The sequence below is a fragment of the Theropithecus gelada genome, chromosome 9, assembly GCF_003255815.1.
Source record: "Theropithecus gelada isolate Dixy chromosome 9, Tgel_1.0, whole genome shotgun sequence".
Classification (NCBI taxonomy): Eukaryota; Metazoa; Chordata; class Mammalia; order Primates; family Cercopithecidae; genus Theropithecus; species Theropithecus gelada.
In genome coordinates this window covers 39,609,914-39,682,002 of record NC_037677.1, presented here as the reverse complement: position 1 = coordinate 39,682,002, position 72,089 = coordinate 39,609,914, and positions in this window count along the sequence as shown.

Here is a 72,089-nt window from a genome sequence, read left to right as displayed (position 1 = left end):
TCTGGACTCCAGCAGGGTCGGCCATGGTCTCTCACTCTGCCATCTGGAAAGCAGGAGAGCTCCTTCTGCAAGCACTTACTGAAGGGTGTGAGGATGAAAAGGCAGGCTTTGGGACCACACTAACCCAGGATCCTCCTCTTACTAATTGTGGCTTTGGACGAACTTTTCCACTCCTTTAAGTCATGGTTCTCTTCATTTCCAAGATGTTAAGCATAATGTATGTAGGAATTCCTAGGAGAGAGCCAGGCAAATCCATAAGAGCTGATAAATAGTTGCTGCTATTTTGCCTGAAGAGAAATAAATAAATGGACAATAGTCTGGATTAACAAGGTGTTGGGAACCCCTTTGTCTAATCTTCACACTTTATTTTGTTCCTCACACAAAGACACTGAGTCCTACAAGCTTTACACATTCTGACCAAAATATAATTTTATTTAAAAAATCAAATTATGTGTTTCTTTTATCTCGGCATTATAGAGCAAATTTAAGTTTTCCTATTAAATACCTTTTAATATTTAAAAACATTTGAAGTGTAAGCATTGTTTAGTCTCTACAGAAGGGGAAACTGAGGCACAGAGAAGTAAATATGTACATACTGGACAAGCAGAGAAGCAGCAGCCGGAGTGGTGAACTCGTTGTGTGGGGAGAAATAATTTGGATTTGAGTTACGAAAAACACAATATATTGACTCATGTTTTGAACAAGCCTGGGGTTAGGGCTGCAGTCATTTTGTCTGTTTTCTTCTTATTGTGGATATTGATTTTTTTTTCAATAGAGAGCTCCAACTCATTAGCCTAAATCTCTTTGTTGCTCAATTGATTCAGGAACAACTGGGCAAGCCTACAGAAGCCATTTTGTACATTTCCATTTTATGGGAATGAAGAGGGAAACGTGGTAACTTGGAATAAGGATGATGGCCCAGGGTAGTAGGGAGGGCAGGTTTTGAGCTCTGTATGGTGGACTCTCACTAGCCTGGCCTGAGTTATGTGAACTATTCAGTTCTAGAGAGAGGGATTCAAAGAACGACCAGGAGAGCACTTCACTAAAAACTGTATGAGAACTGGAGACTGGGGGAAGTCTTCCATGGGGTCCAGCATAATAGCATTGCAGGAGCTTGGTCGGAAGTTCTTTTGCCAGATGGGATGCTTGTTGGGCATATTGGAGTGTCAAGGGGAATGTGAGAGATTTGGCAATGGGACACAGAAAGGATTACTCACCACCCCCTGCCTTTGAGCTGTTTTACAACTCTGTAAATTGTGGGAAGCCAATAATAGTGCAAATGCTTCTTGCCTATAGAAACCCACAACAATTGTGTTCAGTGGAATGCAATTAATTGTTTCCCTGTGGATATGCCCTTTGCATCTAAGTTAATTGCAACATCTCTTCTCTGCCTATGCATGTGTGATACTTTGATTCTCCTTTGAATCAGTTGAAAGAAACATCTTAGTCATTATTAATAAGTAAGATACAATTGTTAACAAGTGTTCTTTTTATATCTGAATAGCAGACATGATTATGTCCTCTTTAAAAAAATAATATTTTAACAGTTTCGGACGTCATGGAGTGCAATGCCCAGTGGACTCATCAAGCAGAGAAGGATAAAATTTGTTGCCAGAAAAGCAAGTGCATCTCGCAGGTGGCTTCAGCCCAGGCATCTCTTTTCTGGCTCACAGAGGTAAATCCCAAATGGTGATAGAACTGTAATTTTGCTCAATGTCTTCTTCTCTGGTTTTTTTTCCCCTCCCTCTCTACTAATTTGGGGTTTTTGTTGTTCTTCATTTACTCCAGACAAGTGATTCTACATTGGTGGCAGCAACGACTAGTACTTTGCCTGACTATTTTGGTGATCTCTCTAAAGTGGATTATAGAAATCTATTCTGTGTTGATAGAGAATTTGGATTATAAATCCTTCGTCTGTGTGTCATTATTTCTTTTTTTGAGTTCAATTCAATTAAGAAATGCATGGTAACCAGGCAGAAGTACAATTCATTGAGATATAGTGGAAATCAAATATATTTCTACTAAATAGAGTTAATTAATTTGGAGTGAAACCTTCTCTCTTTTTTTTTTTTTTTTTTTTGAGATGGAGTTTTGCTCTTGTTGCCCATACTGGAGTGCAATGGCATGATCTCGGCTCACCACAACCTCTGCCTCCTGGATTCAAGCAATTCTCCTGCCTCAGACTCTCAAGTAGCTGGGATTACAGGCATGTGCCACCATATCCAGCTAATTTTGTATTTTTAGTAGAGACGTGGTTTCTCCATGTTGGTCAGGCTGGTCTCAAATTCCCAACCTCAGGTAATCCACCTGCCTCAACCTTCCAAAGTGTTGGGATTACAGTTGTGAGCCACCATGCCTGGCCACCATCTCTATTCTTTAGTCTCAGCTCCCACCCTCTACCCCACCCATTTCATCACTTGTCTGGAGATGAGTATATGACTCAGGCCTAGCAAGAAATACTGCATCCCCCAGTGACTGACTTGGGGTGGACATAGACCCAACTAGAGCCCATAAGGAACCATGAGTCTATGCAGGACCTAAGAAAGAAGCACAGATCTTCTGCTGAATTGTATCCAAGTATCCTCACTCTGAACTTGCTGACTGGCATGTTCCCATCACACGAAACTTGAGAATGAAGGGCAGAGAAGAATAGGGCTAAGAGACTGAGGGAAACTGAGTTTTGTTGACATCATCCAAGCCTCTGCCTAACTCAGCTGCCTGACGGCAACTCTAACCCCAGGCTTGTCCAAAACATGAGTAAATATGTTGTGTTTTCTGTAACTTAAATACAACTGATTTCTCCTCACACAAGGAGTTTGCCACCCCTGGCTGCTGCTTCTCTGCTTGTCCAGTATGTACATATTTACTTCCTTGTGCCTCAGTTTCCCTATCTGTAAAAGAGATTAAACAATGCTTACAGTTCAAAGATTTTTAAACATTGAAAGGTAATTAACAGGAAAGCTTGAGTTTGCTCTATAATGCTGAAATAAAAGAAACATCACATAATTTGATTTTTTTAAATAAAATTATATTTTATTTAAGTAAATTGGGCTATGAGTCCAATTCACTGGGGTGGGAAGACCTACCCAATGTCAGTCGTCTATCAAATGGACTCTCACTAGACACTTAAATCTGTGGGTGACAGATTTGGACTTCCCAGCCTTCAGAACTGTGTGAAATGAACTTCTGTTCTTTAGAAGATACCCAGTTTACAATATTTTGTTATAGCAGCCCAACAGGAAAAAACAGTGGCACCGTGGCCCTTCCAGGCAGGACCCTGGCATGTGGTGCAGATCCTCACCCTCCTATTCCAAAGTGCAGGGAGCCTGTGCCACCCTTGGGCAACCCCCCTCATTCAGCCCAGCACCCTCTCAGCAACTCCCAGATAACTTTTTATCCCACATGGGAGCCTGCTTTGAGGGGTGTAAAAGCACTTTTTCAACTTCTATGTGGGATCAGAAAACTGAAAAACTATTAACAACCCCCGCCCCCTCCCAGACCAAAAGCCTTAAACTTTCTAGACAAGAGGAAGGCAAAATTCCCTTTGCGTCCTCTGCAGTCTCCTAGAGAGAAGATAGCAATGAGTAACTTGGTAAATTGTCCTACCCCAGCTGTGAATTACCTAAGGCAAGGTAAGTGGGTAGATCAGGAATCCTTACAGAGGGAAGCCACATCCTCCGTCAATGTCCACTCACATCCCTCCCACCTGAGAAGGAGTAATAATCAACCCCTCTCCAGACCTCATTCTTCCCAGAAAAGGCCAGACTCTGACTCTCAGGGGAGAAGTAATAAGAAAACTGCTAATGTCCCTGAACTAGCTCCCTACCTCTCTATGGACATCCAAACCTGTCCCTGTGACCCCACTCTGGCATGCAGGGATAATAGAACTTCCTGATGAAAAGGCTCTGTCTTTGTTTTCTGCTTCTGTAACAGAATACCACAGACTGGGTAACTTATAAGCAAGAGAAATTGATGTCACTCCTGGTTGTGAAGGCTGGTAAGTCCAAGAGCATGGCACTGGCATCTGATGAGTGTCACCCTGTGGTAGAAGGAAAGTGGGCATGGGAGACAGAGAGAAAATCAGGCCGAACTACTTTTTTTTTTTTTTTTTTTTTTTTTAACAGGAGCCCACTCCTGCACTAAGAAGATTAACCCATAAAGGAGAGTAGAGCCATCATGACCTCGTCATCTCTTTTAGGTCCCAACTCTCAGCACGGTTGCACTGGGGATTAGGTTTCCAACATATGAACATTGGTGGTCACATTCAAACCATAGCAGGCTCCAAAGCCAGAGCCTCCTTCCCTACTGATTCTAGTACAGTTCTTGCTATTAAAAGCCTCCCTGGGGTATGCTCCAATGAGCAAGAGCCTGCTACATGGAAGCTGGATACACAGAGAAATGTGTGGTCTCAGTAGGCCCACCCCAGGTGCTGGCCCAGCCATGCCTTTGGGCTGCCCTACATTTGGTATGGGGCGTAAGACTGTTGTTGGGTGTCTCCAGAGACCTCCTTCTTTGTGTGCAGGATCAGCAGCTGCCCTTGAGGCGCAGCTCTGCAGGGGGTAAACGACCATATGGTAGGCTTTGGCTGAGAGCACAAGCCTGCAGAGAGATTTTTTAGTCAAGCACATTCATTTCCCCAGCAGTACTCAACTAAAAAAATTCCTTACTCTTGGGGTCTCCTGATTTTCCTTTCAAGCAAGAGGTAGGAAACAATGGGGCAGACCATGCTGGGAACAGAGCAAGCCTGGGGTGGGGTGGCCACTCGTGGACTTTCTGCCTTCTCATTGACACAGGTCTCCTATTAGCCCTTAGCCCTGTATTCATTTCTAGGGCTGCCATAACAAAGCACCACAAACCAGGAGACCTGAAGAACAGAGATGTATTGCTTCACAGCCCTGGTGGCTGGAAGCCTAGGGTCACGGTGCCAGCAGGGTTGTTTCCTCTGAGGCCACTGCTGACTTGTGGTTGGCCGTCTTCACCCTGTGTCTCTTCACAAAGCCTTGCCCCTATGTGTGTCTCTGTGTCCAAATTTCACCTTCTTATGAAGATGAAAGTCACATGGGATTAGGAACCTCATTTTAACTTGATTACATCTGTCTTTACCTTATCTCCAAATAAGGTCACATTCTGAGCTACTAGGGAGTTAGGATTTCAATATATAAATGTGGAGGGACGCAACTTGACCTTTCACAGGCCCCCTGTGTGTAAGTCCTGTTTCATTGTCTCAGACTGTAGGTCTCTGGAGATAAGCAAAATCTGGTGCCCAGGAACAACCTTCTCTGTGACCCAAAACCAACTAGTGCACCCTTTGAAGCCACTGCTTATCAGTAGTGTGAAGTCCCTGAGTCTCAGATACAGGAACATGGCACAGGGCTGAGAGTCACACCTGCTGAGGTCTCACCTGGGTCCTTCACCTTCTGATGGACTGGGTCCCTCTGAACTTCCACCAGGGAGAATTAAACGTGTGTTATGAGCAGATCTGTCACAGAATCTGATGAGGAGGAGGAGAGTACAATCTCCCCAGGCCACAGGATTTCCTTGCTGCATGAGCCCACCTGACACTGGTCCCACTAATGGCTGCTTTTCTAGTCCCAGGAACTAGGATGGGGTGAGGGCAGGATGGGCCAAGCTGCCTGAACATTTCCAGGTCATGGGGACCCACACGCACCTTTGCCTCTTCCTTTGGTAGCTCTGACTCCTTTAATACCTTCTTTGTGAGCAGCCGCCACTTCTTCCTTTCAGAGGAAGAGAGTGGGAGGCCATTGGATGCTCCAGATTATGCGAAATTCCGTAAGCTGAGTAAAAGGCCAGGGAGAGCCTGGAACCACTCAACTGGAGGCCAGAACCTCACTGCGGTTCGTTTGCTGTGGTATCCCTAGAGGGGGACTGTCATGGCTCCACAAAGTGCATGAAGACTATGGGGTGAGACCCAACCCTGATGGGCAAACTGTGCTAAGGACAAGACCTGGCATGTTGTCATCAGGTGTGGCTGGAGGGAGGCTCCAGGATCATCTTCCCTAAAGACAGCAATGTCATTAATGGCAACATCCATGTTGTCTTTGTTCTCAAGGCTAAATCCATGCACAACTCCACAGGAAGGGTTCCCCTGTGCTCCACATGGACCTAGCCAGGCGTGGAGAGGAGCCTGCCTGGAGGAAATTGTGTATGACGATACAGCCGTCTTATTTCTTCCCATCTGCTGGTGGCCTCCTTCCTTTTTCTCTATCATTCCACTTTCCCTCACTCTCCAGGTCCCATGTGGCTGCACCATGAATATTTCCACCATTAATGGGTGAGGGGTCTTTCTTTTCTGCCATGCAGAGACCCAGCCAGGTACCATGGAGACAGCAGAATGAAAAACTCACGGTCAAGTTCAAAGTTGTTCCCAGACAAATTAACACCCCAGCACAACAGAGCCTCTTCCTAGTCTTTGCCCCACCTGCAGAGCAATGGTCCATCCCAAATACCATCTCCTCCCTCAGTAGCACTCAGCTCTGTGTCCACCCAACACTGGCTATGTTTCCTAAGTACAAAAAAGCCACTGTTTTCAGGAAAAGGGTCCTGTCCCTGAGCTCATGTGGCACTGGGCTGTCATGGTTTGGGGATTGTACAATCAGACCCAGGGTTTGGGGGACATTTTCACGTCGCTCGTTTGAATCTCATTTCCATCCAGTGGCTGGAGTGTGTTCTCAGTGCTGCTATATGGACAGACATAAGGATGTCTTGCCTAAGACTGAATGTAGGAGATTTCTCTTCTGAACATGAGAAGTCACTCCGCTCTGCTAAGATTTTCCCCTGCCCTTCCTGTCCTCTGGCATTCTACCTTTGGGAGAAGCAAGAAGACAGAAAGGAGACTTTTTTGCCCCCTCAACTCTCCTGGGTCTGCAGTGCCACTAGGAGCTAGCCAAGTCACCACCCAACTCTCCTCATGCTTGTATCACTCACTGAGGACTGTGTGTATGCTCACTGAGGTGAAAAAAAAAGGGAAGGGAGGTCACTGATGGACACTTTCTTTGGGACAGGGGTGAACAAGGCCCAGGACCTACATGAGAACCACCCACCTACATACCCATGGAGAAAGAAAATCCACAGGGTGCCTTAGAGGTCATGCATGAAGAGGCAGGGCACGGGCAGATGTTGTTCATTGCCATTACTAGTAAGCACAGAGGCAGGGAACAGGCCCACAACCCCAGCCTCCCCAGTGGCAGCTGTTCCCCACCAAGAGATCTAGGGCCAGAGACTGTTCACTCACTTCCAAATTCAGGACCCAGCTACCCTCAAACTTTCAGATTCTACATTTTGTGATACAGAGGCTACCTGTCTCTTTCATTTCTGGCAAGATGAGTTGGAGAATTTCTGGTCCTATTAGGCCTGTGTGACCCACCCCCCACCCCCCGCCACTCCACCCACACACAGCTGTGCAAGGTTTCAGACAGTGAGGAGCAGAGGGAAGAACAGACTGAACCCAGCCCTAGGGTTGAGTCTTCATTTCTCACTTTGACAAGCCTCTGGGTATTTTTGTTGTACTTTTCCTATCATTTTTTCCCCAACGCAAGAGTTAGGACAAACTTAGATATTTCAAAAACAGGTCATCTTAGTAGGTGGAAAGAAGGAACCCTGGCTGGTGGTGGCTGTGTGAAGGCACCCTCAGCCACCTTCCATGAACCCAGGCACCGTCCTGAAGCCTCAGCGGGCACTCAGTGCAATCTGAGGCAGGGCCCTTCCTCCAGAGCCCAAGCTCCTGGTGTGCCCTGAGAATGAACCACACATGGAATGGATAGAGAGGAAGCCTCTCTCTTAGGTTTTCTTACCAAAATAAACAAATGCATTTGGGAAGATATAAATCCCCTTGATCATGAGAGCGAGAGACCATTCTCTGCAGAGAAACTTCCTAGCCTGAGGGCTAAGAGAGTTTCTGTGACAGGATGAAAACATTTATTTGAGTGAAATTTTCTTTATAGGCAAGAATGGAGGAGGACTTTGGTTGAGACACACATCTGAGAAGACAGCGACTGGGCCAGCCGTGACACCCTGCCTCCTCTACCCCCACTGCTGCATCCAGGACCCTCCAGGATGCAGCATCCTGAAAGGTCCCAGCCTCTCAGGGGCAGGAAGGGAAGGCGCCTTGGCCACAGTTGTTGGATCTGAGACCACATGATTTTCCTGGTGTGTCTGTCTCCATCTCTTATCTACCTCTTTCTGCCTAGAAAGTTCCAGAGTTGGAACCTGCATGAATGAGACCCCGTCTTTTGCTTTGCCCAGGAGTGGGTTGACATGATTTTTCATGTGGGAGACCCAGAAGTCACATGATGGATGTCAGGAGTCAAGAGGAAGAAGAAGACCCTGAGAAGAGAGAGAAGGAGGCAACAGCTATGCGTGCATCACAAGGCTTGGCAAGATGAGGGGCCTATTCCAGTCGGATGGCCATAGTTATCTGCTTTCCTTGCATTTGGCAAAAAGAGTGCAGTAAGCTTGCACCTTAAGAAAAGGCAATAGTGTCGATGTACTTGAACAGGAGATTGGCATCCTATTGCGGAGGCTGTGAATGCACAGGAGACTAGGCCTGTCACCGAGGTCTCCTCGAAAGCACTTCTGAGCAAGCTGCATTGGCACCTCCCTCTCCCTCTGCCTTCCCACTCCCAAATTCTATCACCTCATGTTTAATTTCATGTTGTCAAGGTTAACATTCTTCTTTTCATTTGTCTAGTTTATTAAACACTTGTATCCTTCCATTTCTGTGCCTGGGGCTATTCTAAGCATTTTAGAAATACTAGCTAATGGCCAGGTGTGGTGGCTCACGCCTGTAATGCCACCACTTTGGGAGGCTGAGGTGGGAGGATCACTTGAGCCTGAAGAACAGCCTGGGCAATGTAGTACAATGCTTTCTCTACACAAATAATAAAAAAATTAGCTGGGCATGGTGGCATGTGCCTGTTGTACCAGCTGCTTGGGAGGCTAAGGTGGGAGGATTGCTGGGTGGTCGAGGCTGCAGTGAGCTGATATTGCACCATTGCACTTCAGCCTGGGCAACACAGCAAGACTCTGTCTGAAAAGAAAAGAAAAGAAAAGAAAAGAAGACATATTAGCTCATATGTAAAATCTCACAAAGTTGATCTCATAGAGGTAGAGAGTAGAATGTTGTTTATCAGGGGGTTGGGGAGTGGTACAGGGGGATTGGGGAGATGTTGATCAAAGGATAGAAAATGTCAGTTAGATAAAGGAATAAGTGGATGTAAGTGTTCCTACCACAAAAATCATAACTAGGTGGGGTGATGCATATGTTAATTAGCTAGATTTAGTCATTCCACAATGTATGTACACTTCAAAACATCATGTTGTACTCAATAAATATATATAATTTTAGCTATCAATTTAAATAAACATTTTAATAACTTAAAAAACAAAATATCAATTCAATGACTTCTCCAACAGAGTCCTTGCTAGAGCTGCTGTTCCTGCCCTCATGCTCTGATGGTGAAACCTGAGAGCTCAGAGGCTGAGGCCTTGCTTGAGGTTGCATGCCTGCTGGCTCTGGCGATGGCTCATGCTCTTGTGACCTGCAGGTCAGCTCTCCTCTCTGCCTCCAGCACCGCCCTGGGAGCCCCGCTCATCCCCTCCAGGGACTCTTCTCATCCCCAGATCTCCACTAGTTCCTTTCTTTCATCACGTTGATGCCTATCTTGTGCCAGGCCTTGTGTACAAACTGGGACCCACCACGAGCTGTTCAGACTTGGCTGGCGCCCGGTGTGCTCCCAACGCAGAGGGAAGCATGTGAGTAACCAGGTATCACTACCCCTGAGGTCTACCAGCACCTCACAGTCCACGGATACCTTGCAGAATTAGGACAAGCTGTTCCTTTCTCCAAACACATAGCAAGTCCTATCACAATGTGCACCTGTGACAAGCCCGAATGTGAACTGCATTCTGTGTGCAGCCTCCACAGCCGCAGGTGGAGACCTACGGAAGTGGCATATGGGTTGGGGGCCTGTCTAAGCCTGGGGAAGGGTCAGCCAGACTTCCCACTGGAGAACACTTCTGCAAAGTGCCAGCTTAGCCATTCTTTTGTGATAACGATAGTGGAGTGTTCTATGCCCTTGTCCACACGTGGGCATTTACAGAGGAAAATCACTAAGGAGCATCTGTGACTATGACCACATAAATACTGTTTGTGACAGAATCCACACTCAGTCCTTGGGCCACTGCAAGGAGCATGACTCTAGAGTTGGACTTGAACTTGGAGACCAGAGTTCTATCTGCTCCAAAACCATCAAGTTATTCTGCCTTGCAGTTTGCCAGGATAGGCTGGCAAGTGATTTCAAAAGTAAACACAGCAGAATCTTCTATTTTTTTAAGCAATGTTAGATGTTTCCTGTTCCAAAGTGCACACCACAGCCCCTGGGCTCCATGCCTGACTTTCCCCAGGGCAGACATCTGGAGGATGACTCAGGGACCTATAAAATGAGATGTCTGCAGGCTGAGCCCTGCAACCCCAGGCACCCAGTGGGACACCCCAGAAGTGAGCAGTTTTTCTCTCTTGTGTTGACAGTGGTGTGTGCTGAAGCCATCCCTAAAGACTAGAGGGAAGGAAGGAGAGGCCCCAGCCCCTCCTGAGAGACCACTTACTTCCCCAGCCACTGTGGGTCAAATGGCTTTTCTTTTGTCATCTGGAGGCCTGGACACTCACACTAGTGCCCTTTTCCTTTTCCCTCCACTCACTCTCTTTGTTCTAAGCCTTTCAATGCTGGATCCCCTGCTTTGTGGACCATATAGGGATCTGGGCATTTCCACCGCCCACCTCCCCTGGTTCGTTCCTCTGTCTCTCTCTGTGAGAGAGGGAAAAGAAAGCAAGGTGAGGACTCAGGCACCACACAGATAAGCCTGTCTGACATGCCGGCTCATTATCTGACAGAACGGCACAAGGATGGAACGGCCTCAGCTCTGGGTTCACCTTGCCTGACTCTTCTTCCAGAAAATTGAAAGCAGAAGAGGACCCACAAGATTACCATCATGAGCCCCCAACCCTCCTATTACAGAGGGAAAGAGCAACTGAGGCCAGGTTGGAGAAAGGACCCCTTCCCAGTGTGGGCTGAACTGTGTCCCACAAAATCCATGTGTTGAAATCTTGATCCCCATTTCACAGAATGGGACTGCATTTGGAGAGAAGACCTTTAAAGAGGTGATTAAGGTAAGGTGGGGTTTTTGTGGGGGCCTCATCCCATATGACTGGAGTCCTTATAAGAAGAGGAGATTAGGACACAGACACACACAGACCACGTGAAGACACAGGGAGAAAGCAGCATCTGCAAGGCAAGGAGAGACGCCTCAGGAGAAACCAACCCTGCAACACCTTGATCTTGAGCTTCCAGCCTCCAAGATGGTGAAAAAATACATTTCTGTTGCTTAAGCCACACAGCTGGTGGTTTCTTGTTATGGCAGCCCTAGCAGACTAATACACCCCTAAATTACACAAGAGGACGTGCCAGTGGAGAAGTCCCCAGGGCTGATCCCACCTCTCTGCTCCATCCGCTGCCACTGTCTCATTGTCACTGGAAGCATTTCTCTTCTCTTTTAGGGAAGCATGCAGCACAGGTATACACACATGAACCCACACACACACACACACACACACACACACACATGCATTCTGAAGGATAAGTATGTAGTTATTCAAGTGGAGAAAAAGAATAAGAAATTATGTAAAGGAAAGGAAACAGCTCCAGCAACATGTGGGGAAGCTGCAGTCCTGTGGTGGGCTCAGGAGAAGCCCCCCAGCTCCAGGAAACCTTAGGAAAAGCTGGAGCGGGTCAGGAGACCAGGTGAGAGACAGGCAGGGCGGGACCCACACACATCCAGGTTCCCAGGGAGGATCTGAGACTTCATCCTGCGAACAGCAGGTTCCATGAAGGGTTTTAGATGGAATGACGTGGTCAGCTTCAGTCTCAGGCTGAAGAAGAGACCTGGGCGTTGGATGGAGCCTGGAAGCAGACCGGCCAGTGGTCCCTTCAATGATGACCTGGGTAGCAGGCAGCAATAGTGAGCTGAGGGCCTGTTAGGCAAGCTGTCCTCCCTGCCTCCTTGTGGGCCCCCAGAGTGAGTGAGACGGTCCCAGCGAGGGCAGGTAGCTCTGCAGCCACACGGCAGGGGAACATGTAGCCCCTAGGGGAAGGAGGTGACACCCAGCCCTGGGGACTATTTTCTATCAGAGCTCAAAGAGGAAAGCAGCCTGCAAAGTTGAAGAGTAGTTGAGATCTCATGCGTTTGAAAGCAATCCCTGTACAAAACACCAAGAGACTTTATAGAAACATTAGGAGGCAGCAGCTTCCCTGTTGATAAGAGTTCACTCTCAAATGAAATCCACATGTTATCTATGTTCTTTGACCCAGATGTTAGCTCCCTATAGATATTGAGATATAAGAATAATCTGGTAGTAATATTATTCCATTTGGAGTGTATTCTTTCTTCTTAAGCTAAAAGGTGACTATGGGAAAGATCCACCAGGAGGTATTAAGGGGATTGAGTAGCTTGGATGAAGATGGGTGAGGTAGTACATAGAAGCCATCCACACAGGATTGAAAAAACAGGAGAGCTGTGTGTCTAGGAAAGCTTTATTGCTTTTCAATAACGTGATAACATTCCTATAAAAGTAATTTATAGACAGACTCAAGGCAAAGCTGGGAAGCTGAGCCTGTGGGTTTTAGGGAAGAACCCACAAGCTCCAACCGGGAATTGTATTGAGTTTGTTTTTCACAGTTGAGGTCGCAGCTCTTTGCTCTCAGATTTCAAAATGAGATGCACTGGCTGCATGCTAATGCAGGGGCATCAGCTCAGCTATGAGCTCCATGAGTCAGGAGGGAACCTAGAGAATTTCCACATCCCCACGTTCAAAACTGTGCAGAGGCAGGTGATTGCCAGGAGCTTTGTGTTCTGTAAAGTGATGCTCTTAAGGAAGGGGACTGGGACCTGATGCATACGGGCCTCAGGGACCCAGGGACTGGGAGCAGGCAGGCCCCGCAGGTTGGCATTTGCCTTTATTCATGGACATGTTTAGATGTGGGAGTGGTTTCACAAATGACGTGAAGTGAAAAAGGCAAATCTCACCTTCTATTTTAAGACAGCAGCACTGTGATTCTCACTTAGTGTTGGATGGGAAACTAGAGTTTGTGGCTGATGTAAAGAAGTAAATCTAGTCTGAGAACAGGAAATGGAAAGTCTGGTTATTTGGTAACATGTCCCTTAGACCTCCAGACCTTGGCAGGCTCAGGCGTGTTGAGAGGAGTACCCAGGACTGAGAACTGTGTGTGCAAAGTCCTGGACAGAAAGGAGTTTGGTTGGTTTTAGGTGAAGAGAGAAGGCTCGTGTGGCTGAAGCCTATTGAGTGAGAGTGTCCAGACAGAATATGGAGCCTCAGTCTTCAAGGCATTGTGGGCCATGCTAAGAGCTGACGGAAATTTCTCTGCCGTGGTGTGAGCAAAGTACAGAGAGCAGGACCAATGAAATCATTCTCCAGAGGCTCTGGAAGTGCTGAGAAAGCCTCAGGCTTGGGGTCAGAGCCACTGGAAAAGAAGACCCCTCCTTCTCAGGACCCAAGCTCCTTCCCACGGGTGACATATGGCCATGCTGAGACGAACACAGTGGACCTCAGTATGGTGACTGGGCGGAAGAGTTTCTGGAACATTCCTAGGCACCTGCTCACCACCATCCAACCTCTCAGCCACCCGAACCCAAAGAGAATCGTTTCTTCACATTTTCCCCTCTTTCTGCCTTTCCTTCCTCTGTTTTTCTCTTCCTGCTGTCTTCTTTCCTCATCTCTCCATCTTTTCTTCAATCCTTCTCTTCATTTTTTTAAATTTTAAATATACTTTACTTTTGAGAGCAGTTTTAGTTCACAGCAAAATTGAGTGAAAGTACAGAGTCCCTGTGCCCCTGTGTCACCATCCTGACACATTTGCAGTGTACATTAGGATGCACTGTACATTAGGAGTCTGCAGTGTACATTAGGGCTCATCTTGGTGTTGCACAACCCTATTGGTTTGGACAAATTTATCATGACATTTATCCACTGTTAGGATATTGTACAAAGTAGTTTCACTGCCCTAACATTTCTCTGTTCTCTGCCTATTCATTCCTTCTTCCCCACTACCCCCTGGCAACCACTGATCATTTTACTGCCTCCATAATTTTGCCTTTCCAAGAGTGTCATATAGTTGGAATCATACAGTATGTAGCCTTTTCAGATTGGCTTCTTTCACTTAGCAATACGCCTTTAAGTTTCCCTCATGTCCTTTCATGGTTTGATAGCTCCTTTCTTCTTAAGCACTGAATATTTTTCCATTGTCTGGATGTACCACAGTTTATCCATTCACCTATTGACATCTTGATTGTTTCCAAGTCTTGGCAATTATGAACAAAGCTGCTATAAATATCCATGTGCATGTTTCTGTGGACATTGATTTTCAATTCCTTTGGGTAAATACGAAGGAGTGTGATTGCTGAATCATATGCTAAAAGTATATTTAGTTTTGTAAGAAACTGCCGAAGTCTCTTCCAAAGTGGCTCTACCATTCAGCAATGAAGTGGAGTTCCTGCCACTCCCCATCTTCACCAGCATTTGGTGTTGCCAGTGTTTTGGATTTCAGCCATTCTAACAGGTATGTAGTGGTATCTCATTGCTGTTTTAATTCTCTTTATTTTCTAAATCTTTATTGAGGTGTGATTCACATACCACACACTGCACACATTTAGTGTACAATTGGATGTTCGACCTACTCATACACTCATGAAGCCACCACCACAGTCAAGATAAAAGACATGTCTCCCCACCAAATGTTTTCTTGTACCTATTTGTAACCCATGCCTCTACTCTGTCCCATGCCCAGTCAATTAAACTGATCTTCTTTCTGTCACTAATGATTAGTTTTCATTTCCTGGAGTTTATATGAATGATGTGCCTACACGATGTGCCCTTTTAAGTCTGACTTCTTTCACTCAGTGTAGTTATTTTGAGATTCAGCCACATTGTTTCATGTATCAATATTTCATTCCTTTTCATTGTAGAATAGTGTTATTACATGAACATACCACAATTTGTTTATCCTCTCATATGTTTATGAACAGTTGGATTGTTTTCAGATTTTGGCTCTTACAAATAAAAAGCTGTATCAACTTTCATGCATAAGTCTTTGTATAGACATGTATTTTCATTTTTTTTTTTGAAGCAAATACCTAGGAATGAAATAGCTGGATCATTTGGTAAGCATATGTTTAACTTTTTAAGAAACTGACCACTGTCTTCCAAAGTGATCGTACCATTTCACATCCCTCCTCCCCGACGAAGTATGAAAGTCCAGGTTCCCCACATCCTCACCAGCACTTGGTGTGGTCACTCTTTTTATATGAGCCCTTCTAATAAGTATGTATGGTATCTCATTATGGTTTTAATTTGCATTTTCCAAATTACTGATGATGTTGACCATCTTTTCTTCTGTTATTTGCTCTTTGCTGAAGTGTCTGTTTTCCCTATTCTTTTTTTTTTTTTTTTAACATAGGGCCTCAATTATTTTACTGTTTATCTTCTTATTATTAACTTCTGAGGGTCCTTTATATACTGAACACAAGTTATGTATTAGATATTTGATCAACAAGTATTTTCACCTGTTAATGACTTGTCTTTTCATTCTCTTCTCAGTGTTTTTCAAATATCAGAGTTTTTAATATTGTCAAATTTAATAAAGTCAGATTTATCTAATTTATCTCTTTGAGACAAGTTCTCACTCTGTCACCCAGGATGGAGTTCAGTGGTGCAATCACAGCTCACTGCAACCTCAACCTCCCATGCTCATGTGATCCTCCCATCTCAGTCCTCTGAGTAGCTGGGAACACAGGCACACACGACCATGCCTGGTTAATTATTATTTGTAGATATGGGGGTCTCTCTATGTTACCCAGGCTGGTCTCCAACTCCCGGGCTCAAGCAGTCCTCCTGCCTTAGCCTCTCAAAGTGCTACGATTACAGGTGTGAGCCATCATGCCCAGTCAAATTCATCTTTTTTAAAAAATGGACTTTACTTTTGATGTCACAACAAAGAAATCTTTGTCTAACACAACATTTAAAAGATTTACTTCTATTTTCTTCTGGAATTTTTAAATTTGGGGGTTTTGCATGTAGATCTGTAAACTATTTTGAAGTCATTTTTGTATATGTATCAAAGTTCATTATTTTTGCATATAGTGATCCACTTATTCCAACACCATTTGTTTAGAAGACTATGTTTTCTCCAATGAATTGACTTTGCACTTTTGTCAAAAGTTAGTTGTACCATTTATGTGTCAATCTATTTCTGGATTCTCTTCTGTTACCCCGATGTATTTTTTTTTTTTCTGCCAATACCACACTGTTTTGATTACTCTAGCTTTCTGATAAATCTTAAAACTAGTTTGTATCAGACTTGTAACTTTGCTTTTCTTTTTCAGTGATCCTTTGGTGATTCTAGATCCTTTGTATTTCCACATGAATTTTTAGAACCAGCTTGTACATTTCTACCTAAAAACTCCTTCTGGAATTTGGATTGGGATTTCACTGAAACTATAGAAAAAGTGATATCATAATAATATAGACCCTTCTAATCTATAAACAAGTTATACCTTTCCAATTATTTAGGTCTTTTTACATTTTACTCAGCAATATTTTCTAATTTTCAATATATAGGTTTTTCATATCTTTTGTGATATTTATCACCAAATATTACTATTTTTGATGCCTTTTTAAACATTGCTGTTTTAAACTTTTTGAATTTTTTTGTTCATTGTTACTATATAGAAATACAATTGGCTTTTGTGTGTTAGCTTGTATCATACAAACGTGCTTAACTTATTTACTAGTTCTAGTAGCTTTTCGTAGATTCCATCACATTTTAGTCATCTGTAAAGAAAGAACTGTTTTGCCTCTTCTTTTCCAAGATGGATGCATAGGCTAGAAACTTCCACAAATGTTGAATAGCAGTTTTGAGACTAGGTATCTTGTCTTGTCCTGATATCAGGAAGAAAGCATTCAATTTTTCATTAATCAGTACTATATTAGCTATAGGTTTATTGAGGATATTCTTTTTTTTTTTTTTTTTTTTTTTTTGAGGCGGGGGTTCTCTCTGTCGCCCACGGTGGAGTGTAGTGGCCGGATCTCAGCTCACTGCAAGCTCCGCCTCCCGGGTTCACGCAATTCTCCTGTCTCAGCCTCCCGAGTAGCTGGGACTACAGGCGCCCGCCACCTCGCCCGGCTAGTTTTTTGTATTTTTTAGTAGAGACGGGGTTTCACCGGGTTAGCCAGGATGGTCTCGATCTCCTGACCTCGTGATCCGCCCGTCTCCGCCTCCCAAAGTGCTGGGATTACAGGCTTGAGCCACCGCGCCCGGCCTATTGCAGATATTCTTTATGAGGTTGAGAAATTCCTTTCTGTTACAGTCTGCTAAGAGTTTATCAGGAATGGCAGGAATGAATGTTAACTTTTGTTCAAAAAATTACATATATTTAAATGATCATGTGGTTTTTCTTTTCTAGTTTATTAGTACAGTAAATTTGATTGATACATTTTCAAATGTTAAATCAACTCTGTATTTCTGGGATAAACCTCATTTGGCCATAATGTATATCCTTTTTGTATATCACTGAATTTGATTTGCTAAAATTTTGTTTAGAATCTTTGCTTCTTATTTCATGGAAGATATTCACCTTTAGTTTTCTTTTCTGGTCATGTCTTTATCTAGGTTGGTATCAGGGTAATGCTGGCCTCAAAGAATTAGGAGAAATTCCATTCTCTTCAATTTTCTAGAAGTCTTTGTATAGATGGGTATTATTTCTTCTTTGGTGGAACTCACCAGGGAAGTTCTCTGGAACTGGAGTTTTCTTTGTGGGAAAGTTTTTTTGTAACCATAAATCCAATGTCTTTACTAGATCCCAGGCTCTTTAGATCCCCCAACTCTTTCTGAGGGAGCTGTACAGTTGTGCACTATTATGCTGTATGATGAAAATGGATGAAAGAACAGAGGAATGGACAATGGCTCACTATTTGGAGACTGATTATGTTTATGTTTGGGCCAAAGTGATGAGTCCTAGGATGGGAAAAAGAAACCTCCTGGTTGCAGGTGTTCTCAGAACTAGAGAAACTGGTGCCCCAGGTTGCCATCCCATTCCTTATGAACCCTGTACCCACCAGCAGACAAGACGATGGTGGCCTTAACCAAAGGGGACACTCATCTGTTGCCCAGGCCATGGAGACGAAAGGTCTCATGGGGCTGGTGATCCTATCAGGTCATAGAGCCTCTTTGAGAGCATCAGCCTCTCTACATTTACACATGCCCCCTCTCTCTCTGGGGAGTTAATTGGTGTCCCTTCATCCTCTGCCACTTCCCTGTTGTTTCCTTCCAAGATGAAGCATGAAACCTTGGTGATGGGTAGTACAGGTAGAGAGATGCCCCCAAGAAGACAACTAGTGCTGTGTTTGCCTCTGGACCTAAGGTACCCTGCTTTCCTGACCCAGATGCAATGGGGTGCACAGGATAAGTGAGGGATGCATGTGTGGTGAGAGTGGAGGGTTCTCCTGCAATCGAGGAGCTGACAAAAAGCGAATCGCTTCAGCCTGTTTGTGTCTGGGGTTTCCTTGGTCCCAGGTTCTGGCAAAGGAGGAAGGCTTCTTGGTCAAGAGCCCGCCTGGATACTGTACTGAAGTGCACAATGATCACAATTGTCATTGCTGGAAAAAAACAACTTCATAATGGGTTTCTGGAATGGTTACTGCCAGATTTTTATTAAAGAAACCAAAGCCAAAAGTTTCCCTTTATAACATGCATGGTGAAGGGAAAATTTTAAAAACAGCTGCCTACTGAGCTATCACTTCAACATAAAGTAAATGGTGCTTCAGACACAAAATGCCAGGTTTGTTTTGCACCCCCTCCCCAGGAGAGCTGGAAGAGTATCAACAAGGTGCTGTCCACTACCGGGCAGCTCTGCTCTGCACGCTTGCCCCAACCACTGCCCACCCAACTGCATTGGATCAAAGGGCCTCCAGGCTCTAACATTCTCATTAAAAAACAGAAGCCACAGACCTGGAGCCAGTGGTTGAAATGGGAAACCAAAATAATCGTTGATTGAGGTTGTGGGATCTCCAGCTGGATTTGCAGATACTTTCCTGTCTTGCAACACACTCCCCTAGTTTGGCCAGAATCATCATTTCCTACATTCTCTGAAAGTGCCTCTTCTCATGGATAGAGAAAGAAGGCAATGCTTGTGTTGAGATTTTTCTGCACCTTTTCTGTTACCATTGAATTCTGAATGTCCTACCAGGGAGCTTCATATGTGATTTGTTTAACACAAGCATCAGACTAACACTAACAAATATACATAAGTGAAGGTTTTGAAGTCACAGAGGTTCTTATGTCAATATTCCCAAATGTTCCATCTCTCTGTGTCCCCTTTCCACCCACAAATAAATACCACCACAAATGAAGGGATGAGACCAGTAGGGATAGACAAGTGGTGGCCTTTGAGGGGGCTCCGTCTCCTGCCATGCAATGCCCTTCCCTCACTCCCATAGGGGTCAAGGACAGTGTCTTATGCATCTTTGCATTTCCTGTCATGCCCAGCACAGCACCTGGCACACAGCCGAGGCTGGGCACAGGTTAAATACATTGGCTGTTTTCTTACTGTTTTATATTTTGAGACAAACAAAACACAGTGAATAATCTCAGGTAAGCTGAATTCACTGCATTCATGATAGGGTCTATAAGCTAAAAAAACTTATTCATTTTTTTTTTCCAAGTATTTGCTGGGTGTCCAAACTTATCCATCCAGCACCAATCTTGATACTTTTATTTTTGTCTTTGTCCTGTAAGGTAATTTCTTCTTTTGTAAAATGAAAACGTCCCCTTTCCCCTGTGCACGAAGAGGAACATGGGAGATGGAGGGACTGACGCATTGCTGTGCAAGTCCCCCTCAGGGTGGTCTGGGAAGCCTCTGGTCCCTCTCATTCCATCTGCACTGCCACGCCGAGGTGCGTGTCCCCTGACATTGTGCACCTGCCTCCTTTCACTTCTTTTTCTTTTATTTCTTAATTACTACTTTTTTCCCTTCTTTTCTCCCTCCTTTATTTTCTTCTTTCCTCCCTTCCTCCGTCCCTTCCTCCTTTCCTTCCTTCTTCCTTCTTTTCTCAATTCGTTTGGTCCCCATCAGGTTTACTACCATCCTAATATCTAGCTGTTCCATGCTGCTTTCCTGCACAAAGCCCTTTATAGACACATACACACACACTCGCATGCACACACACGCATGCATGCACACACACACGTGCGGCAGATACACACATGCATGCACACACACTCACGCATGCACTATCTCATGGTCTTGAAGCCAGCAGGTTGAACCCACTACGTGCTCTCCACTCATCACCCTTTAGAAGGGAGTTGGGCAGTTGAGGGTCTCTCCATGACAGAGCCTGGAAGGAAGCTCATAGAAGGTGGGTTATGGGCCTGGAAAAGACAGGATGCAGAGGATACTCAGGCTGCAAACTGCCACTCCCAGGTCTCCCTGTTCTCCTGCTCCTTCCCTGCCCTTCCTGGGCTCCCTTGACCACTAGTGACTGTGTCCAGCTTGGCCAGTCTGCATTTGTTCTCATGAGATATTTCCTCTTTCCTAAAATAGATATCTCCTCACTCACTCCTACCACATAGAAATCCCACCAGCACTCCAGACCCAGACTTCTGTCTCCTCCATGTGTTCCTCCCACCTTCCTGGGTAGATCTGCATTTCTTTCCCTGAAAAACAGGGGCACTGCCCAGTGTTGTCTGATCAGATTCAAACATGGTGAAGACCGTGCTCTAGGATGTGGGAGTGGGCTCCCCCGTTGGGTGGGGGGAGGGAGACACATAAGGTACATGGTGGGAAAGTGCAGTGACAGGGGTGCAGGCCAGCAGGGTGACACAGCTCTGACCACTGCACCATCCTGCCACCCACCTACTGTGACACTGGAAGAGGGCAATTGGGACTGACCAATGAATTCACGTGAATGTGGAATGAATATAGTATATTTTGTAGTAGCCAAAATGGTTTTTATTTTATGTATAAGAATTGTGTGGATTGCTTTTCTCTACAGATGCCAAGGGCATTGGATCCGACAGCCTGCAGCACAGAGAGGCAGGTCCAGAGCAGCTGCAAGCCAGACAGCCTGGGTTCAGCTCCCGGTTCCCCTGTGATTAACTGCTGGTCCTGGACAGGCTCTACATCCCTTCCATGCCTCAGTCTTTCCATCTGTAAAATCACAAGAATGTGTAGGTTTGCCATGAGGAGTAAGGAATAGGTAAATGATCGGAGTAACTGCATGGAGGAAATGGTCTCTGAGTATTGATTACAGCTCTGTTAGATCAGATCCAAAGCCACTGGCATCCAGCAGAGCCATGTTGACCTCCCATCCTAATGAGAGTGCTTTCTTCATGTTCTGTGAAACATGATTAAACACATATGAAGTCACATTGAGCAACAGGACCTCCCGTAAATAATTTTGCGTGGACTCTGCAAAACACATGCTGTAGTGCCAACCAAGTTCACAAAAGCCATTGATCAGGGAGTCTTTTTTTAACTTTTAAATAATAGCTCTGAATTGCCTGGAAGAATGTTATTTACATTCCCAAATTTAAGGTTTGTGAAAGAATTTGCCATAATAGAATTTGAAAACTCAGCAAGTTTTTAGTTTTGCGTCCAGTTTTTTAAGTTTTAAAGTTTCCTTCAACTTCAAACAAAGCCAATTCTCATATCCACATATTGCATCTAGCTCTGTGCAGAAAATAATTAATAGTTAGACCTCTGTTTAAAATCTGCCTCCACATTTATGCAAATCACATATATTCTCAGCATCTTGGTGCTTTCAACTCTTACATGGGGGAAAGGAAACTAACTCATGCATAATTTTTATGAAGACTAAAAGAGACTTAAACCATGCATGCTATACTTGTTATGGGATAAAGCGCTGCAAAAATAAGAGTAGATACCACTTTTGTTGGGCAGATATTTACTAGGTACTACGCACGTTACATATATCCAGTTGCCTCCCCAATGCATCTTGGACTTTTCAGGAGGAAGAACTTTGAAGAAACTGCCGGAAATTTAGGCAGAGAGCCAGATGGAGAACCAGAGAGTGTTTAAACAGGGCCACAGGAGAGGATACAATATGAGGTCAGGGATGGAGATTGAGTTCTGGAGAAAGAATACTGAGATAAAAATGAAGAAGGTCTCTTAGACTTGTTACACACAATTTTGGCAGCATTACATTGGCTAAAGGTAGACTGGCCTACATTCAGGTTGGAAAAAAAGACAATTTGGCCAAACAATGTCTAGGTCAAAAACCAAACATTTAATAACTGGGTCATTTTGGATGCATCCTGGGGAGTAGTTTTGCAAACCTTGATCTACTTCTAAGAAGTTTTGCCAGTTTTTTGGAAACTTTTTTAATGTTCATAAATGTGTTTAAAGTTTTACTTGTTATTCTGTTCTGTTGCTCTGTTGAACTTTAAGTAGTGAAAAGGTAGAATAAATAATGCTCATCAGATTTTCTGAGACAGTTTCTCAGACAAATAATAGTATAGTTTAATTTGTATAAGAAAGGCATCTAAGGACATAATATTCCAAGGTGAGGCTGAGGGTTGTCCTAAGGTGGGTGGGAGTATAGGAGATTTTGTTGTTCTTTTCCTTTTCTGTATTGTTCTCGTTTTTATTTTTATTTATTTATTTTATTTTATTGTTTTGAGATGGAGTTTCACTCTTGTTGCCCAGGCTGGAGTGCAATTGCACAATCTTGGCTCACCACAACCTCTGCTTCCTGGGTTCAAGTGATTCTACTGACTCAACTTCCCAAGTAGCTGGGATTACAGGCATACGCCACCATGCCCAGCTAATTCTATATTTTTAGTAGTGACGGGGCTTCTCCCTGTTGGTCAGGCTGATGTCAAACTCCCGACCTCAGGTGATCTGCCCACCTTGGCCTCCCAAAGTGCTGGGATTACAGGCGTGAGCCACTGCGCCCCACCTTTTTCTCATTTTTAAAATGAACTTGGTTTCCTTTTGTAATAGAAAAAAAAAGGCTAAATATAAAAGCAAAACATCTGGAATATTCAGAGATGTTTAAAGAATTTTTTTTTTAATTTTAAAGAATTTTTTTTTTGAGATAGAGTCTCGCTCTGTCGCCCAGGCTGAAGTGCACTGGCGCAATCTCAGCTCACCGCAAGCTCCACCTGCTGGGTTCACACCATTCTCCTGCCTCAGCCTCCTGAGTAGCTGGCACTACAGGCACTCACCACCACGCCTGGCTAATTTTTTGTATTTTTCGTAGAGACGGGGTTTCACCATATTAGCCAGGATGGTCTCGATCTCCTGACCTCATGATTAGCCTGCCTCGGCCGCAGAAAGTGCTGGGATTACAGGAGTGAGTCACCGTGCCTGGCCAAGAATATTTTTTCTAAAGAATATTTTCAATTCATTTTAAGCCAATGTTAGATGGCTACTAGGGGAGATTTTCAGAGTTCAGCATGAGAGAATTGGATGAAAGAGAGGAAGATATTGGGTACAGTTTGGAAAAGGCAAACCTAGGTCTCTGATATACCCCTTCCTCCACTGTCTTTTAGTGAACACCATTGTTATTGCTGAATATCCAAAGATTAGGCTTTGCACTGTTGGAACTTACGTGCATTCCTTTTCACCATTCTGATCTACAGGGACTGCCTCCATGTTACTGCACAGAGAAGACAGGAGAGAAAGAAACTGCACAGCTTCTGTTGTTTCTTGTTGTTGTCATCAGAATTTTTCCAGGAACATCACGGAGCTAGTAGTTTCTCCCATGAGAACCTTTCACAGGGAAGGACACTCACAAGGATTTGAGGCTATGCAAATCTAATCAAACGAAAAGAGATGTGAGGCCTGGTAGGGTGGCTCACACCTGTAATCCCAGCACTTTGAGAGGCTGAGGCGGGTGGATCAGGAGGTCAGGAGTTTGAGATCAGCCTGGCCAACATGGTGAAACCCCGTCTTTACTAAAAATGCAAAAAAATTAGCTGGATGTGGTAGCATATGCCTGTAGTCCCAGCTACTTGGGAGACTGAGGCAAGAGAATCGCTTGAACCCAGGAGGTGGAGGTTGCCGTGAGCCAAGATCGTACCACTCCACTCCAGCCTGGGCCACAGAGCCAGACTCTGTCTCAAAAAAAAAAAGAAAAGAAAAAGAAAAGAGATGTGAAAGAACTCATCATTGTGTATATTTGGTGCATGGCTCAGAGCCCTCGTGATGAAATAATTATATATGACACTGTATGAACAAGAACATCACTCTCAATCTGCTTCTTGCTACAGCACATTTTCTCCCACCCAGCTAAAATGTGGCAATTTGTCATTGAGTTTGTTTTGCATTACAACGATGTGTAAGAGTGAGACTTAAACTCTCCAGGCAAATGAAAACATTCCTTCTGTTGAATGTGTTCAAGAGTGAGAGCCTCTTGTGAATTCACTTATGTTTTAATTCTATGCAATTCTGAATTCTTCAGTGGGGCAATGCTATTATTATTGAATTACCAAAATGCAGACCAATGCTGAATGAAACATGTTTCCTAACTTGTAGCTCAGAAGGATTTGGCAATATTGGTATTTTCCTCTTTCTCAACTTTCCCAGATTTTTGGCTAAGGCATCTGTGTCCTCCATGTGCTCCTTGTTAGAACAATATTGCCTCTTGTTTTAGGCGGAGTTCTCAGTGCTGCAGTCAGAACTATGATGTGTTTTCTTCTGGCACCATTGGTGCACTGTCCCAGAGCTGTTCAAGAAATGCAAGAAGGGCCGGGCTGTTTGAGACGCCAACAAAGCCCCCTTTATGGGATTCAGGGGAGATGCAGCATCTGGCATTTGACAAGACACTGTTTCACGTGACGAAGTCACATGGACTCTTGGAAAAGAACCCAATGCACTGCAGGCATCCGATGCCTGCCACAGCATGTAAGTCAGCATGGATGAACGCTCTGAGAGAGACTTCTGAAGCACACAGACTGGTGTGAGTTTAGAAAGAAAAAGCCTGATTCTCACACTTCAGTGGAATCCCTGTTGTGGTCTCAGCCAGATAGTATCCACACCATTTAATAGGTTTATAACAGCAGTTCTACATCAGACATGGCAAGCTGGTCTGTGCTCATTGAGATTCATGAGGTCTTACTAGCTCAGTGCCGCTGGATACCTGTGCACCAAACTGGGTCATAAAGCATCGGCACTGCCACCAGAAGCTATACAGATAGAGCAAAGACCACTGGACACCAACTAGAACATAAGAACACCGTGAGAAAATAGGGTACATTACTCGGCCGGGGCTGCCATGACAAAGTACCAGACCGGGCGGCTTAAACAACAGAAACATACATCTCTCACAGTTCTGGAGGTTGGGAGTCCAGGACCAAGGCACTGGCGGGTTTTGTTTCTTCTGAAGCTGCCCTCCTTGGCTTCTTCTTCTATCTTCCCCCTATATCTTCCCATGGTCCTCCCCCTGTACCTTCCCTGTATCTTTACATTGTCTTCCCTTTGTATCCTCATCTCTTCTTCTTCTAAGGACACTGGTCCTATTAGGTTGGGGCCCACCCTAACAATCGCATTTTAACTTAGTCACCTCTTTAAAGGCCCCGTTTCCAAATACAGTGGCACTCTGAGGTTCTGAGCATTGAGATCTCGACATATGAATTTTGGAGAAACACAATTCATGCCACAGCAATGGGTAAAGAGGAATTTGACACCACTTGCTTTTCCTTGACCACTTTCCCAATGATGGGGAAGGGCTAGGATTAGCTTCATATCCCAGCATGAGGCACCATATTTTAATATAATAGCAAAAAGCCATTGAAATCAATAAGGCAACTCATACAAGAAAAATCAGGCTTTTTCTTTCTAAGGCAATAATTCACCTTCCCTTACTTAGCAATTGCTGTATTCCTTATTTCCATCTCCATATCTTAGAACAATTACTAGAACTTCCAGAAAGATGGTAAATCATAATAGGCACCCTTCCTTGCATCTGATTTTAAAAGCAATGTTTCAATAATTTCACCATCACAGGTGCTCACTGATGAATTTTATTAGATATTTATTGTCATCCTCATTGATCATTTAATACAGATTTTATCAGAACGTATGTTGAAATTTAATGAATGCTCCTTTGATAGTTTTTGAAATTAATTTGTTTTATTTGCCCTTTGGCTAGTTTATTTTAGATAGTCTACTAATGGACTTATTTTTTAATATATCAGCAATTCATTCCTGAGGAGAATGTAGACACAGACTGTTATTCCTCAAATATGTGACCGAATGCCATTGGTTAATCTTCAACTTAGAATTTTGGCCTTGCTATTCATAACTGAAGTAAACCTAAAGTTTTATTCTTTGTTTTAGTATTTTCAAATTCAGATACCACAGTTATACTAACACAAAAAGAGGTTTGAGAAACTTACATTTCTATACTCCCTAGAGTTTACAAAATGTACAGATTATCTGAACCGCACAAACTTTAAAAATAATTATCAATTTTGCCACTACAGAGACATTCTCACGCTGTTCCTTCACTCTCATCTCTATAACTGTGATTCTATTCAAGTTTTATGATTCTTTAGTTAATCACTGTAATTTTTCTTTTTTTCTAGGAAATAGTTGATTTTAAACCGATTAATGTGGATATATTCTTCATATTTTCTTGCAAAATGTGAAATTTATGTCTGTGGTTAGGTACACTTTCTCATTCTTAGTTTTTCATATTTATGCCTTCTCTCTTTTATTCTTCTTTTGTACTAGTCAAGTATATTTATATAATTGGGGTTGATGTTTCCCTAACATGCCAGCTCCTGCACGTGTCTAGTTGTTAGGAAGCTCTTCGATGGCAAGGGTTGGTGAAAGAAACAATGGGGCCATTGCTTTCTGGCTGAAGGCTCAATGAGTTCAACTTCACGAAGCTCCATGGGGTGCGGACTTTGACAAACTCCACAAATTACCCCTACGCCATTGTTTATGAATCACACAATCCTAGATTTCAAAGAAGTATGTCACTCTAAATATGGGACACATTAGAATAAAGCCATAAATTGGTGTTAATACCCTGACCGATCTGGACAATTAAGGGCAAATTTTTTATTGTCCTCATCTGATGAAAATAAGCAGAGGAAATGGAAAACAATCCCATTCACATTAAATTTTAGAGCCATTTTTGGAAACTATAAAAGCAGTGAAAGAGAGAAGAATCACTGAGGTCAACTTTTAGGGACTTTGCTTGCAACTCAGCGAGGAGCAAAGGCAAGTATTTAAAAGAAGAGTACACTCTAATGGTAATAGCTTCAATACTTACTAGTTATCATCTGGTGCATCGATCAGAATACCATGAAAAGGAGCGACCTAAAAATAAACGTGTTGCTTCTGTTGGGGGAGCATTCTGACCTAGGTGTCCAGGCACGCAGTTGCCCTACTGCATATCAGCAGAACATTACCTCCTGGCATTTGTTGTCAAGTGACTTCTGAGCCAGGCCCTCTCTTGGAAGCTGAGGGCGTGAAGATGCATAAAACACAAGCTCACAATATTTGCTTCCCTTCAATGCCCTTCATCAGCTTGCAGGGCACAGTGTTTCCCTGGCATGTGTCCCTATTTGTGATACATGTTTGCTGGGTTCGGCATCTTCAGTCTACATCTGCTGTGGTCAGCACTTGTCCTGCCCCTGTTCCCAGAAGACACCCTAGTGTCTCATGTCAGCAGTTCCTCACTATGCTCTCAGTCAAGTCAGCGACTGTCAAGCTGAGAGAGGACTCTTCACCCATTAACTTGGCTCCCCTCCATGTTTGTCATATTCATAATAGTAACCTGAACTGGGTTTGGGTATGTAAACTTTCTAAGCTTTAGTTTTCTTATCTCTCTTTGGAAGTTTGGTGTATATTTCATGTGGCTTTATGGTACAGTAATTTTTTAGAATGCCATGCTACTAGGGACAGATTTGGGGCTCCCTTCAGTTGCTGGAGCCCTGGCAGACAAGACTCAGGGTGCAGATGTGATGGAGCCTGGATGAGGCATTCCTCCGCTGCATGCAGACGGCAGGGTTAAGGGACTCAAGAACACAGAGATGAACACTCAAGGTGATGGGGCTTCTGATCATGAACGTGTTTGTAAACAATGTCTAATGACGTAGCTTTGTGAATTAGTATTATCAAATGGGATTGGTGATTTAATTAATAATCATAAAAATGCAAACGTGTTGGCTCTTCCCTGACGTGTACATTATAAGCAACACTGCTTGGACTCAAGGTTTGCGTTCCTGTGTGTGGGCCCAGGACGGTGGGTTTGGCACGGGGAGAGGGCACTTTGAGTAGACTGACATCTATGAATGGAAGAAGCTGCTTATCTCAATCTGTGACACTTGTGAAGCATTGCATCTTTAATCAAGGTCTGGGAAAATAGGGGACCCAGGATCTATAAAATAAGAATGAACACACTTAACTTACAATGTTATTGAGAAAAATGACTATGAGAGTATGTTCTAAACTGTTGGGAAATTGCTGAGAAAATGTGAGGGACATTTGTTACCTCTTTTGCAGGGAAACATCCTAAATAGAACAGGATTTCTAACCCCAAATTGATAAGAACACCAAGACAACTCTCTCTGCTATATCTGGGCTGTAAATCTTTGAACTTCAGACCCAAATGAAATTCCATCTCTTACAATTTTTAATGAAGTCAAAATAAATGCAATTACTGAACAGAAGCCAAAGATCACAGGAGGTTATAAGTGGAGTGAGGGTATGGTCAACACTGTTTGTTTGCATTCTGGCTCTGTTTTCTTGCTGAATATTTCACTAATGGGAGGCTGCCAGGGAGCAGGGATGGTTCTTCCTTCCCCCTGATGGAAGTCTGCTGCTGATTAAATCTGAGCTGGGCTAGCTGTGTGGTGACTGGGAAATGTGACACCCTAATGAGGACACAGGCAAGTAGAATGTGAGAGATTGAAACCACAAGATATTCTAATCCCCCGAGTAAGGGATTTTTCCCAAGAGCAGGCATTTGCTCTTGAAAGCATGTTCAGGAATACCCTAATAAGCACATATCTTTCCGTACTCTCTCACTGCACCCATCCTTCAAAGACCTTGAAACCCACAGTTTTTTTCCTTCACCCAAGTAAAGAGCAACTTACAAATGAGTAGCTTACCCTATGGGAGGTCTATTCCTTTAGCAAAGCCTGGGCTTACAATTAATACTCTGGTTTGTGATTAAATCTGCTACTGTTTCCTTGTAATAAAGCTAAAGGTAAATGCAATGTCTGTATCATTGGATTTTCACAAAATCGTGATGGCTGCTGAAACAAATGGGGCAACACAGAGAATAAGTAATTAGCCAAGACCTATTTCAGCAAATCTCAGTTTCTTGGAGAAACTATCTTGTTAGACCACAAGCAATTTCTGCTGGTGTAAGTCCCATTCACTTTCATTAAAGCATATCATGTATTCAGGGTAAACGGTCTTGGTGTCTCCCCACAGGGGTCTCTGTCAATATTGAGTTGCAGCTGGGTATAACGAGTGCCCTGGATCACAGAGAAATTCAAAATAAGGATAAAACATGAGGTTTGTGGTTTATACCATGAGTGCACTTGTGTTTCGCTTCCATACAGATAACTCTCCTGGCTTTGATATATTTCTGAACTCTCTCTGACACCCATAATTTCTCTTCAAGGCAGAGGATGATGTTACTCAAGAAGAAAAACAGCCAGGCACAGTGGCTCATGCCTGTAATTCCAGCATTTGGGGAGGCAGAGGTGTGAGGATCGCTTGAAGCTCAGAATTCAAGACCAGCCTTAGCAACATAGTAGGACTCTGTCTCTACAAAAGAATTTTTTTTTTTTTTAACTAGCCAGGTGTGGTAGTGCATGCCTGTAGTCCCAGCTACCTGGGAGGCTGAGACAGGAGGATCCCTTGAGCCCAGAGGTAGAGGCTGCAGAGAGTCATGATAGTACCACTGCACTCAATAAAGTGAGAACTTGTCTCAAATTAGAAAAAGAAAAGATGAAAACAGAATGAGTTCAGTTCATGTTTGTCCCCAGTGGAACTGCACACACCAGGCTGCTGCCATCTTGCAGACTGTGCTTCCTTACCCCAAATGCAGACGCCAATCAGCGACTGAGTGAGAGACCCACACCTACTGTGTTTCCAAAGAGACCTAGGTGGCCTTTCAATCCCAAAGGAGGGATAGCCGATACCTTGGGTTTTCCCATGCCTCACTTAGACTGACCCTGGGGAATGTGTGTGTGGGGAGTCCTCCAGATGCATCTGCTGTTCATGTTAGCTTGTGAGCTGTGGGAAAGAGAGCTGTGACCTCCCTAGCCATCCTACCCAGCATGCCCAAATATACGCAATAGAGAGAGTAAGACATTTTTTTCCTGATCACATTGATAAATCTTTTGCTTCTCTGCTTCACCAAGAGAAGTCTCCAAGACAACTGTTGACTTAAATGGGTACTGGGCAGTCGAGTCCTATGTCTGTAGGCATGTTTGTCCCCTTCTGCCATACTGCAGCTGGCGAAGCCACAGACTGGTGGAGAGTCAAGGCCACCAGAAGCCTAGGCCGCCACAGTGGGCGGGACTGTCACTTACGGGACATGGATCTAATTCAGGACTAAGCGTTTCCATCCTTCTTTTTGGGCTTTGTTCACAGAAAGAAATGAAAGCACATGAATACATAGGAAACCAACTTCTAAAAGTAGCTCTCAACTCCCCGCAACCCCCGCCCCCCCCGCCTTTTTTTTTAAGTAAAAGGTCTTAGTGGCAATACACTGAGAGCTTGAGTAATGCATACTAGGCTTCCGTGTAAGGAACAATGAAGAAGTAAAAGACACTGTGAAGGAGAATGCTTGACTAGCTAATGTATGTGCCTGGTAGTGCATACATTTGGATTTCAGCCCCCTTTCACGTTAGAACTCCTGCTCTTAAATAATAACTGAACTGCCCCCCTTTAAGAAATGAGGTAGCTACATCACCAAATAAGAACCACAAGTGAGCTGTTGCATTTTGGAACATTCTCACCCAGGACACACAGGCAAGACATCTGGCTGCTGGGGATGAAAGTAGAGAGTTTTGAGCAGAAAGAAAACTTAGAGGGAGGTTGCTAACTAGCTGTATTTGGCTGAACACAGCACCCAGTGTTGAAAGAAACATGGTTTTGCAGTTAATCGCTAATACTTGAAAATCAGGAAGCTTTACATAAGAATCCCAACTTTCACCGCCTCTTGGAAGGACATCTGCTTTGCCTCTGGCCCAGCACTGGGGCGGGGAAGGATGATCTTTGCTAGATGTGATCCCTGCCCAGCCTCCACTTGCTGTCTCCCACCTGTGCACATGTGAGTCTTAAATAAGCCTCACGTTTGTTGATCTTCACAGCCCACACCTGTTACATAGCCCGGCACACAGTCACACCCACCTCGCATTTATCCCATGAATGAAAGGGTCTGCAGCATCTAGGAGCGTGTCAGAAACTGGCAAAAGTGTTCTCAGCCTGAAGCCTTGGCAGAGCATAAGTCCCTCCTGAATTCCAACCACGTGTGCTTGTCTTAAAGCATCTGACCTTGGAGGCCTGGCAATCCTCGGTGTCGCCACGACTCTGTCCGCCATGTGGCAAGACGATGTGCGTACATTTTCACATCTCCCTGTAGGCCTGAACCTCAGCAGACAGCGTTTACAGCACTCCCCACAGAACAGCAGCTAAGCATCTAGTCCAGTGACTTATATGTAAGTATTTGCTGATGATATTTTTAAAGACGGATATCCCTGCTCTGTCCTTAAGTCTTACCTTTGAGAGAAAAACATAAAAATTTTATTCAGTTCTAAATGTGAGAAGTTATAATGAGCTGAAAGCTGGTTTGGAATTATTTAAACTCTTCCCCAGAATCTCCCTGGAGAAAGGCCGAAACCTCAAAGCCCTTAAGGTGTTTGGAAACCGTGGTCATTTTTGAAATGTCACTTTGTGCCTAATCCATTTTACTTAGGGAATAAAAAGCTAAGTCTGCTTAAGCTCTTGACAATTATACCAGCTCCGAAACCGAATCAGCTCTCTCAGATAATGATCAGAGTTACTGATGAAATGAAGGATTTTAGCTTAAGTTAGTTTGTAATTATTAAATGTTATGCAATAAAATTCTGGAAAATTTCCCCTTAGTTTATTTTACCTTTTGCTTGTTTATTTTAATCTTTGGCAGGGTGTGGAAGGAAGAAGAAACATGGACTCTGCTCCGTGATAAATTAGCCTGCCCCAGGGCACAACACATCCCCTCCATGGTCTCATTAATCACCCACCGCACTGGGCAGACAGACTGGCAGCGCTGGAATTTGATCCCCGTTTCACAAATGGGGGGGCCAAGGCAGCAGGAGGTTAAGTGAATTCTGGAGACCACACAGCAAGAGCATGGGGGAGCCCAGCCTGGCCACTGCCCCAAGCCCCCGCAGTCCCCACAAGACCCTTCATGAAGAAGCAGGGGCTGGCGGGAGGGCCCCCGCTGGGGAGCCCTGGATTCAGGTGGGGCTGCAGCAGGGTTCCCCACAGGCTGGCTTCACACACCTCTCTCAGCTCCTGGCTTCCATCAAGACACTTCTCCAAGTGCCTCTTTCCCTGCCTTTAAAAGAGCTGTAATAATACAGTCACACTTGATGTGAGATTCGTTTATTAATAGAATTTCCATATGGAGAGTCTGGCACACTCTGGACATTCAGTAACGCCGATTCTTTGACCCTGTGCCTTGACCACAGGTAGACGCCTATTGTCTCCTCTTATTCCTGGACTAAGAAACCGTGTGTCCCCCATGCACCCAGGAGGCCTGGGGAGGATGGGCAAGGCCAGTCTAGGCTGTCTAAGGCCCTGAAGGAGCCTATGAGATTTCAGCTATATCCATTTATGATACTGAGAAATCACTGTGATTATAAACATCATCTTCCCCCAAAGCCCTCACAAATCCCTATTACTTACATGCTCTGTGTCTGTCCACATTTAGGAGAAGTGTTTTCTTCCTTTCTAAAGAGACCTCCCTATACAGCAGATGAATAGTTTAGGCATTCTTCTGCTTCCCATTATGTCACATTACCTAGCAAAGAATGTCCTATTTTACCACTGATCCCACATTAAACGTGAATTGCTTTTCAAGATTATTCATAATAGTGAGTTAATAATTGTGAATTAATAATGTTTGGTGTTGGCTATTAAAAGACAGACAGTGAAGCAGTGAATAGTGAATAGAGAGTGACATGTAAAACCCACTTTGTTAAGATCGGAAAGCTTGCATGGCCTGTGTCTGGGGACCCATGGAGGTCACCTCAGCCCCTAGTCCCTCCTGCTGCAGGCCCTACTCCCTGCACGTCTTTCAGCCCCTCCCAGGGCTGCCCCCTCCTCGTTGCCCTGCCTGCATTCTGGCCCCCAGCCTCTGTCTCATGCCTGGGTAGTGCTAACAATCTTCCAGCCCTGACTCCTTGCTTACCCATTTCCTGTCCACCCACCACACCGCAGCCAGAGCACCTTCCACAATGCAAATCCTACCCTGTCCCCACTCTGCTTAAAGTCTTTAGTGACTGTCCTTGGCCTACAGGAGGGGCACACATCAATATCCCAGAGCAGGTCCCACCTCCCTATCATGGCCACTTCCATCCTACACCCCTACCTCCCTCTGAGCCCCCGGAATTCTCCCCAGCCTCTCGCGCTCATCTCGCTCTAGTGCCCTGTCTAGCTGTCTCCTCATCTCACCATCGTGTATCTGGAGTGGCCACCTCACTGCTTCTGGCATCCCCTGGTGGCTGCCCTTTCCCCCCTTGGAGCCTCTCGGGCGCCCCTCGTCAGCGACTAATCCTCTAAGGACTCATCTTCATCACACACCTGCTGGTCTGTAGTGCTCTGTGGCTTCACTACCATGACTCTGGGTGTGGATACGTTTTTCTTTATCCTTCTTGGGATGTGATATACAATGTCAACTGAGGTCTTAGCATGTCTGGAAAGTTCTCAAGTGTGATGACTTTGAGATGGCATCTCCTGCATCCTCTCTCTTTTCTACTTTTAGGACTCCTGTTAGTCTATTAAGATCTTCTTTTATTATTATTATTATTGTTTTTTGAGACAGGATCTCACTCTTGCAGGCTACAGTGCAGTGGCACGATCACAGCTCACGCCCAACCTCCCAGGCTCAGGTGATCCTCCTCCCTCTGCCTCCCAAGTAACTGTGACCACAGGCATACACCATCACACAGTCTAATTTCTGTATTTTTTTTTTTTGTAGAGACAGGGTCTGGCTATGTTACTCACGCTGGTTTCAAGCTCCTAGGCTCAAGCAGTGCTCCCACCTCAGCTTCCCAAAGTGCTGTGCATGTAGGCATGAGTCACTACACCCTGCCCTGTTAGGAGCTTCTTATTCTCTTCTCAATATTTCTGCAACTTTGGTTTGCATTTTCTATCTCCAGTTTCTTCAGTTTGATCACTCAAGCAATCAATTATCTTCAGTTAAGTCCTATCTGTTGGCACATTATCTTTTTGTTCATGTCAGTTACTCAATTTTTTTTCTGGGAATGCAAGTAGCTTAATTTTCTTTTATTTGTTTTTTTTTTTCCACACAGGCTCTATTATTCCATTTGCATTTATAGTCATTTTATCTCTTCCCTTTAAAGCATTAGAACCCACTTATTTTTAGTCTCTTCAGATAGATAATCTTGAGTTCCTATGTGCTATTTTCATGTGTGTTATGTCTGCTGAGTCTTTCTCACAGTTGATAGCTTCTTGTGTAGTTTGTTCTTCTTATTTGAGAGCTCATGTTCCAGGGGAGTTATTTATCTCTGGGTGCTCTGTGCACCCTGGACTGTGGAAAGTTCCACAAAGAGTGACTTAGCCTTTGCTTTTGCAGGGCACCTGCCTAAGTCCCGTCTCATGCTTATTTCTGGGGATTCCCATACTATGTGGGAATATACGCTCGTGCTCCCTACCACCTCTGTACTTGACCCACACCTGATGCTTTGACAGTGCGCACGCTGACAGTGGCTTCATCATTGCTTCTGTTCTGAGCTTCCCTTTGTGGAAGGATAGCCCTTTCAGAGTTCCAGCTCTGAGTAGGACATCTCAGTTTAGCCTTCAGCCTTCTGCAGGTCCTCGACCCCACCTTCCATCCCAGCAAGGGCATTTGGTCCCCAGCCCCACACCATGAGCCTCTCTGTCCAGATGACTCAGCCCCTCTGCTGGCCAAAGCATCTAACCAAAGCTTCCTTTTCTAGCTTTAAGTTTCCTTTTCATTTCTGGAGTATGGGGATTTCTCTTTCTTTCTACTAATTTCAGTGGTGTCTGAAAAGACTTTATTTTGGTTTCACTTATCCAGAATTTTTCTGCTTTTATAACTGGAAAGTACCACACAATGGATCTATCCTCAGTTGCATGAACTAGAACCTTCCCAATGGACTCTGTGGGCCTTCAGTTAGGACATGTGGTTCATTCAGCATTCAGCAAGTGCCTGCAATGTAGAAGATATTTAGAATTTTAACTACTGAATAAATAAAAACCCAAGATGAATCTCATCTCCTCCGTTTGGCAGCCAGATCTTAAGAAAGCCATAATCTAAGCCTCAATTTCTTCATTGTCAATTCAAATGAAAGTAACTCTTCCCCTTGCTGCCTCCCACAAAGAATGAATTGTGAAAATCAATGAAATAATGTTACAAAAGAATTTTTAAAACTCTTAAAGCACTAGTTAAGTGAAATTACTAACATCGTTATTATAATCAGGCAAAATAACATCATTCACTTCTTTTTCACCAGGATACAGAGAACAAGAGAGGACTGCATTTCTGTGGCCTCTGCTTACGGACATCAAACGCCTGAAGTGACATCATGAAGCAGTCCAGAGAGCTCTGGGATGCTCAGCACATTTTCCTTAAAATATAGACTCTTCGACCAGGCACAGTGGCTCACGCCTGTAATCCCAGCACTTTGGGAGGCCCAGGTGGGTGGATCACCTGAGGTCAGGAATTTGAGACCAGCCTGGCCAACATGGTGAAACCCTGTCTCTACTAAAAATACAAGTGGTGCACACCTGTAACCTCAGCTACTCTGGAAGTTGAGGCAGAAGAATCTCTTGAACCTGGGAGGCAGAGGTTGCAGTGAGTGGAGATCATGCCGTTGCATACACACACACACACACACACACACACATATATATATATACACACACACACACACATATACCCTTCCTCTGCACTTCTGTATTCAAATATTTCATGTAGCAAAACCCAAACTTCTCCCTTTAAACTTGGCCCTGCCACTCATCCTGTCTCTGTCCTGCGTTGGGGGAAGGTGAATTCAACACCAGCAGCCTCGCCGAGTGTCGCCATCTTACCCTAAGCAGCAGTTCCCTCTCTGGCCCCCAGTTTCTGCTTCGGTTTATCCAATGGCTTACTTTTTTCACAGATACTTACTGAATGCCAATCGCATAACAATGATCCAAAGGATGTATCTTCTCTCACCTTTGGGGCTTAAAGATACTGGTGGTATGGGAAAAAATGCAGCAAATGTGTTATCAATGGAAACATTTGCTGTAAGAGTTTGTTTTCCTTAGCTTCACTTGTTCTAGATCTAATCACTTTTCAATAAGTCAACAGAACTCTCCTCCTAAAACCCTGTTGGCCTTTTTCACCTTATCTTTGGCTCCTCTCCCACGCATGCTCCATGGCTTCCTGACTTGGTGCCTCTGCAGTGCTGCTGCTGCCTCCACCATGCCCAGCTCTTCGAAACCTCCTCTGAGCACAAAGCTGAGCTCCCATCCTCTGTTCGTCCTCTGCCCTCCCCATTCAGTGGAGCTGGCACCCTTCACTTCACTTCAGCAGATGAGGCTGCCTGTGCCTCTCTCGGCTCTTACAACTGTCAGACACTGCATTTATTTAAGCAGTCACCTTCTCCCACGTTCAAAGATTTTTGTAAACTGAACCTCTATCTTCCTTATTTACCTTGGCATCCCCACAGAACCAAGCACAGCATCTCACCTAAAATTAGTACCTTGTAATGTGTCCAGAGATTAATTAGGGTGAATATGTGGTAAGTTTTCAATGCAAAGGGAACCATTGCAAAAGAATAAAACAATAAAATAAATAAAACAACAAAACCCCAGGCAACAAATGAAGCAAAATCAATTCAAAATTGTGCATTAATCAGTACTACAAAGTGATCAGTGGCAATTTGTTTCTTTAATCATGAGAAACAACTATGAGAATACCTTAGAAAGTTCTTAGCCCATTACTTTGAACCCAGGGTTCTAAGAAAATTTCTCACTGGGCTCCATACGTTCTTCCTGCAATATCATTCTCCCTATTGAGCAGATGCACAAATCAAAGCACAGAAAAGGAAATGTCATGGAGGACACACATTCTCTGGTCACAATCAGAGCCAGAAATAAGACAGAAGCATTTGTATCTCTCCCTTTGGTCAATGGCTCACACTGCCTTGCACAGTAGTGATTGTCGTTAGCAATGAAGCACAGAAAGTGTAGTTCCTGGTTGTCTGTGAAAAATGAGGCATTTCAGATCCACATGGGAGGAGGAACAACATGGGATTGATAGCAAATCGGCGTTTATTCATTCATTGGCTCTCGAATATTTGGTATGCATTACAATATGGGGGATGAGGGGATGGGGAGGGAATCGATGTTTCTAACAAGGACCCCAGAGGGTCCTGATGCAGGCAGTCCTTGGACCACCCTTAGTGAAATTGAACTAGATTTGCACAGTTCAAAGAGGAGTGAGCCAGATCTGTTCACTGTTTTGCAACTGACTTTTTTTTTAACTTTCAAAAATATCTTGCAGATAGTTCCATATCAGAACATATTGGTGCCTATTATTATTCTTTATACAGCTGCAGAATACCTCATATCTTTTAGCCAGTCCCATGGTGATAATATTTGGGTTGTTTCCAAATGTCTACTAGATTTGAAAGAGAGAGAGACAGAGGGAGAGGGATCACACTGACATTTTTGTACATACATTATCCCACATATGTGCCAAGTATATCTTAAGGAAGAATTCTTAGAAGTGGAATTTCCAAATCAAATAACATGTGCTGTTTAAATTTTTATAGAAATTTCCAAATTGTCCTCCATAAAGGTTGAACCTGACTATGTAGTTTTAAAATAAAATATATTTACTTCCTACTATGAATAATAATGCATTGTTTTAGTTTCCTTCCTTTTCCATTCTTTTCGCTAGGTATTTTTTTAATTACCTCATTACACTGGACAGGACCTTTTGAGCAATGTTGACTAGAGATGGTGAGAGCAGACATATTTCACCATTATTATGTTAGCCCCTTTCATATAAATGAAATTCCCTTGTATTTCTAGTTTGCTGAGAGTCCATTTTCTAAATCAGAAGTAAATGTTAAATTTTGGCAAGTGCTTTTACTGCATCTATTAGGATAATTATATGTTTTTCTTTTATTCTGTTAGTGTGATAAATTATACTGAATGATATTTAAATGTTAAACCAACACACAATCCTGGGAAAAACCCTACTTGATCACGATGTTCATATTTTTATGTCTTGTTGGATTCACTTTGTTCAATTTTGCTCAGCATTTAGTGTCTATGCTCTTAAGGGACATTGTAGTTTCCTTTTCTTGTAATGTCTTCGTTTGGTTTTGGTTTCAGAGTTACACTGTCCTCAACAATGGGGAAAAGTTCTTTCACTGATTTCCTAAACATGTTGGTGTAACATTGGTATTTTTTTCTTAAACATCTGATAGAACTTATCAATGACTCTATGTGGGCTCAGACATTTTGTGGGGGTGATAGTGAAGTGAAATGCATTTGTTACTAAGGGTTGAAATAGAAAAAAAATGGAGAGGCTGCTCTAGAGAAACACACATGTGCACAAAACATGTACAAGAATGTCCATAGAGTGGTCTGCATAGAGTAGTCTGCAGCTGGGGGGCAGTGGAAACCCACATGCCTGTCATTGTCAGCTTGGGCTCCTTTAACAAAGCGCCATTGACTGGGTAGTTTATAAGCCACAGAAATGTAATTCTCATAGTTCTGGAGGCTGGAAGTACATGACCAGGTGCCACCCTGATTGGGTTCTGATGAGGTGTGTCTTCTGGGTCGTAGATGACCAACTTCTTGCTGTGTCCTCACTTAGTGGAAGAAGATTCAGAGATTTCTTTGTAGGAAATTTTTTGATGATGAATTCAATTCCTTTTGTATATGTAAGTATTCAGATTTCTTACTTTGTCTCTTGTCAGTGTTGGCAACTTTTTTTTTTTTTTTTACAGAATTTGTCCATTTTATCAAGTTGTCAAATTTAATTGTTGCATGTTATTCAGTAAGGCCTCTTATGGTCTTTTTGATGTTTTCAGATTTATACTGATAAGCTCTTTATTATTTCTGATAATGGTATTTTGTGTTTTCTTTTTTTCAAATCTTACCAGGAATTTATCAGTTTTATTCATTTTGTCAAAGGGCAAATGTTGGCTTTGTTAAGTTTCTCTATTGTCTGCCTATTTTCTATTTCATTGATTTCTGCTTTTTATTATTTTATTCCTTCCGTCACATGGGCTTTACGTTGCTCTTCGACTTTTTCTAGCTGGTTAAAGTAGAAGTTTAGATCATTGATTTTGTATTTCTTTCTTTCCAGCATAATCAGCGAAAGATATAAATTTCTCTCTAGGTGTTGCTTTTGTTACATCCCATAAGTCTTGATTCATTTTATTTCCCTTGCAATAAAAGTTAAAGCATTTTCTAATTTCCCTTGTTTTTTTTTTAAATTCATGAGCTATTTAGAAGTGTGTTGTTTATCAAGTATTTGGAGGTTTTCCAAAATTTTTAAAAATCTAGTTGAATCCTGTTATGGTCACATAATTTTATTATTTCAATTCTTATAAATTTATTGAAAATTATGGCCTAACAAATGGTCTCTTTTGATGAGTGTTCTACTTGCGCTTTAAAAGAGTAAGTGTTGTGCAATTGTTGGATGTATTATCCTATGAAAGTCCATTAAATTGAGTGTATTCATTGTGTTTTTCAAGTTGTTCAAAATATCCTTAATGATATTTTGTCTTTTAGTTTTTATCAATTACCAACAGTACAGTGTTAAAAACCTCAACTATGATTGTGAATTTGTCTAAAAACCTTTTAATTCAGTTTTACTCTATGTATTTTTGAAACTCATATTAAGTACATAAATGTTGATGATTGTGATATTTTCCTGATGGATTAATAATTTTATTAATATTTCTCATGCGAAGTGTGTCCAGAATGGTGGAACAAGACTCTCCTAAAATATGATCATCCTAAAAGCAATTAGAATATTGACAAACTATATCACAATTAACTTTTTCAGAACTTTGGAAATTAACCAAAGGCCTAAAACTATCCAAGGAGCATTTACTCAAGGAAAAGAATGTCTGAGTCTCAGAAAAACAACAAGCTTTGCGGTGTTTTAATTTGTCCTATTCCCAACCTTCTACATTCAAGTCCATGGTTTCTTTGAAAACCATAAGACTCGGGATCATGGTGCGTGTGAAAAACAGGAGCTTAGCGGATGTGGAGGGGACAGAATGGCTTTGGAGCTTCCCCAAAAGCCCCACTCTCAGCTACCTGAGAGTCCCAATAGCAGAGCTTGTCTTTATTTGACCTGACTCAGGACTTGCCCTGTGAGTAGAATCCTATCTCCAGGGCATTATTGAAAAAATAAATTGATTGCAATTAACACTCAAGCTGCCTGAAGTAAAAATAATAAGATAGACACATGTTTTTAAAATAATAAGGGAAACACGTTTTAAAAAAATTTTTAAAGAAAATCTGGCAAATGAGATGTTCATAAGTAGTTTTGAAGAGCTCTGATATATTTCTGAAAGTCTAGAAGGTCATGCTCATGGACACGGCTATCTGCATGCTCAGGAAAGACCAGAAAGGAACCTAAGCTCTTACCTCTGGCTGACCTTGTGGTGCTGTGTGATCACGAAATGAAGGCTAAGGGAGAGTCAGTAACTGCTGGAACTTTGAAGGCATTCCTCAACATACTTTGGCAAAAGGTGGGAGATTTAATTGACTCAAGGCATTTAAGGAAATCTACATCCAATATTTAGTTTCGGTTTACCAATATGTAAATTGAGTAGAGATTTCCGTCTCCACACATGGAATACACACTTTACAGAAAAATCACTAAACAGGCAAACAACATCAACAATAGCAAAAGGCAACAACAAACCCAAAGGGAGGGGCTGCGATCTGATTTGCAGAGTTGGCATATTACGTTAGTTAAAATTAGTTAAGTTCTGTGTCATTAAGTATATTTGCATTGTTGTGCAACTATTTCCACCGTTCGCCTCCAGAACTATTTCATCTTCCCAAACTTGAACTGCATTGTTTTAAGTTAGCATACTAATTTTAATCTCCAGGACAACCATTAAAAACTCTGACCTATTATGAGAAAATAACTCAATGAAATATAGTAAAATAAAGTACAAGAGACTTAAAATGACATCAGATAGAAATATTTATTTAACATAAAAGAAGTAATAATACAGGACTAAGGAAACAAAAAAACAAAAAAGACATAAAACACAAGTAGTAAAATCCTAAGTTATTAGTAATTATGTCAACATAAATGGTTTGAACATATCAATTAAAAATAGATTTTTTAGAAAAACACATAAGCCAACTGTATGCCATTTAGAAGAGACACGCTTTAAGTTCAAAAACAAGAAGATTGAAAATAAAAGCATGGGAAATGTAATGCTATGCAAACAATAAGCAAAAGAGTGCTAAAGTGGCTACACTGGTAACAGATAAAGTAAGCTTTAAGACAAAAAGTGTTGCTAAAGACAAAGAAGGACATTTTATAATCATAAAAGTGTCAATCCATCAAAAAGATATAAAAATTATAAACATACATGCACCTAACAATAGAATCCCCAAATACATGAAGCAAAAATTAAAAGGACTGAAGGGAGAAATAGACAAATCAACAATAATCGTTAGAAAAAGTGACACCCCACTTTCAAAAATGGATACAACAAACAGATCAACAAAGAAACAGAAGACCTCAATGACACTGTAAACCAACTAGATATAACAGACATCTACATACTACTCCATCCAAGAACAGCAGAATATACATTCTTCTCAAAAGCACATGGAACATTCTCCAAGATAGACCATACGTTAGGCCATAAAAAACCTGAGTAATTGCTAAAGGAAGACATTATACAAGGTAGGTTCTACAATCACAATGAAATAAAATTAGAAATCAATAACAGAAAGAAATTTTTCAAATTCACAAAAATGTAGTAATTAAATGCCACCCTTCTAAATAACCAATGAATCAAAGAAGGAATCAAGGGAAATTAGGAAATATGTTAAAATAAGTGAAAATAAAAACACAATATGCCAAAACTGATGCAATGAAGCTGGAGCAGACCTTAGAAATCTCAATTCAATAATCTGACCTTCCACCTTAAAAAACTAGAAGAATAAACTGAATCCAAAAAGCAGAAGAAGAAAGAAAATAATAAAGGTTAGAATGAAAATAAATAAGAGAATAGAAAATCATTAGAGAAAAATCAATGAAATCAAGTTGATTCTCTGCAAAAAAAGTCTACAATTGAGAAAACCTCAGTTATATTGACCAAAAGATAAAAGACTTAAATTACTAATATCAGAAATGAAAGAGAGAATGTCACTGTCAGCATCTGCTACCCAAAATACAGTGGGAGAACAAAGGGAACTAAATGGAAGTGAGGATTCCATATGTCATTCAAAGTGGTAAGATGATAATATCAGTATATATAACAGTTATAAGTCACATACATATCTTGTAATTCCCAGAGAAATCACTGCAAAAGCTATAGCAAAGATACACTGGAGATCACTGTAAATAACTCAAAACGGAACCCTAAAAAATGTTCAACTAACCCGCAGAAGGCAAGAAAAAGGGAGCAAGTACCTGAGGAAACAAATAGAAAACAAAAATAAAATAGCACCCTTAAATGTTAAATATCAATAATATCTTAAATATAAATGGTCTAAATTCAGTAATCAAAAGACAAGAGTTTGCCAGAGTGGAACAAAAATGTCATTCAGCTATGCTACTTAAAAGAAACTCACTTAAAATTCCATGACATGAGTAGGTTGAAAATAACAGGATAAAAATATATCATGGAAACATTAAATTTTTTAAAAGCAGAAGTAGCTATATTAATATATGATATTAACATAACCACTTATAGCCTTCAGAGAAAAAAATTACTAAAGACAAAGAGAGACATCACATAATGAGAAATGATTAATCTGTCAGGAAGACCTAACAATCCTAAACTGCATGTGTTGAACAACAAAGTCCCAAAATATATGAAACAAAAACTCTCAGAGTTTACAGGGGAAATAAACACATTCACATTTATAGTCAAGTACTTTAATATCTGCCTCTCAGCAAGACAGAAAATCAGTCAGTGTAGGGAACAACTGAACAACTCAATCAATTGCCAGGACCCAACTGACACACACAGAACACTCCATCCAACAGTAGCAGCATACACAAGTTTTCAAGGGCCTATGAAATAGTTACCAAGGTATATCATACCCTGACCGACAAAACAAACCTCAACAAATTTAAAAGAAATAAAATCAGAGAGTATGTTGTCTGATAATAATGAAATCAAACTAGAAATAAATATCAGAAAGACAATAGGAAAATCTCTAAACACAGAAATTAAATAACACATTCCTAAATAATCATATAGATCAAAGAAGAAGTCTCAAAGACTTCTTTTATAAGTGTAAAATTGTTTGTAGTATTACTTTACTGTCTTTCCAGTGATTGAAGGATCTAGAAATATTCCCAATTTTTTCCTGATATTGGTGATTTGTGTCTTCTTTCTTTTTATTTTTGTCCATACTGCTGGGGGTCTATTTACTTTGTTAATTTCTTTTTTCTATTTTTTTTTTTTTTTTTTGACACAGTCTCGCACTGTCACCCAGGCTGGAGTGCAGTGGCACAATCTTGGCTCACTGCAAGCTCCGCCTCCTGGGTTCACGCCATTCTCCTGCCTCAGCCTCCCAAATAGCTAGGACTACAGGTGCCCACTACCACGCCTGGCTAAATTTTTGTATTTTTAGTAGAGTCTGGGTTTCACTGTGTTAACCACAATGGTCTCGATCTCCTGACCTTGTGATCCGCCCACCTCGGCTTCCCAAAGTGCTGGGATTACAGGCGAGAGCCACCGTGCCAGGTCTATTAATTTCTTTAAAGAACCACCTTTTGTTTCATTGATATTCTCTATTTTTTAAAATTTCAATTTCATTGAGTTCTGCTTTTATTTTTATTATTTCTTTCTTTTTACTTGCTTTGGACTGATTTTGTTCTTCTTTGTCTATTTTCTTGAGATGGGAACTTAGGTATGAGATTTTCTTCATTTCTAATATGAACATTATATTGCTATAAACTTCACTCTCAGCAATGCTTTGGCTGTGTCCCACATAGTTTACTATGTTATGTTTTCATTTTTATTTGATTAGGTGTACTATTATTCTCTTTAATTATCAAATATAATTCATAATTCTCACATGAAAAAGATAGTCTATTGTATGTATGCACATTTCTGCCCTTTCTGCTATTTTTCTTCCTCCCTGAGGCTCCAAGATTCCTTCTTTTATCAATTTCTTTCTGTTTGAGGAACTTTTAGCTATCTTTATAAATAGATCTGCTAATAAGTTTCTTTTAGTTTTTCTTCATCTAAGAATGTTTTTATTACTTTTTTATTCTTGAAGTATAGTTTTGCTAATGTAGTTTATTAAGGTTGATATTTTTTTCTTAAAGAACTTGGAAAATATTGGGCACTTCCTTCTGAATTCTGTCATTTCAATTGGTGTTTCCCTATATGTAATGTGTTGCTTTTCCTTGGTTCTTTCAAGAGATTTTTCTTTATGTTTAGTTTTTCAAAGCTTAATGATGATGCTTATCCTGTTTCAGGTTTGCATAGCTTCTTGGACCTGTAACATTACATCTTTCATCAAAGTTGGCAAGTTTTCAGCCATTATTTCTCCAAGTAGCCTTTCAGGCCCACTCTCTTTCCTTCTTGCACTCCAATTATACAAATGCTGGATCTTTTATTATTTTCCCACAGGTCCCTGAGGCTCCATTCATTTTCTATAAGCCTTGTTTTTCTCTCTTATTCAGATTGGGTTAATTCTATTGTCCTGTCCTCAAATTCATTGATTCTGTACTCTGTCATCTCCACTCTACTATTGAGCCCATTCAGCACAAATTTCTACATGTTTCGTTATACTTTTAAATTACATAATTTCCATTTGGTTCTTAATAACATCTATTTTTGTTCAAATTTCATACTGTTTCATTTGTTTCAAGCGAATTTGTCATTGATTATTGAAGCATTCTTATGTTCACTGCTTTAAAATTTTTGCCAGAGAATTCAAATATCTGATTCATCTCAGTATCAGATGTTTTTTCTTTTCTCGTTTAAGTTGTGGTTTTCTTGGCTCTTGGTATTATGGGTGATATTTTTATTGTATTCTGGGATTGTATCTACTATGTCAGGAGACTCTGGGTCCTATTTAAATTTTTTTTAGCCGGCAGTCACCTTGTTTAGATTAACACCTAGGTTCTAGCTTATTTTCATTAGCTGCGGTTTCAGTGGAAGTTTAGTTTTCAGAGCCTATGAGTGCTGTTTTGGTCTGCTTGGTTATCTGGAGCCCCCCGGGATCTTGCTGTTCCCTGTAGATGCTTCCTGAGAAGGTGGGAGGTGTTTCCCCTGGCCAGCCCCTGGGGGTCTCTTGGCAGGCAGAAGTGTGGTAGGATCTTTCTGTTGTTGCTTCCACAGCTATTTCTGGCAGGGATAAGATAGTCTCAGGCCTACGGAATAGAGGGGCTTCCTGGGACAGGCAGCTTACTATGCCAGCGTCCCTTACTGTCTCTGGGTGCAGGAGGTTGACACTCTCAGGTTCTCAGAGATAAGAAGGTTTTCTGAACTAGACATCTGCTGTGCCTGGGTACCTTTCGCCAGTACAATCTGTCAAGTCAGTGTCTCTGGGTGGGGAAGGGGTCTCCTCCTACAGTGATAAAGGGGCTTGTTGAGCAAGCTGCCTGGGGTAGCCAGGACTCTCTCACCAGCTTTGCCCTCCAGCAGCCTCAGGGTCTCTGGTGAAGGGAGCCTCGGGTCTGACAGGAAAGGAGAGGGCCTCCCTGGCTGCTGATTTATTCAGGGATCCAGGTCAATCTTCCTTATCAGCAGCATCATATTTGCCTGACATTGCTAGAGCAGAGGTCCCCAATTCCCAGGCCACCTGACCACAAGTGACCACCTCTCCTATACCCCATAAATATATAGACCTACTATGTACTCACACAAATTAAACATTTTTTAAAAATTGCTTACTTCACAGAGCTTCATGCTAGTTAAATGAGATTATCTACATAATGTCCTTGACACATAGAAGGGCTCAAAAAATATCTTTGGTCATTATTATTTCTGCATATAATCAACCATTAAAAGCCTTGATTTCCTTATGCATAAATTAGGGATAATAGTAGTATCTGCCTCATAGCACTGTGAAGGGTTTTGATTATCTATTACTGTATAACAAACCCACCCCAGCTTAGTGGCATAAAATATATAGCATTTTTAGTGTTCTCAGGAGATGCAGATCAGGAATTCAGAAAAGGTACAGCAGACAGGGCCTCAGCTAGGGAGACTTGAATGGCTGGGGCTAACAAATTCTGAAGGTATCTTTTTTCACTGGACTGGCACCTACACTTTGGTTACTCAAAGGGTGGGCATAGATTCAACTGTCCACTAGAGAAGGGGTCCCCAGTCCCCAGGCCATGGACCAGTACTGGTCTGTGGCCTATTAGGAACCAGGCTGCACAGCAGGAGGTGAGAGGTAGGCAAGTGAGCATTATCGCTTGAGCTCTGCCTCCTGTCAGATCAGTGACAGCATCAGATTCTCAGAAGAGCAAACCCTATTGTGAACTGTGCATGCGAGGGATCTAAGTTGTATGCTCCTTATGAAAATCTAATGCCTGATGATCTGAAGTAGAACAGTTTTATCACAAAACCATTCCCCACCCCTGCTGTCCATGGAAAAATTGTCTTCTGTGAAACTGGTCCCTGGTGCAAGGAAGGTTGGGGACCACTGTGCTGGAGGGGCTTCCACTGAACCCAAGAAAGATCCCTCTGTGTGTCTGGGAACATGGCATCTGGGTGGCCTTCTGGTGCTCAGTGAGGGCTGGAGGGTGCCGTGTGCAGTGCTGCCTCCAGGCCTGGGCCCACACCAACTTGGGGACTTCTATGCACTATCTTTCAGAGTCCTCATCAGCTTGTCTTTTGGGCCATGTCCAGGGTTTATAGTTGTGCTTAGCAAGAAGGAAAAGGAAGGAAAAAGTCTTTATCATCTTTCAAAGACCAAAACTCTGCCCTCAGTTACCTTGAAGAGTGAATTTTCATTTTTACTTTGAATTTTCCTGATAGTTTCAGTATCATTTTTTTCTACCACCAGTGCCCATTTCCCTACCCCACTCGCCCCTCCTCTGGCTTTGTTTGGTCAGTTGAGAGATTCGCTGGGGTTTCTTGGCTTTTTAAAGATACACTATTATTTAGGGGTTTTTTTAAGACATAGAGAAGTCTGCAGGGCTTGGGTATTCTAAATATAGAAATGCATTAGGCTATTTTTTATGTTATCACTAGTCATAACTGTCACACAAGTATCTTGTGTGAATGTTTATAAATTATGGCATGAATGTCAAACCACAACATAAAATCACTGCAACCCAAGCTTGAAGGCTTTATAGACTTTTCCCCATGACCTCTGGTAACAATGGAACTCTAATTACCAACTCTTATGGTAGATTCTTCCTTACCTTCATGCTTTACTGTCTCATATCTCTCAAGCCTTCATCAGTACCTTGACCTACAGGCCATGTACTCTTCAAATCAAGTACAGTTTTAGGGCTGGCTAGTGATGGGTCCTCTAAAAATATTTACTCTGCAGATTTTTAGAGAGAAGCTAATGTAAAAGGTTCCTCGGACCCTTGTTCTAGTGAAGTCATCTCCAAGGGAGAGTACACAAGATTCTCCACCAAGGAAAATAAAACTATGCCTTTCTTTTTTTTTTAAGAAAGAAGTAAAAGTTCACTAATGTTTAATAAATTGACATGGCATCCTCTCTCAGCCTGTTAGGCCATCAGCTGGAGAATCCCTTCTTGCTTGGAAAAGCTTTATGTTCTTCTCAGGTCTTCAGCTGATCAGATGAGGCCCACCCACGTTATGGTGGGCATGTGTCATGTGCCATGTGTGCAATGTACAGGGCCTGCTGGGGAAAGACTGGGAGGAGCTCCACACTGCAGAGAGCATAACCACAGTGCTCTCATCTGCTCACATCCTCCCAGCAATTTTCTTGCACTGACCTTGTGTGCACTTCGTTCAGGGTGTTTTTTAAAGGATAAACTCATTACTTTCATACAAATAAAAAAAACACATGTCAAAGCTTTTATTTAACTCATAATTTAATGAGGACCATAGTGAGATGATATAACTAATTCAAAGGAGAATACAAAAAACACACACATATAAACCATCAGCATAATTTGATGAAAGAAATGAACAATTACATGCAGCCCTTGTCCACAGGGCAATGATCAATTACATTTTACTGTACATAATCATTTGCATGTCTATGGAATGGAGCCTTTCATCCTTACCAACTTTTTATGACTCACAGAGTTGTAAAATAGTGCGATGATAATAAAATGTTGCACTAGGCAAGACACTCAGTAATCTTTTCTTGCCTATTTCAAAGTCTTTCACAATATTTTGTGGCAAGTAGAATTACAAATTAAATTATCAGGTTTTTAATGAACTAATGCGTACAAGAAGAAAAGCCCTGTGCATTGGAGATACCAAGCAAACAAGAAGAAAATGTCAGAACTGACGTTTCCTTTTTTTTTTTTTTTTTTACATTGTCACCAATGGGAAGTATTGTATATTGAAATCACATTACCTTGTTGTACATATCTCAGAATAATGTTTATGCTCATTACTACCTGAAAATTACAGAACTTATTAGACCTACTATTAGGTCTTGTTATTCAAGGCATCAATTAAACATATTTATTACTATGGCACAAATTCACTTAGAAAAATATTCTGATAACTATATCCACTATAATGATTTTCAGTGTAGTACTCTGTGTTTTACCTTGTACATTTATTTTTAATTTTAAGTTCTGAGATACAAGTGTGGAATGTGTAGGTTTCTTACACAGGTATACATGTGTCATGGTGGTTTGCTGCATCTCTCAACCCGTTATCTAGGTTTTAAGTCTCAAATGCATTAGGTATTCGTCCTAATGCTCTCCCTCCTCTCACCCCCCACCCCCAAACTGGCCCCAGTGTGTGTTGTTCCCCTCCCTGTGTTCATGTGTCCTTATTGTCCAACTCCCACTTGAGTGAGAGCATACAGTATTTGGTTTTCTGTTCCTGTGTTAGTTTGCTGAGGATGGTGGCTTTCGATTTCATCCAGGTCCCTGCAAAGGACATAATCTCACTTATTTTTATGGCTGCATAGTACTCCATGGTGTATCTGTACCACAGTTTCTTTGTCCAGTCTATCATTGATGGGCATTTGGGTTGGTTCCAAGTTTTTGCTGTTGTAAATAGTGCTGCAATAAACATGCATGTGCATGTATCTTTATAGTAGAATGATTTATAATCCTTTGGGTATATACCCAGTAATGGGATTGCTGGGTCAAATGGTATTTCTGGTTTTAGATCCTTGAAAAATCACCACACTGTCTTCCACAAGGGTTGAACTAATTTACATTCTCACCAACCATGTAAAAGTGTTTCTGTTTCTCCACAGCGTCACCAGCATCTATTGTTTTTTGACTTTTTACTAATTGCCATTCTGACAGGTGTGAGATGGTATCTCACTGTGGTTTTGATTTGCATTTCTTTAATGATCAGTGATGTTGAACTTTTTTACATACGTTTGTTGGCTGCATAAAAGTAATTTGAGAAGTGTCTGTTCATATCCTTTGCCCACATTTTGATGGGGTTGTTTGATTTTTTCTTGTAAATTTACTTAAGTTCCTTGTAGCTTCTGGATATTAGGCCTTTGTCAGACAGGTAGATTGCAAAAATTTTCTCCCATTCTGCAGGTTGCCTGTACACTCTGATGATAGTTTCTTTTGCTGTGCAGAAGCTCTTTAGTTTAATTAGATCCCATTTGTCAATTTTGGCTTTTGTTGCCATTGCTTTTGGTGTTTTCGTCGTGAAGTCTTTGCTCATGCCTATGTCCTGAATAGTATTGCCTACGTTTTCTTCTAGGGTTTTTATGATTTTGGATTTTACATTTAAGTCTTTAATCCATCTTGAGTTAATTTTTGTATAAGGTGTAAGGAAGGGGTCCAGTTTCAGTTTTCTGAATATGGCTAGCAAGTTTTCTCAGCACCACTTACTGAATAGGAGATCCTTTCTCCATTTCTTGTTTTTGTCAGGTTTGTCAAAGATCAGATGGTTGTAGATGTATGGTGTTATTTCTGAGGTCTCCATTCTGTTCTGTTGGTCTGTATGTCTGTTTTGGTACCAGTACCATGTTGTTTTGGTTACTGTAGCCTTGTAGTATAGTTTGAAGGCAGGTAGCATGATGCCTCCAGCTTTGTTCTTTTTGCTTAGGATTATCTTGACAATATGGGCTCTTTTTTGGTTCCATATGAAATTTAAAGTAGTTTTTTCTAATTCTGTGAAGAATGTCAATGGCAGTTTGATGAGGATAGCATTGAATCTATAAATTACTTTGGGCAGTATGGCCATTTTCACGATATCAAGTCTTCCTATCCATGGGGATGGAATGTTTTACCATTAGTTTGTGTCCTCTCTTATTTCCTTGAGCCGTGGTTTGTAGTTCTCCTTGAAGAGGTCCTTCACATCCCTTGTTAGCTATATTCCCAGGTACTTCATTCTCTTTGTAGCAATTGTGAATGGAAGTTCATTCATGATTTGGCTCTCTTCTTGTCTATTGTTGGTGTATAGAAATGTTTGTGATGTTTGCACATTGATTTTGTATCCTGAGACTTTGCTGAAGTTGCTTATCAGAGCTGACATTTCTCATACTCATCAGAAGACCTCATTATCAGCCATATTAGGAAGAGTATGAAGATATAATCATAGGTGACATAAAGTTAGCCAAAAGGTCACTTAAGATCATCAAGAGGTGGATTTGAAATATCATTAAGATACTCTAGGAATAACCCTCTAGCCAAGTGTGTACTGACCTTGAGATAAAGCCATCAAAATGTGACATTTAGGTGTCCTCATTTTTCTACTTTATGTATGCCTTATGATGTTTCGTTTTGGGGTCTAATTTATAAATTTTCAAATATTAGGAGAGCACACTCCAAAACTTTTTATTGCTATTGATGAGGAATCAGAAAGTTTGGAGACCATGGATTTAAGTGACCTTAGTAGTCTAGAATGGAAAGTCACATATTTTAGAAGGAAAAAAGACATTCAAAGGAGAGAGTCGGACTAGTGGGAGTGGGAGTATGGAAAGAAGTAATAACACCTGCTTTGTGGAGCAGCACATGGTTGTCAAATTGTGTCCCACAGAGGTGCTTCTGGATTGTTGCATACCATGAAATGCTTTCTATTGAACAGCATTTGAACCATCTCTGGGACCCCTTTATCACCATGACCTGGTGTGGTGGTTAATTCTATGTGTCAACTGGTAGAGTGTTTTTGGAAGATATTAACATTGAAGTCAGTAAATTTTTAGTAAAGCAATTGCCCCTCCATAATGCACATAATGTGGGTTGGCCTTCTGCAATTGTAAACTGAATAGAACAAACAGACTAGCCTCCCCAGGCAAGAGGGAATTCTCCACAGATAGCCTTGGGACTTTATCCACAGGCTCTGAGCCAGACTGTGTATGTTAGCATCATGGCTCATTACAGGCTGGTTCTGTGTGTCCTAAGGCAAGCCAGATCACTTCTCTTTGCTTCAGTTTCCTCAACTCTCAGTTGCAAATGACAACAGTATTCTACTTCATTGAATTGTTGCAAAGATGAAATCAGTTCATTTGTGAAAATAGTTATTACAGTACCCCTGGCATATAGTGTGCAGAATATATTATCTCTTATGATTATAATGGGATTTCCCCTAAAATTTTATTTTAAAAAGATTAGTCACTATGAAAAATGTGTGCAAACCACTGGAATAATCTGTTTACTCAGGCTTCAGTTTTTAATTTATGCTTTCTACTAACCAATGTCGCAAGTATTTAGTGGCCAAAAAAACAAGAGGATGTCGTTCTAAACATACACAGTAACAATTACTTCATGTTTGTGAATCAATTCAGTCAGTGAACCAAAAAGATTCATTAGCCACCTTACTCAGATTAGAATTCAAAATGGTGACTCTCGAGATTATGGGTGTCCCTTTGCAAGTCATTTTAAGACCAATGGCTCTCCACTCATCAGAAGACCCCCTTCAGGTCTACATCATGAGCAGGATCCAAGCCCTGCCTTCTGGCTGCTTGCAGTCTAACACAGGGCTGAGAAGACACATACCTAGTTGCTATGATAGATAGCAAATGAGCATATACAGAGTACATAGCCCCATGTGTTCCAAAATGATTAACTGAATTAATGAAACTATCAAGTGACTTACTGAACAAAGTGGCAAGGGCTCTCTCTTATACACAACTAAAAGTTTCACTTGTAATTGCAAGTGGTTCATTTTACCTGCAAACAAATATTAGTCCTTTCTCTCTTAGAGGGTCACTAGATTTCTGCTTCACACCTGCCCTCCTATATCACACGGCCTGTCCTGAATTAATCCAGCCTGTGTTAATAGTGCCTGGTGGGTTTCCTCATCCATGAACTGCTTGTTTGTATGTCAGTTTCATGCATCCCCTGGATTTTTTCCTTGAACGTGCCTCAGCTTTTCCACCAGATTGTGATCTTCATGAGGGTAGGGATAAGAACCTTTCCAGAAGTAATTCATGCACAGTGAATGCTGAATCTTTGCTATTCATCCAGCTAGTTAATGGAGCTCTGTACTGGCACTTTGAATGTCTTTCAGCAAAATATGTGTTTCTTAGCCTGAGAACTGGGGGTTTGGGAAGCAAATGCTACAAATGGCATCTTGAAAGAATATTTTATTCACAATCCTTGGTAATCAAATCCAGTCACTGTCTCAATGACATGTGTCATTCACATATTGGTGAAAACCCAAAAACAAGTTATATTGACAAGGATTTACTAAGACTACAGCAGTATTTGCACCTTTTTTTTTTTTTTTTTTTTGAGACGGAGTCTTGCTCTGTCACCCAGGCTGGAGTGCAGTGGCCGGATCTCAGCTCACTGCAAGCTCCGCCTCCCAGGTTTACGCCATTCTCCTACCTCAGCCTCCCGAGTAGCTGGGACTACAGGCGCCCGCCACCTCGCCCGGCTAGTTTTTTTGTATTTTTCAGTAGAGACGGGGTTTCACCGTGTTAGCCGGGATCGTCTCTCGATCTCCTGACCTCGTGATCCGCCCTTCTCGGCCTCCCAAAGTGCTGGGATTACAGGCTTGAGCCACTGCGCCCGGCCCATTTGCACCATTTTTAATCAATTAGCCATCAATGCAGGGTAGAACACAGTTCTGTTGTGAGAAACTTCTAAGTGATACACACAGCTTTTATTTTCCCAGAGTCCTTCCCAAGATAGTTGAAATAACTGGAGACATTCAGAATAAAATGATGCAGGAGACAGTGGGTAAAGCAGGCGGTTCCCTCAGGAAGAAGATCCCACTTGTGTCCAACAACAGGCTGGGAAGGAATCCTCTTGGGCAGGTCTTGGACACTGGAAATCATGGTCCAAGCAGCCTCGCCACTCACAATCCCGAGTAAAGGAATTTGTTCACGTGCTTTCCCAAGTGCCTTCTGAGAAAGGGGGAGCTCACGAGGAAGTAGTGTCAGTTCATCTAAATCCCATCGTTGTACTAATTTGCCCAAGGACCAGAATACGTATTTTTGCCTTAAGGGAAAAGATAGCTAAGAACCTAACAAAATAAATATTCTTATTCACTCATGTACATCCACCAAAAGTTGTTTTTAAACTAGTTCAGATGACTGAATAAATACTAAGAAGTGCATTTTGGCTAATGTGGCCACCCATGATATGCTTACCTGTCTGAAATCACATACTAAGTTACAGCAGAATGCAGGCAAGCAAGCACCATCAGATAACAAAGCTTTTAGAAAAATTCATGGACTAGCTATGTCAAATTAAGAAAATTCTATTCATTACCAGAGTTTTGTTTCTTTTCCAAGTTGAGAAAATACCAGTGGTGTTTGGCTTTAGCCCATGGAATTTCTGTGCTCTAGGGGATTTACATAGATCGAGTAGGATGAGACACCACACTTTTTTTTTAATGGGCAGTTCACGTTTTAAAAGAGAAGGTCCAAGAAGGAGGAACCAAGTTAAGGTATTTTATTCCCTTAATGTTTGCTGTAGCTTCCTGTTCCAGAGGTTTCTCATTCCTGTAGTGTCCTTCCTTATTTTTGTCCTTCCTGTTGATTTAGGCTTCCCAAAGAACACCTTTGACAGAGTGTGAACCTTGCAGTTTCTTCAGCTGTTGTTACACTAGAGCCTTGTTGGTGTGGTTGTAAAGTATGTGTGTTAGGGGAGGGGGTGCTTTCTGTAATTACAGGATTAAATCTCAGTCTGTTATGTGCCTGAGTCCCTGGGCCTGTGGCCTTCACAAGTGTTTTTTAAAAGCTTCCCTCCTACTCTTAAGAGATACAGGAAAGCTAGGAGGGGCTGTAGAGTTGGAGAAATGTCCTTTCCCCCAATGAGAGAAGGCTCTGGTAAGTCTTTTACCCTGGAGAAGGCTTTGTTTCAGAGAACTCTCTGGGCATACTTCTAAACAAGTAATCTTTTCTTACCTCTACCAGAGCCAGGAGGGGATAATTCTTGGCCCCTTACCATGAGAATCTGGTTAGATTATGGAAGATAAAACCAGTAAAAGTGTGAAGACCACCCCTTCCCCAGGACTGCGCTCCCAGGAATTTCCCACTCACGGCTAGTCCACATTGTTTCCAGCAATCCATCAAAATTACCATTGCAGTGCTCCCACCAGTGTACAGCCCCAGTAGTCTCAGGTCTGGGTGAGTAGACCTTGGCTATGACCCTCTGGATTTGCTGGTCCTTCCAGCACATTTCAGGATGGCAGTTTGCCCTATGACCTCCATTCCCTGATAGGTGTAAGAAACAGCTTTTTCTTGCTGTAAGAATAGAGGGGATGATTTCCAAACTTTTCACTTGTTGGATGTCCCATATTCTCTTTGTACCTTAACTATTTACACACACATGCACACACACACCTATATTAATATAAATAAATAGTCTTATTAAAAGGAAAGTAGGGTATTATAAACACCAGGTATAGAAAGATAGTTAAACTAGGTGGGTTCAGGGTCAACTTATCCATGAAACACAATAAGCACAATAATGCATAGGGTCCATAATAATGTTAAGGTCCCACAAAAATGTTTTAATTTTAGTTACATTTAGAATCATAAAGAAAAAGTAATATGATGACAATTATGTATATAAATATAATTTTTAATAAAGGAAAGGACTCACAAAGACAAAGTGCTTAAAGCCCAGCAAAGTCAGAATGAGAAGAGTGAAAGGATGGGGTGGAATACAGTTGTGGGCTATTGATGAGGTCCCAGTTTTTGTGCTGGATAGTATCTCATAGGTATTACATTATCAAAAATATATAGTTAATTACATACAGGAACACATGAATAAAAGAAGCTTATGCATTGACCAAAGATGATAGTGCAGTGAGCCAAAAATTATGTTGTGCACTGGAGGAGAAGGAGTGAGGGGAAGAGAGAAAGAAAGGCTCAGACCCTGAGGAGCATCAACTGAGTGTAGGGAAAAGCTATAGATCATAATGGAAGAGAAGACATTGTTTTAATTTTGTTCCTGTTTGCTGTGGCGAAGTGTAGCCCACCATAATACGTTAAGAAGGCTGTCACACAGGGCAGCCCACTCTGAGCTCAACCTGGAGCCAACTGAACATTGGAAACCATGCATCTCATCTGTGGCTCCCTCCTTACCCCCGTCTTGATTTCTGGGTTTACTCGTCTATCGTCAGTCTATTCTTCCTCCCCATTACTTCAGCACTGTGCATGTGTGTTTCTGTTATCTTGGCATTTGACACACTCCTGATCACACCTTTGCCCTGCATTTCAGCTCAGGTGTTCTTATCTTTTGGAACTTAAACCTCATACAGGATTGGAGCTTTTCTTAAGAACACTCAGGTTTCAGGATTCTGCTTCATGTCCCTACTCCCAACTCAGTCCGCTGATGAAAGGACACAAATAGGCAAGACTTAAAACTGTGCATCAGTCTAAGTCTTAAGGATGAGATAACGGTGTTATCAAATGCCATTTGATATTAAAGTTTTATTTATATGCCTGGACATTATCAGAAATACATAATTTTAAAAATTGTGCTTCAAAGATCACAACACTGCTTGAGTTGAGAATTGATAATTCCACACAAGGAAACCATCGCATTAGCTGAGAGGGACCTTGGCACATCCGGACAGGTGCTGCTTCATGGAAGGAAAGAGGAAGATTAGACCAGGGTTGCATGCAGGGACTCCGGGACCAGTCTGTCCAGATTTGAATCCTGGATCTGCCACTTATTGGTGGTAAGTTGAGCCCCTGTGCACCTTAGTCTCCTTATCTACCAGATGGTGACACTAACAACCCAGGATTGTTGTAAGAGTGACCAAGGTCATAGGTCAGGGCGCATACAGCCCTCAGAACAGTGCATTTCTCAAAGTGAGTGTGGCATATACATTGCCGTTATAATTGTTTGTGGAGCTGTCTCAGTCCTTTCAATTACAGGTCATCTGATCTGTCTTATCTTAGCTCTTTTATTCCTAGTTTCCCCTAAATGAGGGCCTTTGGAGTAGAGACTACTCCAATGTCTGTGCTTCAGGGGAAGAAAGTGGTTGATTCTTCTGGTCTTTGCTGCTCAACCAGAGCTTGTCTGCTGTCTTATCAAATCTGATCACACTTGTATGCACTGCAGGGCCTGGGCAGGGCCCTTTGGAGACAAACTTTGTCCTGCCTGTGCTGCTGTCTGTGCTGTGCCTTCTGGGTGCTCAGGGGCTCACAGCAGACCCCTCAAGAGAGGTTCTACCGACTAACCTCACAGCTTCTCCATTGGGCTGCTTGTGATGAGTAGCAGATGTTCTGTTCCCACAGAGCAATGCCTGAGCAAGGCCTGAGGTGCCTTGGATGATGCCCAGCCACTGACCAAACATGGAAGAAATCAGGCCCCAGATGTGAAATCAGTTAGACCACCCCCAATCTTTGCTACTGTCACTACACATATCAATGTGTCAAAAAACAGCCACCAGTACCAAGGGTTCTGAAAGGGCTGGTAAGCCCCTGCACTGGACTGGGGATAAGACTGAGATCCATGTAGAGACATCTGGCATGAACAAGTGGCTCAGAGTATTTTCAAAAACATCTTGTTCTTGACAGGGATCGCTTCTGCCGACCAGATCTCCTTCCTGAGATGAGAATGGACCTTAGGTCCATTCTAAGTGGTTCTGACTCCTTTATCCTGGGCTCCATCCAGGTTGAGCAATGGCCATGGGATTTTCTCATGTCTGAGAACCTTTAACTCCATGCTGCCCCCAGACTTTCATAATCCTCCCAACTGGGTTGCATAGCATGGCCCAGCCCCTCTCACCTACCCAAAATGGACATTTTCCCAAGGTCAGTCACACTGCCGGCCAGTGCAGTTTCACAATTCATGGTATCATGACCTCCCATGTGTGCCCCAACTGCATTCTCTATGAGTCCCGATACACTCTTGGTGCTTGGCAAGCATGAAACCACAAACGGAACTGGAATTCATGCAGTCAGCTCAAAGGGGATTTCCTCGATGTGCATTCTTTTCTAAGACCTCATTGATTGTTCTCCTGAGGCTGATTGTGGAAAAAAAACTCTGAACTCACATGAATTTGGTGGACCAAGGACCTCCTTTAGGGGAAATTAGCAAAAAAAAAAAAAAAAAAAAAAAGGGAGAGAGAGAGCTGAGAAGAGACAAGGACAAGTCAAATGACCTGCAGTGGAAAGTACTCCTAGAAAGCTCTGCAGTTGCTAGGAGATAAAGAGATTTTAAGGAGAGAAAAGAGACAATGACAGCCAGGTTACTGGGCTCCCAGGGGTAGAGTTCATGGGGAAAGACAGCTGATATCTATGCTGGATGTTTCTTAAGCCTGCAACCAGGATACTTACATTTAATCAAACTATAATTAAAGTAATGCATGTACATAATTAAAAATCAAATTACTCTGACCCCCAAAAAAGGCTTAAGATGAAATATATATATTTATATTTATATATATATAAGATGAAATATATATATATATAGAGAGAGAGAGAGACAGAGAGAGAGAGAGACACATTTCTTGTCCTTGTCTCGTTCCCCAGGGAATAACCTTTGGGTCATTTTAGAGATGGTTGCCACCATTTATAAAATGAATTTGGATGTGTTCAACTACAAAGTCAACTTGTTTTGTACCGATTGTCTATTTAATTTTGAGTGAGTTTTGATAATTTTTGGTATTCAAGGAATTGGTCCATTTCTTTTCTTTTATTTATTTTTTGAGACAGTGTCTTGCTGTGTCGCCCAGCCTGGAGTACAATGGTGTGATCCTTGGCTCACTGCAACCTCTAACTCCCACTCTCAAGCGATCCTCCCACCTCAGCCCCCGTGTAGCTTGGACTGCAGTTGCACGCCACCACTCCATGGGTAAATTTTGTATATTTTTTTGTAGAGATGGGGTTTTACCATCTTGCCCAGACTGGTCTTGAACTCCTGAGCTCAAACTATCCATCCACCTCAGCCTTGGCCTCCCAAAGCACTGGAATTACAGGTGTGAGCCACCATGCCCACCTGGAATTGGTCCATTTCTTTTAAGTCGTCAAATTTATGAACATAAAGTTGTTCATAATATTCTCTCATTATTCTTTGAATGTCTGCAGTGTTTGTAGCAATATGCCTTCTTTCCTTCTTATTCTAGTAAGTTGTGTCTCTTCTCCTTTCATCTTCATCAATCTTTTTAGAAGTTTATCTTTTTAAAGAACTAGCTTTTGTTTTTATCAATTTTTCTCTATTAGTTTTCTATTTTAAATTTTATTTCTTGTCTTATCTTTATTATTTTCTTGCTTCTGCTTGCTTTGGGATTATTTTATACTTCTTTTCCTAGAGTCTGGAGATAGAATTTTAGATTATTTATTTGAAATTTTTCTTTTTTTCCAACATTAGCCTTTAATTCTATAAATTTTCCTCTCAGCACTTACCCACACTCTGTAGATATAATATGTTGCATTTTCATTTTTCCTCAGTTCAAAATATTTCCTACCTTCCCCTGAAATGTATATCCTGCTTTATTTGGGTGGAAATTTTTATAAATGTCCATTAAATTCATTTGGTTAAAGGTTCGGTTCAGAGCTTCTGTATCCTTGTCGATTCCCTTTCCATTAGTTCTATCAATTACTGAGAGAGTTGAAGTCTCAAACTATGCTTGCGAGTTTGTTTATTAAGACTTTATTTCTGACAGTTTTTGCCTTTTTTAAGATTTGTTTTTAGTTTTTATACACTTTGAATGTTATATCTTCTTGGTAAATTGACTCTTCTGGTTATGGAATATCCCTCTTTGTCCCTGGTAATTTTCTTTGCTCTGAAGCCTATTTTGATATTAGTATAGTTATTCCAGCATTAGATTAAAGCTTGCATGGTCTATATTTTTCCACTCTTTTACTTTTAATATGCCTGTATCATTATTATTGTAGACAGCATATAATTGGGTCATGTGTTTGTTTATTCATTCTGAAAATACCTGTGTCTTAATTGGGTGCTTAGACACTTTACATTGAATGTAATTATTGATATGTGTGGATTTAGGTTTACCATTTTATATTTGATTTCGATGTATTACCTCTGCTTTCCATTTCTTTGTTTCTCTTTCCAGCTTTCTTTTGGGATATTTGAACATTTTTTGAATATTCTATTTTTATTTATCTGTTGTATTTTGCCTATATCTCTTTGTTTCAGTTTTGTTTCTCTGTTTGTTTTAGTGATTGCTCTAAGGATTACAGTAAACATATTTAATGTTTAGAAACCTACTTTTAATCATTGTTTTACAACTTCAAGTGGGATGTATAGACCTTACAGGAATATACAGGAATCAAATAAACAAAAGATGTGCAAACTTATACTCTGAAAATAACAAGCATTATTAAAATAAATTTTGAAAGCTCTAAATAAATGGGAAGACATCCTATGTTTGTGGATTGCAAGATTTAATATTGTTAAGATAACTATACTACCAAAAATAATCTACAGATTCAGCAGAGGAGCTTCAAAACACTGGACCCTGGGGCCTTAGTCAATGGATGCCCTGGATTCTCCCCTTCTTAGGATCTCTAGCAGTTATAATTGCTACTCCCCTTTGGACCCTGTATCTTTAACCTCCTTGTTAAGTTTGTCTCTTCCAGAATCGAAGCTGTAAAACTACAAATGTTCTTCAAATGGAGCCCCAGATGCAGTCCATGAGTAAGATCTACTGCGGACCCCTGGAGCAGTCCGCTAGCCCAAGCTCTGATGTTAATGACATCAAAGGCGCCCCTCCTGAGGAAATCTTAACTGCACAACCCCTACTATGCCCCAATTCAACAGGAAGCAGTTAGAGCAGTCATCGGCCAACCTCCCCAACAGCACTTGGGTTTTCCTGTTGAGAGGAGGGACTGAGAGACAAGACTAGCTGGATTTCCTAGGCCGATTAAGAATCCCTAAGCCTATCTGAGAAGGTGACCGCTTCCACCTTTAAACACAGGACTTGCAACTTAATCAATCAGATAGTAAAGAGAGATCACTAAAATGCTAATTAGGCAAAAACAGGAGGTAAAGAAATAGCCAATCATCTGTTGCCTGAGAGCACAGCAGGAGGGACAATGATCGGGATATAAACCCAGGCATTCGAGCCGGCAATGGCCACCCTCTTTGGGTCCCCTCCCTTTGTATGAAAGCTCTGTTTCCACTCTATTTCACTCTATTAAATCTTGCAAATGCAATAATAATAATAATAATAATCTACAGATTCAATGCAATCCCCATTTAAATTCCAGTTGCCTATTTTGCAGAACTTGACAAGCTTCTAATAAAATCCATATCAAAATGCCTGGAACTCAGGATAGCCAAAATAGTTTTTACAAAGAAGAAGAAGGTTGGAGGACTTGCACTTCCCATCTTCAAAACTTATTACAAAGCTATAATAATAAAGACAATGTGGTACTAACATATGGATAGACATAAAGATCACTAGAACAGAACTGAGAGACCAGAAATAAACTCTCACCTTTATGTACAACTGATTTTCAACAAGCATGCTAATACAATTTATTGGGGAAAAAAAAGTCTCTTCATATGGTGCTGGGACAACAAGATATCCACATACAAAATAATAAAGTTGAATCCCTGTCTTGCAACATATTCAAAAATTAACTCAAAATGGATGAAAGACCTAAATGTAAGGCTTAATTCTATAAAATGTTAGAAGAAAACATAGACATAAATCTTTGTGACCTTGGATTAGGAAATGATTTCTTATGTAAGACACCAAAGCACAAGCAACAAAATAAAAATAAGTAAATTGAACTCTAAAAAACCTAGAAACTTTTGTACTTCAAAGGGTAATATTAAAAAGTAAAAATGCAACCCACAGAATGAGAGAAAATAAGTGCAAATTATGTATATAATAGGTTGCTTGTATCTGGAATAAACAAAGAACTCTTACAACTCAGTAATAAACAAAACCAATTAAACATGGTCAAAGAATCTTAATATAAATTTCTTTAAAGAAGATATATAAACAGCAAATAAGCTTATGACAGGATGCTCAATATCATTAGTGATAAAGAAAATGCAAATCAAAACCACAATGAGATACTACTACACATATTAGGATGGTTGTAATTTTAGAAAGTCTGAAAACAATGTGTTGATGAAGATGTGCAGAATTTTGAGTCTTCATACATTGCTGGTGGAAATGTAATACAGTGCAGCTACTTTTCAAAACAGTCTGGCAACTCCTCAAATCGTTAAACACAGAGTTACCAGAGGACCCAGCAATTTCACTGCTAGGGGTCTAATGAAGAGAAATAAAAACGTGATTACACAAAAACTTGTGTTATACAAACATTTTTAATGGCAACATTATTCATAATAGCCAAAAAGTAGAAACAATCCAAATGTCTATCAATTAATGAATAGACACATAAAATGTTAGATATCTATACAGTGAAATATTACTTGACAACAAAAAGGAATGACATACTGATACATGCAAAAACATGGATGAACTTTTATGTAAAGTCAATTACAAAATACTATGTATTATATAATTCTATTTATTTATATGACATGTTCAGAATCCTCAAATCAAAAAAGATGGAAAGTAGATAAGTGGCTGCTTAAAGTAGGGGAGGGGAATGATGGAGCATGGCAATGGACATGAAGTTTCCTTTTGTGGCGAGGACAATTTTCAAGTTTGATTGTGGTCCTGTGTTAGCATTCTCCAGAGAAACAAAACCAATAGGAGAGATAGATGATAGAGATAGATGGATAGAGATAGATGTATAGATGATAGATAGATAGATAGATAGATAGATAGATAGATAGAGATTATTGATTGATAGCTAGATGATTGATGATTGATTGGTATATTGATGATTGATTGGTTGATTGATTGATGCCCCAGTGTTGTCAATCCTATTGTGCTTTCTGGGCTATGTTCACAACACAAGAAAATGCTAACTTTCAGTTAAATGTTAGTAAAAATAATGGTATATGTTTTTTTCCATATATATCTGAATATAATAAATATTTATACATATATATAAAGAGAGACAGAGATATAGAGATATTTATTGTGGGAATTGACTCATAACATTATGGAGGCTGAGAAATCCCAGAACCTGCAGTGTCACCTGGAGACTCAGAAAAGTTGGTGTTTAATTCCATGCTAATTTGAAGGCCTGAGAAGCAGGGTGGGGAGCAGGGGGATGGAAGGCCACTGTTGTAAGTCCAGGAGTCTGAAGGCCCAGAACCAGAGCTTAGATATCTGACGACTGGAGAAGATGGATGTCTCAGCTCATAAAGAAAATTTGACCTTTCGCTTTCTCTCTGCTTTTGTTCTATTTGAGCCCCAACAGATTCAAATGATGACTACCGATGATGTTGACATCATGTCCACCAATTCACCAATTTGTCCACCAATTCAAAGGCTAATATCTTCTGGAAACACCCCTACACGCATCCAGAAATAAGGTTTTTACCAGCTATCTGGGCATTCCTTAGCCTAGTCAAGTTGACACACAAAATTAACTATTACAGGTGCTTAGGGCATAATTTTGTAATTGTATTAAAAACTATTGAATTCTACATTTTAAATGGATGAATTGTATGATATACAAATTATATCTGAATAAAGCTGCTGTCAAAAGGTTTCTGTTGGTGAAAAAGCCCCAGTGCTCTCGATCCTACTGTGCTTTTTGGACTATGTTCAAAACAGAAGGAAATGCCAACTTTCAGTTCAATGTTGGTAAAAATAATGGTATGTATTTTTTTTTCCCCATTGGTTTCACAAACCCCTGAATTCAATTTAAGATCCACTGCTTTTGAGCAGTTGTTCTCAAACTTTAGCTTGCACTGAAAGGACTTGTTCTATGATAGATCTCTGGACCCCACACCCAGACTTTCTGATTCAGTGGGTCTGGAATGGAGCCCAATAATTTGCATTGCCAGCAGGTTCCCGGTGATGCTGCTGCTGCTGCGACTGTTAAAAGTCCACACTTCAAAAATCACTGCTCTAAAGGAAAGGTGAGGACAAATATTTAACCTTCATTTGCTGTAGAAAGCTCTTCGAAGGGAACCATTCATTCTGAAATCTTGTCTTTCTCTGGCTCTCTTCTCTCCAAGGCCTTTTCTGGGTGGTTCTATTCTATTTACAGGACCATGAATACAGACTTCCAGAATGGACACATTAGTCAATTGTGCTTTTTCTTGAAGTCAGAGAAAATTTAGCCAGCTCTTCTAAACACAGAGGCATGCTGGAACTGTGAGGTTTTCACGCTTTCGTTAACTCAGGTACATTGATTATTGTCACAGCTCCTTTCCAGTCAAGACTTAGGGGACTTCTAGGCTTCGCTCATCCTGCCTTGAGCGAGGAACAAAAGTAAAACCAATTTGCTCTTCCTAGTGACTCCTGCAGAGAGCTCATCTCATCAACCACACAGGCACAGCCTGCTGCCTGGAGCTCCCTCTTGGCTTCATAATTTCCCAGCCCCAATCCACATGTCCAAAAGCAGGAACAATTTTGTCAGGGCAATAACAGAGAGGTGTTACATCATCCAACCCCATCGTGATAAAAAAAAGAACAATCAGACATTGCTCTTTGGCCTTTTTCAATTTGCTCTCACTCCAGAGCCCCATTGTTCTTAATCATGTCTTCCCATGCGGTTTGATTCTTCTCGCTGTCTCCACTTCCCTCCTGGACTTGTCTCTGCAGGAACATCACATTCCTCCTCTCCCATTTACTAGGCAGAGGAGGTTTTCTCTTCCTCATGAAAACTAGGCACGGGCCCAAAGCCCAGGTCCTGGAAGCTCTTTTCTATCCCCTCATAAGCTTATTAAACTATTTCCCCAAAAAAGTCAAGTCCCTTCTGAATAAAGAATTCTTGTAACAATTGCTAAAAATGAGAAAACATTTCTTCCATTTATTTCTTCTGAGTCTCAGAAGAGACATGTGTTTTCAAGTTCCAGGGACATTTCACTCTGGCCTTCAGGGTTGTGTAAGAGGTAAGAGCCCCAGATGGCAAAATTCACATGAGTGTGGAATTTTTGGTAAGCATTGTTACCGCTCATAGATCCTTGGAGTTCCCTGTGGCCCCTCCTCCATCTACTAAGAATGCATTGTGCTGGTGGATGGTGCAGGGTGGCAGGTCAGGCCCTTCTTCCCCATCTCCTCCAGGAGAACATCCTTGGGGCCAGTCATCCCTACCCCTTTAACTGAGTTAAATGGGGAATCGACACACCTTCAGCAACTGCCATACGTGAGAGCTTGGAGGGCTGTACCCCAAGTCACTCAGTGGCAGTCAGAGGAGGGCACTTGGGCTCATTTCTGAGGTGAATTCAGCAAATGGTCCCCAGAAAAAAACATGTGCTTACACAGAAGAGCTCCAGCAGGGAACAGGCCCTGCACCTTGTTCTCTCAGAGCATATTAGAGGCTGTGAGGATGGTAGCAGAGGCAGCTGTGGAGAACAAGGGTGTTCCAGGCACAGTCAAGGAGATCCAGGCCTTGACGTGAGGCGACAACTGTCATCCATTTATTTCACTGTTTGTATGCCACAGTCATCCAATAATTGTTACTATTTTCACTTTAAACAGATATCTTTTAGGCCAATTAAAATAAGACAATAAAAGATTTTCTTTTACCATCATTTATTTCTTCTCCAACTCTCTTCCTTTCTTTATGTAGATTTGAGTTTCTCACCTATATAATTTTTCCTTCCACCCGAGGAACTTGTTGGAGGACAGGTTTGCCAGTAATGAGTTGCTTTACTTTTTGTTTGAGAAAGTTTTTATTTCTCCTTAATTTTGAAGGATAATGTTGCTGGATACAGATGAGATGAGCTGTGCCTCTCACTGCTGGAGTGGACCTTGCAGATAAGCAAAGGAAGAGTGCAAATGACTCAGGCATGGTAGTATATGATAGTTGGAAAAATCAATATGAATTAATGTTTAACTTAGTAGATGCAGATACAAAAATACAGAAAAGCATGGTGGCTCACACCTATAATCTCAGCACTTTGGGAGGCCAAAGCAGAAGGATCTCTTGAGGCCAGAAGTTTAAGACCAATCTGGACAACATAGCACAACCTTGTCTCTACTAAAAATAAAAAATTAGCCAAGCTCGGTAGAGTGCTTGTAGTCTCAACTACTCAGGAGGCTGAGATGGGAGGACTGCTTGATACCAGGAGGTTGAGGCTGCAGTGAGCTATGATCACACCACTGCACTTCAGCCTGAGTAACAGAGTGAGACCCCATCCCAAAAACATGACATGAGAATATTTATAAATATTCGTGTGTGTATAAACATGTTATTATATACATATGTATATTTCATTGTTCTGTCAGCTAAGAGCATTAGAAGAAAGGACATCTCAGTTTCAACGAGCACAACTCATACCCACATCTTGGTTTCTAAAACCATTCTCCAGTAAAAGGATTCATGTTTCATAGGAAAATGGTTGATTCTAAGACAGAAAAGCAATTACCCAAGAGGAGCCTAGAGCATCTTGTAGTGCCAGAAAGTAAGGTGCTCAAACAAAACTACTGCAAGGGAGTGCAGCAAAGGGCACAGGAGCCAAACAAAAGAGCTCTGCATGGCCACAGCTGGAGCAATGAAATAGAGTTGTGTTGAATTACAACCCAAAGTGCACAATAATTATGCATGAGTACACATTGATACAAATACATGACTGAATAAGTAAATAAATGGGGGAAAGGAAGCAAATCTACTGTAGAGAAGAATTTCAAATAATTTATGTAGATACCTCTCAAGGAGGTAGGTCATAAATCCCACTCCTTAAGTGTGGGCTGTGGTAGTGTGGAAGTGTGGCAATGACTTTGTTCCCAAAAACTACTGTACAAAAGAGAAAAATGAATAACTTTATGTCACAGAAACCCACCAAGTATCTCCTCAACAAGGTGGTCAATGTCAACATCAACAGTGACAAGTCATATTGATAAGCATGGATCCCAGACACAATGTCATTAAGATAGTCCTTACCCCTGTTGGGCTTCTCCCCAAAGCCCATCACCTCATCAGTCTAATCATGGGAGAAACTTCAGACAGACTCCCATAGAGGATTAGCCTGCAATATACCTGACCAGCACTACTCAATATTGTCAATATCCTTAAAAACAAGGAAAGCCTGAGAAGCCATCACAGTCAAGGAGAGCCTAAGGAGATCCTGTGACTAAATGTAACACAGTGTTCATCCGCAATGGGATCCTGAACACATCAAGGACATTAGATAAAAACAAAGGAAATACGAACAAAGCGTGGACTTTAGTTTACAATAATGAATCAATTTTGTTCACAATTTATTAATTGTGCAAATGTCATATTTCTATAAGATGTTAACAGTAGGAAAAATGGGTGGGAAGTATATGGGAACTCTCAGTACCATCATCACAATATTTTTGTAAATCTAAAATTGTGCTCATTTAAAACCTAAGCTTTGAGGAAGAAATTACTGAGCAGATGTGCAGTTAGCCCTGGCCTCCCTGCAGAGATTTGGCTCCTGGGGTCTGTTTTTCTCCTGGCCGTTGCCTGGCCTGATGTCCCATGCACACCCACACTTAGCAGTTTCCCAGCAGGGCTCTGTCAGTTTCTCCTCTCCAGCCTGCTCTTCCTTGGGGCTATCAAACAACGTTAGCCACATCCGCAGTCCCCAGGTCCCACAGTTAGAAGGGAAGAGTCTTCCTGGCTCCTTCTTTCCTTATCCTCTTCATCCTTGTTCGCACAGATCTACCCCAGCCCAGGCCTCTCTGTTCCAGACTGCCCATCCCTTCTCTGTGCTAGTTTACATCATTCTACCTCCCCTGCATTTGAAGTCCTCCAGGTGTGGGTCTGCCTCTTTCTCCAGGCTTGTTTTCCAGTGTTCCTCCTGCTCATCTGGATGACTGGCTCCTCTGCTGCATGGCCCATGGGGCTGTTTCCATTTCTTTGAATGCATACATTCTTCCGTCTGAAATGCCACATGACCACATCCACTGACTCTTCACTGAAAGCTCCCTTTTCCACTTAATCTCCTCCACCTCCACACACTCAAAGTAGAAGATTCCCTTCTGAAGCCCTAAAGATCTGCATCTCTCTCTCTCTCCTCTAACAGCACATTTCAATTTCTACCAGAGTATGCGTTGTATTGTGCACACATCTTATCTAATCTGCCTTTAGGGCAGGTTCATCTCTGCACTCAGATGTTCCCACGTCCCCTCATTTTACATGGTGACACTCAGGAAGGAATGCACAAGTGAATGAATGAACAAATGAATCAGTTGCATCCTAGAGCTAGAAGCAATCTCAGAGGTGATCAAGCTCAGCCCCAAGAACCCACATTCCATCCCAAAGGTTAGGGAGACTCTCAGAGAAAGGAAATGAGCCGCTCAAGGTCACATCCTTTATTTATAGCAGTATTAGCACTAGATGACAGCTGAGTTATTTCCAAAAGAATGTCAGGCTTGAAGTTGTAGAATCAGTTTGGAATCCCAAACTGTGAGTCTCTGTGACTGACACATAAACAATAAATAACAGTTAATGTTGATTAAATTATCATCAGGTGCAGGCGCTCTGCCAGGAGCTCTAGATGAGCTATCTCATTTGATCCTCAAAACAGATTCTATGAGTTAGGGTTAATTTTTTCCCCACTTTATGGATGACTCTGAGTCTTAGACTAAGCAGCTTTTCCAAGTCACACACTTGTTAAATGTATGAGAAAGGTTTGAGCCTAGGTAGTCACACATGAGATGCCACACTCTGTACCAGCACATTAAGTCACTCTCTCCACCTCAATTTCACCCTCTGGAAAACAAGTGTAATAATAGTATATGACCATCATGGGATACAACATATATGAGATAGAATGTGCTGCATTCTCTGTCATTCAATTAAGACTCTGGACACCTGAGCATCTGTCTCAGCTCTTGCACCTCAAAGCAGTTTGGTAGGAAGTACAACCCTTTGCCTCTCTGTGCGTCGGCCCCCACATCCATAAAGTGACAAGTTTGACCAGACTATATTCAAAGTTCCTCTCTGCTGTGTCCCAGGCTTCTTCATGCTGGGTCCTCTGGTTTGGACATGCTAATATTAAGTTGTTTGCTTTGTACTGGGTCATATGCTCACTGACATGTCATGCTACTTGCATGACATACAATGTTCACTGACATGCCAGGTTTGCTTCAAGTATTATACATGAGACCAAAGCTTCTCATAAAATGACTCTTCAGTGTTTATTATCATTTAAGGTAGGAGTCATTCTTGGAAATATATTTTTCCGTTTTTTAATAAAAAATGTTATTTTGGGCTGGGCACGGTGGCTCACACCTATAATCCCAGCATTTTGGGCGTCTGAGGCGGGCAGATCACTTGAGGTCAGGAGTTCGAGATCAGCCTCGCTAACATGGTAAAACCCTATCTCTACTAAAAATACAAAATTAGATGGGCGTGGTGGCAGGCACCTATAATCCCAGCTACTCAGGAGGCTGAGGCAGGAGAATCACCTGAACCCGGGAGACAGAGGTTGCAATGAGCAAAAATTGTGCCATTGCACTCCAGCCTGGGCAAAAAGAGAGAAACTTTGTCTCAAAAATTAAAAATAATGTTATTTTGCACAAAATTGTCCTTATGTTACTAACATTAGAACTTAGAAATATCTCTTTGGAATTGCTCCATGAAGTACAAATAATATGCTTTATTAGTTTTAGTAAGTAAATAATACATATAATATTAATTTGCCAAAATCTTACTTTGTTTCTGCTAATTTTAGTTAAATATTGTTTGAAACATTTTCTTGATTCAACATAGTTTTATAATTTAGTAGTTGCATAAAATTACATTGCACTGAAGTATCATAATTCATTAAACTTCATTGTTGGGTATTTAGGTTATTTCCAATTTTCGTTGGATTTAGACACAAATTAGTAAAACATTGGCTTTCTGGGCTAGATTTGAGCATCTAAAATTGGCAACAATAAGAAGTCCAATTTTTCAGATTCCGAAAGAAAGGACACTATTATCATCCAGTCTTGAGGTTCCCATATATGGGTCTGTGTTAGACCCAAAAGCTCAAACTTCATGGACAATGAGTTGGTATGTAATAATTTTTAATTTACTTCTTTATCATCCATCTATTTCATTTATTTAAATATTTATTTTAGGCATACTGTCTTTTAAACATTCTGCTGGGTTCCAATGATAGGAACAGAATATCTTCCCCTACATTATGGAACTTCTAATCTAGTTAGGGGAACAGATAGTACAGCAGTAAAATACGTATGTGTGAGAGAGACTGCATATAGAAAGAGAGTCTAGCTATGTACGGATCACTTAGTATGTACGCACCTTGGATAAGTTATGTAACCTCTCCTGTACTTCAGTCTCCTCATCTGTAAATAAAAAATAATAATAGTTAATATGTATGAAATGTTTAGAAGAGTTCTTGGCACATATTAGCACTCAATGCATGTTAGCTATTATTGTTTGTATTAATTTTTCATTGCTGCACAACAAATTATCACAAAATGTCTTAAAACAACAAGCATTTGCTATCTTCCATAGATCTGAGAGTAAGGAATCCAGAAACAGCTTACCTGGGTGGTGCCACTATCAGAGTCTCTTATGAAGCTGCAATCAAGGTGTTGGCCTGGGCTGCAGTCATCTGAAGGTTTGACTGGGACTGGATGGTGCACTCTATGGCTGTTGGCAGGAGGCCTCGGTTTCTCATCCTGGGGGCGTCTCTGTAGAGCTGCTTGAGTGTCCTCATAACATGGCATCCACCTCCCCCTGGATCAGTGATGAGAGAGTAAGAGAGAAAAGAAGATGCAATGGCTTGTATGACCTAGTTTTAAAAGTCACACACCATCACCTCTGCCCACATGTATTTGTTAAAAATGAGTCACTGAATCCTGCTTTCATTTAACAAGAAGATAATTAGGGTCTACTTTTTGAAGACTGTCAAAGAGTTTGTGGACATTTGTATTTATAAAACACCCAAAGATGCAGAAGGACCACTCACAGTGCCTGACTGTGAGAACGTGTTTCCTCTCTCTATTTCTTTGTGCCCCTCCCGGTACAACGGTGCACACCAAGAAGGCACTGCAGAAAATTCATTTGCTACGATATCCTTGGTAAACCTCATGCTAGTTCTACCAATTCAGATCATCTGTGTGTAGCATCACCAGATGCACACAGTAATTTTGGTTCCAGTTGTGTGTTAAATCAAAGCAAATAATAGATTGATGGCTTTAACTCTTTAAAACACTTTTAAACCCAAGCCAGTTGAATCCCTTTTAGCACATCTCACTCAAATTTCTTTATTTTACTCAAGAAGTGTTTACATTTGAACCTAGAACAACATGGAACTGAGGGGCACCAACTCATCATGCGGTTGAAAATCCATGTTATAACTTTTGACTCCCCCAAAACTTAACTACTAAAAATCTACCTTGACTTGAAGCCTTGCTGATAGTATAGTCAATTAACACATATTTTATATGTATTATAGACTGTATTCTTCAATACATAACCTAGAGAAAAGAAAAGTTTATTAAGAAAATCATAAGGAAGAAAAAATACATTTACAGTAGTGCACCATATTTATCAATACCATAAGTTTATGTCATCTGTTTACAAGAGGAATTATCTGCCTGAGACAATGAGCAATCATGGCTTCAGACCTCAGTCTATGGTATACATATTGGCCTTTTTCCTGTACTGTCATGATTTTTCTCTGCTTCTTGGGAGCACTTCCAGCATCACTAGTGACACTTCGCATGGGTCCTATGGTGTTATTGGTTTCCAATATTGCACTAAACATGATGAAAACTACATGAGAACATCTAGAAATCACTTTTTTCTGCAATATGCAGTTTACTGGAGGGATGTCCTGCCCATGCTGAGATGATTAGTGTCACAGGGCATTATAAGCAGACACTGACAACCCTTGAACTCACTGTAATAGCAACGGAAGATGGCTATGAAGTTATTATGGTAGTATAGTGTGTCCTACAGTTACTTTTATGCAGTTATGATTTAGTATTGCATCTTTACATTTGTTTACATCTCTCTGGACTAAAAAT